The 70125-nt window shown below is 45.8% G+C and overlaps 5 protein-coding genes and 1 long non-coding RNA gene across 6 annotated transcripts in view; all 6 read left to right on the top strand.

The window, feature by feature from the left end:
• The window catches only part of LOC121878608, a 49242-nt gene extending 30535 nt beyond the window's left edge, over window positions 1–18707 (top strand). Inside the window, exons 3-6 of the long non-coding RNA XR_006091183.1 lie at window positions 9601–9716; window positions 15597–15754; window positions 17018–17151; window positions 18536–18707. This is a non-coding gene — a long non-coding RNA (uncharacterized LOC121878608). The remainder of the gene's footprint in view (window positions 1–9600; window positions 9717–15596; window positions 15755–17017; window positions 17152–18535) is intronic.
• A 7648-nt stretch (window positions 18708–26355) lies between these two features.
• On the top strand, window positions 26356–28009 carry LOC121878612 (putative neural-cadherin 2). The gene is made up of 4 exons (XM_042384945.1): window positions 26356–26364; window positions 26509–26667; window positions 26902–27078; window positions 27264–28009. The coding sequence occupies exons 1-4, from the start codon at window positions 26356–26358 to the stop codon at window positions 27474–27476; spliced, it is 558 nt and encodes a 185-aa protein (XP_042240879.1). The 3' UTR covers window positions 27477–28009.
• A 5683-nt stretch (window positions 28010–33692) lies between these two features.
• On the top strand, window positions 33693–49291 carry LOC121878610 (putative neural-cadherin 2). The gene is made up of 7 exons (XM_042384944.1): window positions 33693–33746; window positions 39142–39310; window positions 39520–39735; window positions 44230–44621; window positions 45140–45572; window positions 46785–47090; window positions 49184–49291. The coding sequence occupies exons 3-7, from the start codon at window positions 39658–39660 to the stop codon at window positions 49289–49291; spliced, it is 1317 nt and encodes a 438-aa protein (XP_042240878.1). The 5' UTR covers window positions 33693–33746; window positions 39142–39310; window positions 39520–39657.
• A 323-nt stretch (window positions 49292–49614) lies between these two features.
• Window positions 49615–56089, top strand: LOC121878609 (putative neural-cadherin 2). Its single transcript, XM_042384943.1, has 9 exons — window positions 49615–49761; window positions 50337–50528; window positions 51988–52166; window positions 52697–52886; window positions 53067–53176; window positions 53434–53565; window positions 53769–53981; window positions 54323–54607; window positions 54990–56089. Exons 4-9 carry the CDS (start codon window positions 52702–52704, stop codon window positions 55061–55063), a joined length of 999 nt encoding a protein of 332 aa, XP_042240877.1. The 5' UTR covers window positions 49615–49761; window positions 50337–50528; window positions 51988–52166; window positions 52697–52701; the 3' UTR covers window positions 55064–56089.
• A 3383-nt stretch (window positions 56090–59472) lies between these two features.
• LOC121878605 (cell wall protein SED1-like) lies at window positions 59473–61390 on the top strand. The gene is made up of 2 exons (XM_042384940.1): window positions 59473–59617; window positions 59771–61390. Exon 2 carries the CDS (start codon window positions 59790–59792, stop codon window positions 60780–60782), a length of 993 nt encoding a protein of 330 aa, XP_042240874.1. The 5' UTR covers window positions 59473–59617; window positions 59771–59789; the 3' UTR covers window positions 60783–61390.
• Window positions 61391–61593: 203 nt separating this feature from the next.
• Window positions 61594–67996, top strand: LOC121878606 (pyrimidodiazepine synthase-like). The gene is made up of 7 exons (XM_042384941.1): window positions 61594–61657; window positions 61943–62059; window positions 62574–62679; window positions 62932–63151; window positions 64657–64810; window positions 66255–66358; window positions 66788–67996. The coding sequence occupies exons 2-7, from the start codon at window positions 61999–62001 to the stop codon at window positions 66911–66913; spliced, it is 771 nt and encodes a 256-aa protein (XP_042240875.1). The 5' UTR covers window positions 61594–61657; window positions 61943–61998; the 3' UTR covers window positions 66914–67996.
• Window positions 67997–70125: the final 2129 nt, after the last annotated feature.

The following is a 70125-nucleotide window of genomic DNA, read 5'->3' as shown; positions in this document are numbered from 1 at the left end:
TAATGAACATCATTGGTCAAAGGAAGGCTATAGGTAGAAGGATAAATCGTGGCGAAATTTACCTCCGGGATTATTATGAGGTATTGGCGAGTCGGGTTAAAACCGAGATAAGGAAAGCCAAGAGGAATAATGAGGTAAGGATAGCAAGGGAGGCAAAGACAAACCCCAAAGGATTCTACCAAATGTATCAAACTAAAACACGAGAAAAGATTGGACCAATACGGCCAGATACCGGCGAGCTCACTGATAACGACGGAGAAATGAGCAATAATTTGAATAAAAATTTTTCAATAGTTATCACCACCAAAAATTTAAACATGATACCCGAGGCACCGACTCTATTCAGAGATAGCGAAGAAAACAAATTAAGCGAGATAGTAGTGACTAGTAACGATGTTAGTAAGCAAATAGACAAACTAAAGCCTAATAAGTCACCTGGTCCTGATGAGATATTTGCCAGAGTATTAAAGGAATGTAAGGAAGAGCTTAGTATGCTCTTAGCAAAGTTGTTTAACATGTCCTTAAAAACAGGTGTAGTACCAGAATCCTGGAGGATAGCGAATGTAATACCGATTTTCAAGAAGGGGGATAGATCACTATCCTCTAACTACCGCCCAATGAGTCTAACATCAATAGTAGGCAAATTACTGGAAGCAATCATTTCAAACTCTATTCGAAATCACCTGGAGAAGCACCGATTGATCAATGATTCCCAGCATGGCTTCACAAGCGGACGTTCATGTCTAACTAATCTATTAAGATTCTTTTCATCAGTTTTCGAATCGGTGGACGAGGGGCACAATTATGATGTGGTGTATCTCGACTTAAGCAAAGCCTTCGACAGAATCTCCCACGAAAGACTAATTAGAAAGGTAGAAGCACATGGCATCAAAGGTAATATCCTTAAATGGATTAGGGCGTGGTTACAGGACAGGAAACAGCGAGTGAGCATTAATGGCACCAAGTCCCATTGGAGCAACGTCACTAGTGGAGTTCCCCAAGGGTCAGTACTTGGACCATTATTATTTATTATATACATAAACGACATAGATATCGGCATAGACAGCAACATAAGTAAATTTGCTGATGACACTAAAATAAGACGTGTTATTAAATCTGACGAGGACTCTGCAAAACTACTTGAAGATCTAAACAAATTTTTCGAATGGTCGGAAAAATGGCAGATGAAATTCAACGTGGACAAATGTAAAGTACTCAGTATAGGAGATGTAAACAGGGAAACCAGTTACCAGATGAACAACAATGCCATAGAGAAATCCGACTGCAAGAGAGATTTAGGAGTAATGATAAGTAGGAACCTTAAGCCAAGTAAACAATGTGTTTTTGCTCGTAACAAGGCTAATAAAGTACTTGGGTTCATACAAAGGAGTGTTAGTTACAAGACTAGCGAGGTCATCCTAAAACTGTATCTTGAGCTTGTGAGACCACACCTGGATTACGCAGTTCAGTTCTGGTCACCGTATTACAGAATGGATATAGAATCCCTGGAAAGAATTTAGAGGAGAATGACAAGACTAATCCCGGGCATTAGGAACCTTGAGTATAGAGACAGGTTAAAGCATCTTAATTTGCACTCCCTCGAGAGTCGTAGAGCGAGGGGCGACCTGATAGAGGTGTATAAATGGTAGTCAGGGCTAAACAAAGGGGATATACAAAGGTACTCAAACTATCCAACCAGGAGCGAACTCGTAACAATGGTTTTAAATTAGACAAATTTAGATTTAGGCGTGAAATAGGTAAACACTGGTTTGGAAACAGAGTAGTGGATGAATGGAACAAGTTACCAAATATCATCATTAACTCGAATACGCTGAATAGCTTCAAACATAGGTTGGATGCTCATATGAGCAATAGGGGTTGGGTGTAAACGGGACTGCCCAGTATGGGCCAATAGGCCCGCTGCAGTTTCCTCCATTCTTATGTTCTATTATTTTACGGGAATTACCCCACCCGAGCACAGGTCAAACGACCCACAACGGAGCCTGGGGGGCGAAAAAAAAGAACGGAAAGAAATTGTAGATATAGAAAAAAAGGTTATACTGTATTAATCTACACCACGAAGATGCCGGAAAACCAGCTTTTTAAAGTGAGACAGATTATAAGAGCATGGAAACACAGGAGAAGGCAGAGCATTCCACAGTTTGGCTGTGTGGAAGGAGGTACTATAACGGGTTATTCTCGTGTGACCGACATCCACGGAGAAACGGTGGGCACCGCGGGCAAGACGTGTGTTACGAACCCACGGCCTTGCCAGCGGTACACAGGATGCCAAATCCACTGAACATTGCCCGTTAAAGTACCTGTAAAAGAGAGAGTGTGAAGCAACATTGCGGCGAAGAGAAAGGGAAGAGAGATTGTCGACTAAAGGAGGAGAGTTAATAAGACGAAATGCCTTTGATTCCACCCTATCTAATAGTTGGACAGAAGAAGAGCCACCCCAGATATGAGAGCAGTACTCCAAGTTAGGACGAATGAATCCCTTATATACTTGGAGCAACTGCTCAGGAGTGAAGTAGCTGCAGCATCTGTACAGCATTCCCAACTTTCGGGAGGCAGCTTAAGCTATACTAAGGATGTGTGATTTCCAGGACATATTGGAGGAAATGGTGAGGCCTAACATATTTATTTCAGAATTTGGGAGGATGATAGCGTCCTGAAATGTAATTGGTGGGAGATCGTCTAATTTACAATGTGTAATTGGTAAATATTGAGTTTTATTACTATTGAACTACCAAGTTTGTATCTCCCCATTCAGAGATGCTGCACAGATCCGCATTGATAGAAGTAATGATATCAGTTCTAGAAACAGATCTAGTTTGAGAGTTAGGAGGAAGGGGAAAATGTGAGGAAGAGTGAAGAGTAGAATCATCGGCGCAAGAATGGATAGAATTAGTTGTAGTGTGAAGTAAATAAATGATAAAAAGAAGGAAGAGAGTTGGTGAAAGAACAGAACCCTGTAGGACGCCACTATTGGTAGAGAAAGAGCGAGAAATCGATCCCTCGACAACAACTGCCATGGATCGTTTCTCAAAGAAGCTAGAGATGAGAGAACAAAGTGGGGGAGAGAAACCAAAAGAGGGAAGTTTAGATAGCAAAGACTTGTGCCATACCCTGTCAAATGCTTTGGAAATGTCGAGGGCCACGACAAAAGTTTCCCCATAATCCCTAAGAGAGGATGACCAAAGATGGGTGCAATAGGAGAGCAGATCACCAGAAGATCTCGCCTGACGAAAGCCATACTGGTGATCCGACAAAAGAGAAAGGCGTTCAAGGTGGCGGAGAAAATGGGAGTTCAAGATAGTTTCGAAAATCTTAGAGGGGGATGAAGTTAGGGCAATGGGGCGATAGTTAGAGGGATTAGAATGGTCACCCTTCTTCGGGATGGGCTGAACCAAGGCATGCTTCCAAGAAGAAGGAAAAGTTTTGGTTTTAAGGCAAAGGCGAAAGAGGCGAGCAAGCACAGGGGCCAGGGCTTCAGCACACTCCCTCAGAACACGAGGGGGTATTCCGTCCGGTCCATGCGCCTTACTCACATCCAACCTGGATAACACACCGGCAACCCTGCGAGTGGCGATTATAGGAAAGTGCATAGGTTCAGTAGGAGGTGCTGGGGTAGGAAGGATAGAGTGGGAATCATCTGAGGTGGAATTAGAGGAGAATAAGGTGCCAAAGAGGTTGGCTTTCTCAGGGGGAGAGTTGGCTATAGAGTTATTGGGACGGAAGAGGGGAGGAAAAGAAGGCGTGCAGAAGTTGTTACAGATGTTTTTAGTTAAGGGCCAGAAGGATTTACTAGAGGAAAAATTAGTCAGGACAGCGGTCTTTCTTTTAATAAAATTTCGCTTGGCCCTACGAAGAATAGTTTGCAACGATTACTAGAAGTAATGAAAGAGGTGTGGGTAATAGGAGAGGGAGATAGTTTCATAGTTCGATATGCCCTATCTCTCACCCTGCAAGCAAGAGAGCAGGAGCGATCAAACCATGATTGTAATGTGAAAGTTTTGGTAGAAGATGGGATAAATGCACTCATACCGCCCTGTATAACCCCAGCAATGCTGTCAGCACATACTGAGGCGTCCCGAGTGGAAAAGCAACATTCATCCCAGGGAAAGTCGGTGAAGAATTCTCGCAAGGATTGCCAGCTTGCCCTCCGATAGTGCCATAGTTGACGTTTAGAGGGGGGTGGGGGAGGTGGTTGTGCCCAGTTTGATTTAATAGAAATAAGGTTGTGATCAGAAGACCCTAAGGGGGCAGAAATTGAGTATGAATAGTGTGAGGGATTAGAGGTAAAACAAAGATCAAGAATGTTAGCAAGTTGATCGTGTCGATCAGGAACGCGTGTAGGGTGTTTGATTATTTGTTCCAAATCATTAAGTAGGGTAAAAGAGAGTGCCTCAGCTCCACCTGGGTCATCCCTTGCAGAGCCAAGCCACTCTGTGATGTGTGTGTTATTATTATTGTTGCGTTGTTGTTGACGCTACCTAAATTGACTGTTGGATAGACAAAGATAGAACAGGCAGACAGCAGACAGACAGACATAGAAGCAGAAAAAACACAGAGATAGAAACAGACAGACAAAGAAAGACACAAAGATAGACAGAAAAATCCCAGACATAGATACATAAACAGACAGACAGACAGACAGACAGACACACCCCTGGATCACCTTAATCATCACTTACCTGGCTCTTAATAACCGGCATCTCACCTTAACCGGCTAGATAATCCGGCAATATACCATGAGACTCCACCTTTAATGTTGCCGATTTTCCCTCATATCCGACACGTTGGTTAGGTGAGGTGAGGTTAGGTTAGGTTAGGTTAGGTTAGGTTAGGTGAGGTGAGGTGAGGTGAGGTTAGGTTAGATGAGGTGAGGTGAGGTGAGGTTAGATGAGGTGAGGTGAGGTGAGGTTAGATGAGGTGAGGTGAGGTGAGGTTAGGTGAGGTGAGGTGAGGTGAGGTGAGGTTAGGTGAGGTGAGGTGAGGTTACATTAATTTGGTCCTGGACGCCTCACCTTGCTCACACCTCTTTGTTATACTACAGCTGAACGATATCAAGTGACTTGTTTTTAGTAATGAACGACGTGTGTGTGTGTGAATATTGTTGTATAGATGTAGATTTGTCCATAGAATTAGCATAATGAAATATCCTTTGCTTACTGATGAGAGAGAGAGAGAGAGAGAGAGAGAGAGAGAGAGATTTAAGCTTTACAATAGACACATATACAATTACACAACTCCCTCGACACCAATACGACACAATAAAATAGCCTGTTGGGGAGACCGGTTTATGGTGTGACCCAGTGAGAGAGATATATATATAGACAGACACAGACAGAGGACACACACAGACAGAGGGACTTTACAGACAGAGGGACACGCAGACAGGGGACCTCACAGTGCCTAGCGACGTACCCAGCTCTGGCACAGCCTCCCAGGAGCAGTTCATGAGGGGGTGTCTGCAGCTGACTAATGTCGTTAGCCATGAATGGAAGGGCAGTTCACGATTGGCCAGTCACGCGAGATAGAAGGACTGGTGGGTGTTGATTGGCCAGTCACACAGGCAGGGGGGGAGGGAGAAAGGGAGAGAATGATTGAGGGAAGTGGAAGAGGTGAGGGGCGGAGAATGGAAGGTAGAATGGAATGGGGAGGAAGGGGGTAGAATGTGTTGGGAAGAGAAGTGAAGATAGAAGAGGGAAGGAGAGTGGGAGGGAAAGAACCAGGGAGGAAGGAAGGGAAAATTGGGTTGGGAAGAGAGGAAGAAAAAATGAGAAGGTTGATAAAGATAAAGAAAGGGAGAAAGGAGAGAAGAATAAAGAATGGGCGACAGAGGAAGGGAAAGAGACTCGGAATGGGAGGTGTGGTGGAGAGGTAGGGAGGCGAGTAGTAGGCAAGCAGGAAGGGGGATGGGTGCAGGAGGAGGAAGGAGATCACAAAGAAGGAGGAAAAGGCGAGAAGGAAGGAAAAGGAAAGAGGAGGAGGAAGGAAGGAAGGAAGGAAGGAAAGGAAGGTAGGATGGTGGGAGGGAGGGAAGGAGATGGGAAGGAAGGAAGAGGGGATGGTGGGAGGGAGGGAGGGAGATGGGAGGAAGAAGGAAGGAAGGAAGGAAGGGGATGGTGGGAGGGAGGGAAGGAGATAGAGGAAGGCAGGAAGAAGGAAGAGGATGGTGGGAGGAAGGAGATACAGGAAAAGGAAGAAGAAGGAAGGAAGGAAGAAAGGGATGGTGGGAGGAGGGAAGGGGAGATGGGAAAGAAGGAGGAAGAAGGAAGGAAGAAGGAAGGGATGGTGGGAGAGGGAGGGAAGGAGATGGGAAAGAAGGAGAAGGAAGGAAGGAAGGAAGGAAGAGGATGGTGGGAGGGAGGGAAGGAGATGGAAAGAGGAGGAAGGAAGGGGATGGTGGGAGGGAGGAAGGTCTCAGGAAAGAAGGAGGGAAGGAAGGAAGGAAGGAAGAAGGGAGAGGAGGAGAAGGAAGGAAGGTGGGATGGAAGGAGAGGAGATGGAAGAAAGGAGGAAGGAAGGAAGGAAGGAAGAAAAGGAAGAGGAGGAGAGGAGGAAGAAGGAAGAAGGTGGAAGGAAGGATGGGCCGAGAGGAGGAAGAGGAGGAAGGAAGGAAGGAAGGAAAGAAGGAAGGGAGGGAGGGAGGAAGGAAGGAAGGAAGGAAGGAAGGAAGGAAGGAAGGAAGGATAGGGGAGAGTAGGTAGGCACACATCTGGCGTCCACAGTTGGGTAAGAATTTACATATGTTCCGTCACACAAGCACACGAATACCAAGTGTCTCGCTGACTTCAAACTGTGGCCGAGCTTGTCTGTTAAACCAAGGTGTGGGGTTTAATTAACTGTGGCCGGGCCTGTCTGTTAAACCAAGGTGTGGGGTTTAATTAACTGTGGCCGGGCCTGTCTGTTAAACCAAGGTGTGGGGTTTAATTAACTGTGGCCGGGCCTGTCTGTTAAACCAAGGTGTGGGGTTTAATTAACTGTGTGGCCGGGCCTGTCTGTTAAACCAAGGTGTGAGGTTTTAATTAACTGTGGCCGAGGCCTGTCTGTTAAACCAAGGTGTGGGGTTTAATTAACTGTGGCCGGGCCTGTCTCTGTTAAACCAAGGTGTGGGAGTTTAATTAGCTTTGTGGCCGGGCCTGTCTGTTAAACCAAGGTGTGGGGTTTAATTAACTGTGGCCGGGCCTGTCTGTTAAACCAAGGTGTGGGGTTTAATTAACTGTGGCCGGGCCTGTCTGTTAAACCAAGGTGTGGGGTTTAATTAACTGATGGCCGGGCCTGTCTGTTAAACCAAGGTGTGGGGTTTAATTAACTGATGGCCGGGCCTGTTTGTTAAACCAAGACGTTGGTTTAATTAACTAGGATCTATCAGAGGCTATTAAAACCAGGTGTTGATGTAATTAAGTTCAAAAGATAATTCTCAAGGCTGTATTCAAAGGCGTTTAACCTGATTGTAATTATAACTTCACCTGAGTTTTTAATTACTGTATGAACACGACAGATATAACCTAACCTAACCTAACCATAACCTAACCTGACGATAACCATAACCAAACCTAACCATAAACTAACCATAACCTAACCTAACCATAACCTAACCTAACCATTACCTAACCATAACCTAACCTAACCATAACCTAACCATAACCTAACCTAAAGGTGATCAATACTAACTCAGCAATTACACACACAGACACACACACACAGACACACACACACACACACACACACACACACACACACACACACACACACACACACATGAAAAAAGTGTATTTGCTGTAATTCCTTGTTTTGTGGGGGAGGAGGAAGAGGTGGAAGAGGTGGAAGAGGAGTAGGAAGAGGAGAAGAGTGTGTGATAGCTCAATGGTAAAGCGGAAATGCGATTGAGAGAGAAGAGGGGGAATGAGAGTGAGAGAGAGGGGGAGAGAGAGAGAGAGAGAGTGAGTTGATAGTTGTGTAGTGTAGGTCTCTCTTTCTCTCTCTCTCTCTCTTTCTCTCTCTCTCTCTCTTCACTACAGCTACATAATCATCACTACACACAAGTTACTACATAATACATAGAAAATTACAGAAACTCTTTATGTAATTCTGACTGAAAAAAAAGAAACCCCCAGGTGCTTGTGATTATGCCCAGGTAAGAAATGAGGCTAATTAAACCCGAATGGAAGGTGTAATAATGCTTGGGTATTAATTGTCCACTTAATTATACCACCAATTATGCTTTTAACTTGTTGGTTTAAATAAAGAGTTTAATGATAGTGGATGATATTATAGGAAGTTAATGGAAGTATAATTTAATGGTAGTTTGAGTATTATAAATGAGAGAGAGAGAGAGAGAGAGAGAGAGAGAGGTGTAATCTTATTTATCTCTCTCTCTCTCTCACACACACACTGGGGAGGGGGGGAGAACAATGCTAACACGTCCACAAAGTTACCTGGACTGCATTACTTAATTAATTAACAGGTGTTGTAGACGTGACCCACCTACACCTGAGTGTGCGAGTTAGTGCCTCCTCCTCCTCCTCTTGTACCTCTTCCTCTTTCTCTCTTTCCTCTCCTTCTCCTCTTCCTCTCTTCCTCCTCCTCCTTCTCTTCCTGTAATCCTCCTCTCCCTGTTCTTCTTCCCTCTCACCCTCCTCTCCCTGTTTCTCTTCCCTCTCATCCTCCTCCTCCTCTACCTCTCCCCTCCTCTCCTCCTCCTCTTTCTGTATCTCTTCCTTCTCCTCTTCCTCGACCTTCAGTAATCCTTTAAGTCTCCCTCTTACCCTCCCTCCCCACCCTCCCTCCCTCCCCTCTTACCTTCCCTCCCCCTCCCTCTTACCCTCCCCTCCCTCCCCTCTTCCCTCCCTCCCTACCCCTTCCCTCCCCTCCCTCTTACCCTCTCCCCTCCCCTCTTACCCTCCCTCCCTCCCCTCTTACCTCCTCCCTCCCCTCTCCCTCTTCCCCCTCCCCTCTTACCCTCCCTCCCTCCCTCTTACCCTCCTCCCTCCTCTTACCTCCCTCCCTCCCTCTTACCCTCCCTCCCTCCCCTCCCCTCCCTCCCTCCCTCTTACCCTCCCTCCCTCCCCTCTTACCCTCCCTCCCCTCCCCTCCCTCCTCCCCCTCTTACCCTCCCCTCCCCCTCTTACCCTCCCTCCCCTCCCTCCCCTCTTGCCCTCCCTCCCCCCCCTCTTACCCTCCTCCTCCCCCTCTTACCCTCCCCGCCCCTCTTACCCTCCCTCCCTCCCCTGACAAACAAATATATAAATGAGCTCTTTAATATCCCCGCAGGTAAGCCCTCATTACTAACCGCCAGGTGTATGGACGAAATTGTATCGGATGAAAATTGCATCGGACGAAAGATCTATCGGACGAAAACTGTATTTGACGAAATTGTATTGGACGAAATTATATCGGACGAAATCATATCGGACGAAAATTGCATCAAATTATATCGGACGAAAACTGTATCGGACGAAAATTCTATCGGACGAAAAGTCTATCAGACGAAAATTTCATCGGACGAAAATTCTATCGGACGAAATTTTAACTAGGACTCCAACCTCTCCTAACTTAAACTGACCTTGCTCTCCTTCTCTCCTACAGGATCCCCATTGGAGTTCAGGATTACGGCAGGAAATGAGGCAGGACTCTTTTCTTTGGTTCCTGCCAGTGGTCGTCTTCACCTCCTACGACCACTGGACTACGAGAAACAACAGCGAGTGAGTTGGTCTCTGTTGATGTGGTACAAGCATAGGCACAGGTGTAGGATAGGCACAGGTAAAGACAGGTATAATTACAGGTGTACAAGTAGTGACCTGCTAACCTCCCTCCCTCCCTCCCTCCCTCCCTGCCTGCCTGCCTACCTACCTACCTACCTACCTGCCTGCGTACCTGAGCGTCCCATACAATATTCACACCACCGCCAGAAGTCAGGTTATTTCTCAGCCCACCAACACCAAACTCTTTCAAAACATCGTCTGTGGAATTCTCTCCCTCGTAAGAGACGTGAGAACCTCCTACCATTTGACTAGTGAAATAAAAGACAAAAATAGTAAAACAAAAACGAATATATTCAACAAAACAAAAATATTAAACAAAAAAATATTAAACAAAAACGTAAAATTAAAACAAAAACAAAAATATTAAAACAAAAGCAAAAATATTAAACAAAAACAAAAATATTAAACAAAAACTATAAAAGAAAAAATAAACAAAAACGTAAAATATTAAAACAAAAACAAATATATTCAAACAAAGAGGAAAAAAATTATTAAGGGAAAAAATCTTTACATAGTTCTTGGATGTTGATGACGTCATGGGAGGTAAAAGGGAATTGTTTGTTTATGTAAAATTTTATGTATGAATTTTGTTTTTTTGTTTTTGTCTGTTTACTTAAGGATATTAAATAAGAATAAACTAAACTAGGGAAAATTAAAAACTAGGAAAAATTAAAAAAATACTCGGGAAAAACTAAAAAATACTAAAGAAAAACTAAAAAAATACTAAAGAAAAACTAAAAAAATACTAAGGAAAAAAACAAAACCAGGGAAAAAACAGGGAAAACTAAGGAAAAAACTTAAAATCACCATGAAAACACAAAAAACTTCCATCTAGTCCCGGTTTAGAATGGAAGATTGGCCGCGTACGTTCACTACATGACAGTATTAGAAAATTAAACCCGATTCCCTGGTAGGTTTTTCTCCCTTGTTTTATCACGCTCATATACACTCGCTTGTACCTGTGTTAAATTAAAACATATATTGGGTGTTTTATTGCGGTGACATACACTCGCGTATTTCTGTTTTAGAGAGAGAGAGAGAGAGAGAGAGAGAGAGAGAGAGAGAAAGAGAGAGGGAGTACGAGAAATGGGGAAAAATAGAACAAACAGACATAGAGAGAAAGAATGATAAAGAAAGAAGAGAGAGAAAAAGAGAGAGAATGAAAAAGAAAGAAACAGACAGACACAGACAGACAGACAGACAGACAGAGCAATACCATCACTGTCTACCCGTATCATATAACTATTGAGATACCTTACAAAACACCTGTCCCACACACCTGTGATATCCGCGTTCATTTTACCTCGTCGACAATAATCAGAATCCAATTACCTGTTGAATATCACAGGTACAGGTGAGTGATGAGTTACCGGAGTCATGTGGGATGGATATAGTGAGTTTGAGGTGGATATAGTGAGTTTGAGGTGGATATAGTGAGTTTGAGGTGGATATAGTGGGTTTGAGGTGGATATAGTGAGTTTGAGGTGGATATAGTGAGTTTGAGGTGGATATAGTGAGTTTGAGGTGGATATAGTGAGTTTGAGGTGGATATAGTGAGTTTGAAGTGGATATAGTGGGTTTGAGGTGGATATAGTGGGTTTGAGGTGGATATAGTGAGTTTGAGGTGGATATAGTGGGTTTGAGGTGGATATAGTGAGTTTGAGATGGATATAGTGGGTTTGAGGTGGATATAGTGAGTTTGAGATGGATATAGTGAGTCTGAGGTGGATATAGTGAGTTTGAGATGGATATAGTGAGTTTGAGGTGGATATAGTGAGTTTGAGGTGGATATAGTGGGTTTGAGGTGGATATAGTGAGTTTGAGGTGGATATAGTGAGTTTGAGATGGATATAGTGAGTTTGAGATGGATATTGATGAGTATTGGATAAATTTGGTATACTGAGAGGGATATGAATACATACATACATACATACATACATTACATACATACATTACATACATACATACATACATACATTACATACATACATTACATACATACATACATACATACACCAGACAGACAGAGACACGTACAGAGAGACACATCAAATCAAACTTTCATTACCCAAGTTATAATGTGCACCTCTCTCTCTCTCTCTCTCTCTCAAGCTGGGTGTCATGCTGGCTTAGTGTTATGCTGAGTGATAATTGGAGGGGGATACCGTGTTGTGTTGTGTGTGTGTGTGTGTGTGTGTGTGTGTGTGTGTGTGTGTGTGGTGTGTGTGTTGTGTGTGTGTTGTTGTTGTGTGTGTGTGTGTTGTTGTTGTGTGTGTGTGGTGGTGTGTGTTGTGGTTGTGTGTGTGTGTGTGTGTGTGTAATAAAAACCCAGGAATTAAATGTTTAAGTGTTTGTGTTGATCTCTCTCTCTACAGACAGACAGACAGACAGACAGGCCCAAACAAACAGACCTACAGACAGACAGAACAGGTTCAAACAAACAGACAGACAGACAGACAGAACAGAGCCTACAGACAGACAGGTTCAAACAAACAAACAGACAGACAGACAGACAGACTGACAGGCCCAAACAAACAGACCTACAGACAGAGAGAGACAGACCCAAGCTATATTACTGTAATCCTTGAGGCCTTACTGGGAGCTGTGGACCTTGTCGACAGTGTCTTGAGTGAGGGAGTGAAGGAGGGAGGAAGGGAGAAGTGAAGGAGGGAGGGAGTAGAAGGAGGGGGAGGGGAAGAAGGAGTGAGGGAGGGAGGGAAGGAGGAAGGAGGGGTAGAAGGGGGGTGGGAGGGAGGAAGGAGTGAGGGAGGGGGAAGGAGGGGGTAGAAGGAGGGAGAGGGGGAGAAGGAGGGAGGGAAGGAGGAGGGAGGGAGGGAAGGAGGGGGGGGAGAGAAGGAGGGAGGGGGGGAAGGAGGAGGGAGGAGGAGGGAGGAAGGAGGAGGGGGAGGAGTGAAGGAGGGAAGGAGAAGGGGTGAGGGAGGGTAGAAGAAGGAGGAGGAGGGAGGGGGAAGGGGAGGGGGGAAGAAGGAGGGAGGAAGGAGTGAGGAGGGAAGGAGGAGGGAAGGGGGAGAAGGAGGAGGGAAGGAGTGAGGAGGAAGGAGTGAGGGGGAGTGAAGGAGGAGGAGGGAAGGAGGTGAGGGGGGGAGTGGAAGGAGGGAGGGAAGGAGTGGGGAAGGGTGGAGGAAGGAGGGAGGAAGGTGAGGGGGGTGGAAGGAGGAGGAAGGGTGAGGAAGGAGTGAAGGAGGGAAGGAGTGAGGGAGGGAGTGAAGGAGGAGGAGGAGGATGGAGGAAGGAGGAAGGGGAGGGGGAGTGAAGGAGGGAGGGGGGGGAAGGAGGAGGGGAGAAGTGAGGGAAGGGTGAAGGAGGGAGAGGAGTGAGGAGAGGGGGAGGGAGGGAAGGGTGGGGGGTGAAGGAGGAGGGAAGGAGTGGGGGAGGGTGAGGAGGGAGGAGGAGGAGTGAGGGGAGTGAAGGAGGAGGGAGGGGAAAGGAGGGAGGGAAGGAGTGGGGAGGGGGAGGAAGGGGAGGGGGGGAGGAGGGAGGAAGGAGTGAGGGAGGGGAGGAGGGGAGGGGAGGAGGGAGGGAGGAGTGAGGGGGAGGGAAGGAGGGAGGAAGGGAGAAGGAGGAGGGAGGGAGGGGGAAGGAGGAGGAAGGAGTGGGGGGAGTGGAGAGGAGGGAAGGAGTGAGGGAGAGGGTGAGGGAGGAGGAGGAAGAGGGAGGAGAGAGAGAAGGAGGGAGGAAGGTGAGGGAGGGAGTGAAGGAGGAGGAAGAGTGAGGGATGGGTGAAGGAGGGAGGGAAGGAGTGAGGGGGGAAGGAGGAGGGGAAGGGGAGGGAAAGGAGGAGGGGGGGTAGTGAGGAGGGAGGAAGGATGAGGGAGGGGAAGGAGGGAGGGAGAGGGAGGGATGGAGTGAAGGAGGAGGGAAGGAGTGAGGGAGGGTGAAGGAGGGAGGAAGGAGTGAGGGGAAGGAGGAGGGAAGGGAGGGGGGAGGAGGGGGAGAAGGAGGAAGGAGTGGGGAGGGAGGGAAGGAGGAGGAAGGGGGAGGGGAGGAGAAGGGAGGAGAAAGGAGTGAGGAGGGAGGGAAGGAGGGAGGAAGGGGAGGGAGGAATAGAGGAGGAGGAGGAGAGGAGGGGGGTGAAGGAGGAGGGAAGGAGTGAGGAGGGAAAGGAGGAAGGGAAGGGTGAGGGAGGGAGAGGAGGGAGGGGGAAGGAGGAGTGAGGGAGGGAGTGAAGGAGGGAGAGGGAGAGGGGAGGAAGGAGAGGGAGAAGAGGGGGAGGAAGGAGGAGGGAAGGAGGGAGGGAGAAGGAGGAGGGAAGAGGGAGGGGGTGAAGGAGGAGGGAAGGAGTGAGGGAGAGGGAAGAAGGAGGAGGGAGGGAGGAGGGGGGAAGGAGGGAGGGAAGGGGGTGAGGGAGAGGGGGATAGAAGGAGGGAGGGAAGAGGGGAGGGAGGAGTGAAGGGGAGGGAGGGAAGGAAGGGTGAGGGGAGGAGAGGAGGGAGGAGGGGAGGGGGGAGGGAGGGAGGAGGGAAGGAGGAGAGGGAAGAAGGAGGGAGGAAGGAGTGAGGGAGAGGGAGAGGGGAGGGAGGGAAGGAGTGGGGAGAGGGAGTGAAGGAGGAGGGGAAGGAGTGAGGGGGGATAGAAGGAGGGAGGGGAAGGAGGGAGGTGAAGGGAGGGAAGGGAAGGGGGGAAGTGAAGGAGGGAGGGAGAAGGAGGAGGGAGGGATAGAAGGAGGGAGGGAAGGGGAGGGAGGGGGGAGTCAAGGAGGGAGGAGGAAGGAGTGAGGGAGGGATAGAAGGAGGAGAGAGGAAGAAGTGAGGGAGAGGAAGAAGGGAATGAGAGGAATGGAGGAGAAGGAAGGAAACAAGTAAGGAGGGAGAGAAGTAAGGAAGGAAGGAAGGAAGGAGACAAGGATCTGTTAGAGCAGCTTACATCGTTAAGGTGTATCTTACCTCACTAATGGTCGATTTAGCTTTACGCTGTGTGGTTAGGTTAGGTTAGGTTAGGGTAGGGTAGGATAGGATAGGGTAGGATAGGATAGGTTAGGTTAGGTTAGGGTGGAGAGGATAGGTTAAGAAGGAGGAGGAGAGGGAGAGAGGGAAGGAGAGAATCAAGAAGGAAATGTGAAGGAAGAGACAAATGCCAAAGAGAAAGAAGAAACTTTAGCCAAGACAGATTGAAATTGTTATGGTAAACTTGCCTCGACGGTGAAGCAACTAACTTCACTATGTAATTAAGATTGAAGCAACTATGGGAGGATAAGTTTGAGACCTAACTAGGGGGGTGGGGGAGGAAGAGGAAGGTGGGGGGCTTAAATAGGGGTGGGGAGGGTAGAAGGGAGGAAGTAAAGAAATTTTGTTAAGAATGGGGGGACGTTGATTGGTCGTATGGTACTAGTGACGTCATTGTTTGTTTTCCTTTTAGGTGTGTTGTGATTGGTTGTTTTTTCGTGTGATGTCATTGTTGTCTCTTATTGGAGTGTTTTGATTGGTGTTGTTGTATAGGTGTTGTGTCACTGGACAAAATCCTCACCATACAAAATCCTATTGAACCAAATTCTACACTGGAAAATTATTTTTAATTGGACGAATTACCAATTGAACAAAATCCCTTCCACGTTATAAATAATATATTATACTTAAGGTTAGTTCAGGTCAGGTCAGGTTAAGTTAGGTTAGGTTATGTCAGGTCAGGTCAGGTCAGGTTAGGTCAGGTTAGGTCAGGTCAGGTCAGGTCAGGTTAAGTTAGGTTAGGTTATGTCAGGTCAGGTTAGGTCAGGTCAGATTAGGTTAGGTTAATTTTTTTGTTCAATATTCAGTAATAATCTCTCTCTCTCTCTCTCTCTCTCTCTCTCTCTCCTCTCCACAGCACGAGTTGGTGGTAGAGGCGAGGTCTGGGAGGAGGAGTCAGGCCAGGGTCGTTGTGGAGGTAGTGAGAATGACCACCTCCCCACCTTCCCCACCAGCCTCCACGAGACCCAGATCACCGAGGACGACGACCGACACCTCCCCAAGGTCTTACTGACGGTACGTGTCTTCCCCAAGCCTTAAAGTGTCTTCCCCAAGCCTTAAAGTGTTTTCCCAAGCCTTAAAGTGTCTCCAACCCTTAAAGTGTCTTCCCCAAGCCTTAAAATTCTTCCCCAAGCCTTAAAGTGTCTTCCCCAAGCCTTAAAGTGTCTTCCCCAACCCTTAAAGTGTCTTCCCCAAGCCTTAAAGTGTCTTCCCCAAGCCTTAAGTGTCTTCCCCAAACCTTAAAGTGTAAAGAGTGATGAAATATATCAACCCATAAATATATTTCACGATATTTTATTATTTTTTTAAGTTAAACAAATACACAAACATTTCCCTCCAGGTGACTTGTATATTTCATTTTTTTATCTATATTTTCACCTAAACTTGACAAATATCTCTATTTATGAGATTATAAGCTGAAAATACCACATATATTTCAAGAATTTTTAACCTAGATGAAAAATAAACCAAAAAATATCCTTCCTCTGTCTGTCTGATATATACAGCATATACATTTTTTTTTAACAGAACTTAACCACGAATAATATCACAGTTCATGAATATTTGGGGTTAAATTTGCAGATATATTTCAAGGATATTTTTGTGGTAAAAAAAGTTGCTTCACACCATCCACCTCACCAGTGTCTTGAGCTAAGGGGCACATGTGGTGTAAATTAATAGGAGAGGGTTGGTGTTAGACCCTTCCCTTCCCTTCCCCCTCCTCTCCCCTTCCCTCCCTTCCCTTCCCTACTAGAGTGGTGGTGAAGGAGGGGGAAGGAAAGAGAGAGGGAGAATGAGAGGGGGTGATAATAAGGGTGAGAGACGGAGAGAAAGAGGTAGAGGAGGATAAGAGAGGAGATTGTCTTCTACCACGACCCCCGCCCCCCGCGCCCCCACGCCCCCCGCCTATTCACCACCATAAAGACGCTCCCGGATGCAAGACCTTCCCAAAGATGTAAATAATTATGACTCGTCTGAAGAAGTTTGGGGAATTAGTGGTGACAGCCTGACAGACAGACATACTCACACACACACATACATACATCATAACTACATACATACATACATACATACATACATACATAGACAGATGTGGTTTAATACAATTTACTGTAATGTTTAAGTGTTACCCTTTATATATAATATAATGTATATATTTTATTTATTTATGTCCTTCCTTCCTTCCTTCCTTCCTTCCTCTCTACTTCCCCCTCCTTCTCTCCCTTCTATACCCATCCCTCTTCTTTCTCTCTCCCTCCCACCTTCCCTCCTCAACAGGTGTCAGCCAAGGACGGTGATGGTGGACGGTACGACTAACGTACTCCATGACAGGCGATGGTGTCTATCCCTCCTCCTCCTCCTCCTCCTCTTTCTCCATCGACTCCTCCACGGGCGTCATCCACCTCCTTAAGGTAAGTCTCAGGTGGATGAGTGAGTGAGGTATTTATGTAAACATTTGTGAGCTGGTGTATACATATGTGCGTTTTTGTGTGTATACATCTATTCATATGTGCATCTGTCCTTGTTTTTATGCCTATGAATCAACCCGTGTGTGTGTGTGTGTGTGCGTGTGTGTGCGTGTGTGTGTGTGTGTGTGTTTATCGGTATATTTAAGTCGAACTCTTAGTAAGGGTTTAGGCGCCTCTCTTTCTTTCTTTTCTTTTTCTTTCTTTCTTTCAGTGATCCTATTTCTCATTCGCATACAACGATTTTCTCCCCCTCTCTCTCTCTCTCTCTCTCTCTCTCTCTCTCTCCCCTCTCCCCCCTCTCCCCTCCTTAATACCTCCTCCCCCTCCCTCCCCTCCCAGGACTGCAAAACCCTCCAACTCTCCCTTAAGCAGGTATCATTAGGGAGGCCCTCAAGAGGTAAGGGCGGCTCCCTCCAGTGGTTCATTACACGGACGCACAGATCAGACACGGGTACACACTCAACCTCCTCATCCCTCTGGTGGCTGTGTGGGTTCTATTTTTGGGGTTCTACAGTGGGTTTCTAGTTCTACGGTGGGTCTATTTGGGTTTTGTGGTTTTATTTGGGTCTCTTTGGGTTCTTAAGTGGTTTCTGTAGTTGTATGGTGTGGTTCTCCTGTAGTTCTCATTGGTTCTTCGGTTCTACCTGTAGTTCTCATTGGTTCTCTGACTCTCCTGTGGTCCTGTAGCCACGTTTATGTGGTTCTTTGATGGCTGTGGTTCTTATGTTCCTTTTCTGAATGGTTCTACAGACTTGTAGAGAAACATCTTAACTTTTTCCCCCCAATATCTCATAATTTTTCACCTTATTACCATAATTTTGAGGAATTTTCCCCTAATTTCCAACACTTTTACGAGAACTTAGATCAATGTTTCCAATTTTAGCCAAATTTACCTTCATTTTGGTTAATTTCGTAGCAATTATCCGTGAATTTGTTGTTTGTTCTCGTGTTTATGTTAGAGCGTTTCCTGTTTTCACTAAAATTGTTATTTAGGAACTTTTATTTATTTTTAACACGCAGGTATTACGTTGTTTAAAATTACAAGTTTAGTTGCGGCTAACAAGTACAAGTATAGGTGCAAGTACAGGTATAATTATAGGTACGAGTTTAGCTACAAAGACTAGTTCTGATATAAGTACAAGTATTAGTAGTGTGTGTACAGGTACTGGTATAAAATCAGGTGTATTAACTGGCAGGTATGTACAATTATAGGTACAAGTAATATAAGTACAGGTAATAGGAAGAAATACTAATTACAGACACAGGTAAATTTAGATATCCACCACCACTACTACTGATCACCTTTGTTAATTACCTACAACAACAGCCGCTAAACAGGGCCCTCCTCACGGGCGAGCTCGGTGGCGACTGGTGGTGACAGCTACTGACGGTGACCACGAAGCCTCCACTACCGTCCACGTTAATCTGAAGGACGTGAATGACAACGCCCCGTACTTCCCCCAGGCCACCGTCAACGCCACCATCCCGGAGGACACACCCTTGGGTCAGCCAGATTACCATTGTTTTAGTGATTTCTATAGTTACCCCTCTTATGTCTTTATCTAATTCCCGTTTTCAATGTATTTGTATAGAGTCCGTTTTCTATGATTATTTTTTCTCCTTTATTAATATCCATTTGAGTTTTCTTCATTTTCTACAAGTTTATCATATTTTCTTTTGTCTATATCTTCAAATTCTCTCGTTTCATCTTTAATCAGAATCACTCTATTTTTGCTGAAATATTTAATCAACTTTTTCTTCTTCAACCATTATTAAATTATTATTTTTTTTATTAATTTAGAAGAATTATACAGCTTCACACTGGTAACCTAACCTAACCGCTATTGTGTTGGAGCTATGGCTGGAACGTACAGTCAGACAGACAAACACTAAACCTCCCCACTTTTAATATGTCCACCCTAACTCGCTCAGGGATCCAACCAGCGCACAAAGTTGTCATTGTAGGTTATGTATATAAGCTACTGTGCCGAGTAGCAACCCTGTATATAAGCTACTGTGCCGAGTAGCATTATATATATTATCACGTGGCAACACTGCACGTTATGTGCCACCTTGAGGCTGCCATATGGCAAGGCAGCCTCAGTCTGATGTGAGCCGTGCATGGCACACGCGAGTCACCACTTGTATTTCTCTCATCCATAATAAACGGACTTCAGTGTTACACGGTGTTTCCTACCCATCACTGCATTCTTCAGGGACACTAGTAACCACCATGGCGCAGTGGCTAGGATCTGTGGACTTACAAAGTGTGTGAACTATGCTGAGACAATTACGTCTGCTGCCAGTGATCTGGCGTCGACTCATAGTGTGTTGTGTTGTGTTGCTGTGTTTCGCCCGTATGCAGGTGTTGCTCCGTCACAGTGCGTTTTAGTGACGGTGCAGTGTTAGTGTCAGTATATTAGTGTGTCTAGAGCTGAGAGTTGAGCATTGGCCTGTTTTTGTGGTACCCACACAGACGCATGAGCGTACACCCTTCTCGTGTGACATCCGGGAGACACTGACAGTCTCGCCCCCCCCTCGTCTCTAGCCACCGGCATTACAGGACACCACGAAGTGCATCTGCTCTCTCAGACACACACACACACACACACACACGCACACGCACGCCGCACGCACTCACTCACGGACAGAACAGTGGACTATATTTTTCTGCGCTGTTTATGTCATATATATGTGGTTCAGGCTGTTGAGGCGCCACTATATATTAAACAGTGCAGTCCAGCACACACCAAAGATGGGAGGTAGAAGGGACAACGTCAAGATGGGAGACCGACTCCCTTCCCACGACAGACTCTCACCCTCCACCTCCAGTGACGGACACCACAATTCTGAGGTGGATGGGCGTCAGGATGAGAGGCAGAGAGATGGAACTTCAGAGGAGGAGACACGAGAGGAGGAAAGCTGCGTTTTGAGGCACTATGGCGACCCTGGCTGCCCCACCCTCCCTCACTCACTGGTGGCGCCTTCCAAGGCGCCAGTACTCTCTCCTCCACCACACCAGCGTCCTCCAGGTACTCTTGCCTCCAAACAAACAGCTCCCAAGGCATCTGTTCAACCCACCCGCCCTCTCACCAGACGTCACGTTCAGCTTTTTCGTGAGTGGAGGCGGCGTTGGACAGTTACTCACGATGGTGGACCTGGCAGCATGCCTCCAAACAAACAGCTCATCCAACTGCGGATGTGTTTGTCGCTGGAGAACCAGAAGTTTTGGAAACACGTTGCAAGTGCCTCCCGATTCTACATCTTCAATGACCTTTAGGAGCACGTTAAGGTCGGAATAACGAGGCTTTGCGTCACGCCTTCACCAGCTGCAAGCGGCGGGAGAACGAATCCTGACGACTTTTGTACGCTTGAAGAGTTTGTCAGAATCGACGTTTAAGGCGCTAGCCGAGAATGTGAAGCCTGGATCAAGGGATCTGGCAGGTGTCAGGCAGGAAGAGTTGGTGCAGCGACTCATCCCCTGGACGCTTCCTCCACACTCCAGGTGGTAGTGACTGAATGTCGGTCGTACGAGGCCACCAAGTCCGCCACCTCTGCGGGCCTCCTGCTGTGAGAGCAATCTCAGTACAAGAAGAAGAATGACCAACAACGCGAAGCTGCCACGTTCTTCACGCCTCGCCTAGTGCTTCCTTTGGCAGCTGTGGAAAACAGCCCCAAGACATGCCCAGCCGCCGACGCACTGTGTCGTGGATGTGACCGTGAAGGGCCACTGGTCCAACACAACAGGTGCCCTGCACAAGGCCCAAGTGTCAGGCCTGTGGTCGCTATAGACGACAAGTGCCGCCAACCCAAGCAAAGCCCCGAGGCAGGGGAGGCGCTGGGGTGATTCAGATGGCCCACAGCCCCAAGCAGCAGCTGAGTCACATCAGAAGGTGGACTCACCACACGCCCAGGGCTACCCCTTCCCACCATCCGCGTCGCCGTCCCAGTCACATCAGGTGATACCGACAGCGCCGATACTACTGTGATTGGGTTGAAGCACCTCCAGAAACTGGGCCTCACCAAATGTGACCTGGGACCACCGCCGCTGCTGCTGTACTACAATGCGGACGGTTCCCAGATGCCTGACGGGCTCCTTTCAAGCGGAGATCACTTACGCGACAGTCGTCACGATGGAGCAGCTACTCCCCCCGATCGAGCACCTCAAGGAGTTATGCATGGTACCCAGAGACTTTAGATCCCAGCTGCTACACCGCCAAGGGTACGTGAATCGCGAACCGCCTGGTGCTGCACCAGAAACTGCTGCCCAGAACCCGCGTCCCTCCCACCACAGGACGCTCCCTGCCCAGATCCTGTATGGTCACCTCGCTCTTCGTTCCTGCACACACCAAGGCCTTTGCGAAGGACTGGAGAAACCCGAGCTGCGACCGCCCAGCGCGCTACATGCCTAGGACGCCAAGGCTCGGTATGACGATGCCCGCCCTCTTCAGCCAGTGGAGATTGGTGCCCTTGTCCGTGTCAGGACGACGACGACACGTTGGGACAAGGTTGGCATAGTGATGGGCGTCGGCGGTCCTGGGACTACAAGGTCAGGATGCCCGGCGTGTCTGGTGGAGGAATCGCTTCCTCCAGCCAGTCTGCTGCTGGCCCCTGACCAAAGACAGCCCTACACCTCACGAGGATCCGCCCCACACCTCGACGCTCAGGCGACTTAGGACTAAGAAGTCCGCTCAAGAGACAGACTATGAGGCGTGAGGGGGGGGGAGATGTAGGTTATGTATATCTACTGTGCCAGTAGCAACCCTGTATATAAGCTACTGTGCCGAGTAGCATTATATATATTATTACGTAACACTGCACGTTATGTATTACTGCCATGGCAAGGCAGCCTCAGTCCTGTGCAGAGTCACCACTTGTATTTCTCTCATCCATAATAAACGGACTTCAGTGTTACAGTCTACCCATCACTGCATTCTTCAGGGAACACTTGTAACCACCAGTCATAATAACGAGTCACAAATCCCATGAATTGGAGAAAAAAAAACCTGTCAGTTTTCTTACCACTCGACAAGTTAGAGCTGGTGGTAAACCCAGGTGTAGGAATATTGCTTTTAAGAGTGTGGGTAATAGTGATTGGGTAAGAGGATGGTGGGGTGTGGGAGTGGGGTTTGAGGGTGTGGATGTGTGTTGTTATGTGTGTGGGGGTGTGGGTGAGTGGGGTTTGAGGGTGTGGATGTGTGTTGTTATGTGTGTGTGTGTGTGTGTGTGTCAAGGGTATTACAGGTCGCCACTGGACAAGAAAATCCATAGTTCGACTTTAAGCTTCGAACAAACGACCTCACGACCTCACAACCTTACAACCTCACAACCTTACAACCTCACGAACAGATGACCTCACGACAAGACAACCTTACAGCCTCACGGCCCTCCCACGACCTCACGACCAGACGACCTCACGACCAGACGGCCTCATAACCTCACAGCCTGACGACTCGAGCAAGTTCCGGGTCATTTGGCTCCCGAGTTACTGTTACTGTGTGTGTGTGTGTGTGTGTGTGTGTGTGTGTGTGTGTGTGTGTATGTGTGTGTGTGTGTGTGTGTAGGAGAGAAAGAAAAAAAATGTTTGTGGGGTGAAAGAGAAAGAATGAATATTTTTTATGTATACGTATAAGAGAGAAGAATAGGGGAAAGTCAGCGGCAGGCAAACAAACAGACAGACAGACAGACAGAGGACAGGACAGACAGATAGACAGACAGACAGACAGACCAGAGACAGACCAGAAGAGAAGAGAGCCCTTTCAGTCCTGCCTACAGTCAGACAAAAGTCAAGGTGCCCAGGAGAAATTATCAATATTATGGTCTAGCGTTCGTCGATTACTGATTCGGATCGCGTTCTCAGATCTTCCTGTCTACGAACAAGTCTATTTTTGTCGTTGCGAGATAAGAAGAGAGGGATCGGGGGTCGTCTGTCCCTGTGGATAGGAAGGATAGGAGGTTGGTTTGTTGGTATGTTTACATGAGTCTCTGCACCTAACCTAACTTAACCTAACCTAACCTAACCTAACTTAACCTTCCAAAAAAGTCGAAAAGATAACTGTTTTCAGAAGTCAGATTAAAAGCAAGTCGTCTTCCCTCCAAAAAATAAGAAAAAATTTTATCGCCGAAATCTACGAAAACAAATCCATTTTCGCTCCAAAATTGACCAAAATAAACTTTTCCATTACCATTAAAGAAAATGGAGCGAAAGTCGACGAACCTTTTCGAGGGCGGACTTGAGAAATGAACTACCGTTATTGAGAAATTACAAGACCGACAAGTAAGGCTTTCTCTAGTCAAGTAAATTGTCGAATTACCTGTACCTGTAATTGAATTGGGCCACTCATTAATACTTACACAGAGGACCAATTCTCAAGTGGTTGTGCTTTCCGAGTTTTAAGTGAGCACAACATTTGATCTTGATATTAAATATTTTCTAAGTCAATATAGAAGCAATTAACTTTCCCTCTTAAATATTTCTTAGGGTCAATTTAACATCACTGAGTTACCTGTGATAATTACGGTTCACCTGGCGAGAGAAGGATCTTGTTAGCTGCCATATTAAGACCCAGCTTCCCGTCACTACCATACCTCTAGTTAATGTCTCTCTTTATCTTTGGTCAGTCAGGTAACCCTCAACAATGCCATATGTAACTTTATCCCATCTGTTTAGTGTATATTATTATTATTATTATTGTTATTATTATTATTATTATTATTATTTGTTATTATTATTATTTATTATTATTATTATTATTATTATTATTATTATTATTATTATATTTATGGAACACACACACACACACACACACAAGTTCTATAGGTGTTAATTAAGTTGCACCTGTAAAATGATTCTAACACCATCCACCTCCTCCCCCTCCCCCCTCCTCCCTCCACCCCCACACACAGCCTGACTCACTCCAACCTGGCTGGATCTAAACAAATCAATTACGCTCATTAACTTAACATTATTCACTTTGCATAATAATGAATACGTTTTTTGTGTGTGTTCTTATGAAAGCCTCCAGGAGAGATGACACGTTCATTACTTACACATACTGACATACAACCACAGAAATACATTGTACTCATAGACATACGTACACAAACACATACATACATACAACTAATAATAATATAAACTGTCTAAAATTACACACCAAAGTAATATTTAGGTGTTAAAGAGCCTCCATTACTCACTATCACTCAAGTGTTTATAAAATGCAAATTAATCTCTCTCTCTCTTTTCTATTTTCGTTTTATCAATTATTTTTCATACATTTATTTAACGTATGTCTTTCTATTCTCGGTTTTTTCAATGAATTTTAAGCTTAGTTTAATTTACTTTTGAAAAAATATAATTAATATTTTCTTTCTTCAAGCTTATCTGATAGTTTTTATAAGCTTATATAAGGTGGCTTTTCCTTAAGCTTTTGTATGGTGATTTTTATAAGCTTATGTGTGGTAGTTTTTATAAACTCGTATGGTAGTTTTCCCTAAGCTTACGTATGGTGGTTTTTCCCTAAGCTTATCTGGTGGTGGTTTTTCCCGAAGCTTACGTGTGGTGGTTGAAGTACTAGCTAAGGTACTAGGCGTTATCTGGGGTTGTTTACGAGGACTAGTTATTTTCTACAGCCGCTACCATATCACTTCTTCCCCCCGCCGCCCGCCCGCCCGCCCACCCACCACCCACCTATTTTAGATGTATTTTTTGAGTGGGTTTCATATTTGGGTGGGTGGTTTGTTATGTTTGGTGGTGGGAGTGTGGCGGTGGGTGACTGGGTGGTGGTGGGTGACTGGGTGGTGGAGTGACTGGGTGGTGGTGATGGTGGTGGGTGGTGGGTGACTGGGCAGTGGGGTGACTGGGTGGTGGGTGGTGGAGTGACTGGGTGGTGAAGTGACTGGGTGGTGGGTGACTGGGTGGTGGGTGACTGGGTGGTTGACTGGGTGGTTGGTGACTGGGTGGTGGGTGTGGGTGGTGGGCAGCGTAATAAATCATATCTACCAAGTCTTTATCATTTTTGTAATCAAGAGTGAGGTAGGCAGGTCAGGTCACCTCCCTGTAGCCCTGAGAGGTAATGTACTAGCTCTCTCTCTCTGGCAACTTAAGAACTCTGATATACGGGCACAGTGGCGGAGTGGTCAAGGTACTAGAGAGTCAGCCAAGTGATCCCTGGTTCAAATCTTCCACCGAGTAGAAACCTTTCCACTCATTACCTGACTTACTGAGCCTCCTTCAACGATCTGACCTCTTCAACTGACTTCTTTACCTGACTCCTGCCCCCCCTCCTCTCGCTTCGGTCATCAGGGAATGCGGAGGACAACGACGACCCCCTCGAAGGCCACAACGCACAGCTCCTGTACTCGCTGGAGAAGAACGCCATCGATGAGTCAACAGGCAGCCCCATCTTCGCCGTGGACAGTCAGCGAGGCGTTATTACCACTGCCGTCTGCTGCCTCGATCGTGAGAAGACCCAACATTACGCCATCCAGGTGGTAGCTACTGACGGAGGTGGTCTTAAAGGTGAGGGGTACTGCAGGGTCTTGTTTTGGGTCATTGTGAGTTTGGTATTTTTGTTTAGGTTGTTTATTGAAAACGTCACAGGGATGGGATGTTGTTTTGTAATGGTCAGTGGTTTAACTCTGGAGTACCTTAGGCAGTATTTTGGGTCCTAATCTGTTTAGTATTTCTTATAAGTATGAAATTGTTTTGATACCGAAGATATCAGTCCCATTAACCCCCATTCACCCCCTTACTACCCCGTCCCATTCACTCGCCCTTTATTACCCCGCCCCATTCACTTCCTCACTACCCCATCCCCAGGTACAGGCACGATACTGGTTGACGTGGCTGATGTAAACGACGTGGCGCCTAGATTTACACGACCAGAGTGGGTACTGGATGTGTCGGAGAGCCTCGCCCCTGACCACGTCCTGGCCACCCTCACCGTCATCGACCCCGACGTGGATAATCTTCACCTTCAGGGGTAAGTCGCGGAAACCCCCCCACCCCGGAGTCTTAGAGGTTTATTGATATTTTTCCTTCCTAAAGATATTTACAAGGACGATTTCCCGGTTCGGTTAGTAACTTGAGTAGGAGAGTAAAGAGTCGTATGCAAGGTGTTCAGACGTTGTACTCAAGGTGTTTGAATGCTCCAGGTGTTTAGACGTTGTACTCAAGGTGTTCGGACGTCGTACTCAAGGTGTTCAGACATCGTACTCAAGATATTAAACCATTATGGACAGGTGACAGGACCTACCCCATGTACTTCAATTGACAGGACCTATCCCTTACGTCCCTAGGTGGTGCCGGGCAGTGGACGGGGATGGGAGAGGTTTCAGCTAGAGGGACGGCAAGAGGGGGGCGGCCCTGGGGGTGACCTGAGAGCCCTGACTGCCCTAGACTATGAAAACCCTGAACATAGACGAGGGTTTTCCTTCAGAGTCCAAGTATCCGATGTGGTAAGTCATTTTCTTTCTCTAAACAGGTGATTAATTATCTTCCTTCAGACAGGTAGATAGGTGTGGTTTCTTTGTGTGTTGTGGGTAATAATAATAATAACAACAACAATTAAAATAAAAAAAAAAAAAATAACAAAAACCAAAATAACAAAAAAATAACAATAACAAAATAACAACAACGACAAAAACAATAACAACAACAACAATAACAACAACAACAACAATAATCTCCAGACAGGTAACAGTTGGCAGGATAGGCACCATGTGGACAGTGCCTGGGTGAACCTTACCTTAGTGGATGCCAACGATAATCCGCCCACCCTCGCCGCCCACCACGTCTATCGTACCCTCCCTGAAGACACGCCCACGGGTACACGCTTAGCAACCTTCACCGCCTACGATCTTGATGGGGTGAGTATTGGTATTGGTGAAGGTAGTGGTAGTGGTGTTGACAGTGATAATGATGATAATAATAATATATGATAATAAAAATAATAATAAAACAACAACAACAATAGCAGATACAACACCACCACCACCACCACCAACAATAACAACAACAACAATAACATCATCTCCTCATCCCCCCTCCCCAGGCAGGTGAGACCAATATGACCTACCTGGTGTCAGCAGCGAGTGACCCGGGTGGAAAGTTCAGGGTGGACGAGACGGGGACGGTGTGGCTCGTGGGCGGCCTGGACCGAGAGACTAATGCCGCCCATACTGTCCTCATGTGGGCGGTGGACGATGGAGTGCCGCCCAGGACAGCTACAGCTACCCTTAGTGTGAGTAACGGAGTGTTTGAGTAACGGAGCTCTGAGTGTCGTAACAAGTGGTCAGAGAAGGGAAAGTTAACGTGTAATGGGGAGAACATTTTTTATGTAACTTTCTAATATTGTAGGAAAGAAAGGGAGAGGAAATTAGACCGAGAGATAAAGAAGAACCAGATGTGAGGGAGAATAGAAAGTTTAATGAAATGGAAAGTATTTATGGATGTCTGATTTTTTATTATTGTGGAATAGAAAGTTTAGAGTTTGGTGAAATAGAAAGTGTTGATGGTTGTTTTCTGGCTTTCTTTAATTAACGAAGAGAAAGAAAGTTTGATGGTTGATGAAAAAGAAAGTAAATATGGTTGTGTTTCCCATAATGAAAGAGAAAGTTATCAAAAATAACACGAAGAGAGTTTGGCCAAGGTGCGTGCAGACTTTCTAATGATGAGAAGAAAGTAAAAGAAAATTAGTGGAAAAAAATAAAGGAGGAAAGTTTACTCCACTGTGTAACTTTGTTTATATTACTGCTTTTCACCTCATTACACACACACACACACACACACACACACACATACACACACACATCCTTGACCACCGAAGGGTCAAGACGTACCTGGCGCTCCTCTCCAGAGCAGCCAGGTCAACTGTTAAGTTGGCCCATACCAACCCCCTCCCTGAACCCTCCTCCCCACCGGAATATCAACAGGTGAACAGTGGTGAACAGTGCTTAAGTCAGTGAGAACAACTCAACAGTAACAGTCACCCCAAGTTAACCTTCACACAGTGAGGTTCCAGGTACCCAGTGATAACGGCCCCACGGCCAACAACAACCACCGATGTGTTAATCCGTCTACGATAGGAAGGCCTGGGACTAAACCTCACTCATATAACACCATCTGTGAGGATTACTACACCACATGTCCCTCATAACACCATATGTGAGAATTACTACACTACGTCAAGTCCCTCATCACACCATCTGTGAGGAATTACTACACCACGTGAGGTCCTCATAACACCATCTGTGAGAATTACTACACCGTCAGGCCCCTCATAACACCATCTGTGGGGAATTACTACTCCACGTGATGCCCCTCATAACACCATCTGTGAGGTTACTGCACCACGTGAGGCCCCCTCATAACACCATCTGTGAGGTAATTACTACACGTGAGGTCCCTCATAACACCATCTGTGAGGTAATTACTACACCACGTGAGGTCCCTCATAACACCATCAGTGAGAATTACTACACCCGTGAGGCCCTCATAACACCATCAGCGAGAATTGCTACACCACGCCAGGTCCCTCATAACATCATCTGGGGAACTACTACACCACGTGAGTTCCTCCTAACACCATCTGGGAGGAGTTACTACACCACGAGTTTGCTGTTCAACACCTGCATTAATCTGTTCACTGTATGTTCCTTTACCTTTCTCTAATGAAGGCTTTTGTTAAACCACCATTGTATGTAATAAGTCATTTATGTCCAATGTATATTTTCAGCCTTCGGGCTGCAGAATTTTTTCAATAAACCGTTAATTAGTATTATTATTATTATTACACACTACTACCCTCCCCTCCCACACACAGGTAAACAATAATCTAAATCTACCTTAATCACTTACGTTCACTTTCTCTCCCCCCCCTCCACAGGTAAAGGTAACAGACGTGGTAACCCCCGTTCTTGGCCGAGCCTCGAAGGGTAGAGAGGAGAACACTGGCCCGAGGGTGGTGGCCAAGGTCAAGTTAGGTGACCCCGATGACTGGAAGAGTGGCCATGGTCCGCCCTTCACCATAATGACCCTCGAGCACCACCTCACATCACTGCAGCTGTCACCCTCAGCTACGACCATAGTGAGTGGTATGGGAAGGAGAGAAGAGAAGAGAGAGAGAGAGAGTAGAGAGGTAGAGTGCGGGGAAAGGAGGGACTGTATGAAGAGAGAGAGAGAGAGAGGTAAATAGGAGAAAAAAGAGGACGGAAAAGAAAAAAGATAAATGGGGGAAAGAAAAGGAAATAGAGATAACGAGAGAACGAGGGGAGAGAGATAATGAAGAGGGAGTGAGATGAATAGAAACTGTTGAAAGTAAAGAAAGCGTGAGAGAGAATTTGCATATTAACTTAATATCACTGTCAAACTAACTCACCCAAAGTCTATAACCCCTCCTGTGACCTCTGACCTGTAACCTCTGACCTCTCATATACTATCAACACCTATCATATATTATACCAATCTAGTGATATATTAGAGATATTTTACACACACACACACACACACACACACACACACACACACACACACACACATCCCTCGACCCACGTTAAGACAGACAACTAGTAATTAAGAGAGAGAGAGAGAGAACTGGTCTTGTTAGGTGATTATTTACTGAAAATAATATATATATGTTGGGGTCTTTCAGTAGTCTTAGTTGTGTCAAAAGTCTTGAGTTGCTGGGGGGTAGTGAGTGTGGTGGTAAGTAGTGTGTAGTTGAGACGGGGCAGTAGTTTACCAGTTAACATTGAGTCTTACAAGTGGGAGATAGTTAAGAGATAGTTCCCTAATACACGATATCTCTCATTTTACCGCAGGAGGAGACGATGGGCGTGGCGTGGGCGTAGTGAGGACGCGGGCGGCACTGAACAGGAAGGAACGTCGCGCCCTTCTCGTTCCCCTGGTGGTGAGTGACGCTGGGGCACTGTCCGCCTCCCTGACACTTACCCTCCACGTGGCTGACCTCAACGATAACCCCATGACCTCAGGAGCCAAGACTGTCACTGTCCGGCACCTTCAGGTAAGTCCCAAGGTCACTGTCACCGGGAAATAGCCTCCCACTCTCACTCCTCTTCCTCACACCGACAGGATTCATCTCTCACTCCTCCTACAGCCACAGGATTCATCTCTCCCTCCTCCTACAGCCACGTTCATCTCTCCCTCCTCCTACAGCCACAGGCTTCATCTCTCCTCCTCCTACAGCCACAGATTCATCTCTCCCTCCTCCTACAGCCACAGGCTTCATCTCTCCCCCCCTCCCCAGTTATCTCTCTCTCCCAGCCACAGATTCATCTCTCCCTCCTCCACAGCCACAGGTTCATCTCTCCCTCCTCCCTACAGCCAGGCTTCATCTCTCCCTCCTCCCTACAGCCACAGGTTCATCTCACTCCTCCTACAGCCACAGGCCTCATCTCTCCCTCCTCCCTACAGCCACAGGCTTCATCTCTCCCCTCCTACAGCCACAGGATTCATCTCACTCCTCCTACAGCCGATTCATCTCTCCCTCCTCCTACAGCCACAGGCTTCATCTCTCCCCTCCTCCTACAGCCACAGGATTCATCTCTCCTCCTCCTACAGCACAGGATTCATCTCTCCCTCCTCCTACAGCCCAGCTTTCTCCCCCCTCCTCAAGCACAGTTCATCTCTCCTCCTCCCTACAGCACAAGTTCATCTCTCCTCCTCCTCGCCACAGGATTCATCTCTCCTCCTCCTACAGCCACAGGTTCATCTCTCCCTCCTCCTGCAGCCACGGATTCATCTCTCATCCTCCTACAGCCACAGGCTTCATCTCTCCCTCTCCTACAGCCACAGGCTCTCTCCCTCCTCCACAGCCACAGGCTTCATCTCTCACTCCTCCTACAGCCACAGGATTCATCTCTCCTCCTCCTACAGCCACAGGATTCATCTCTCCTCCTACAGCCACAGGCTTCATCTCCCCTCCTACAGCCACAGGATTCATCTCTCCCCCTCCTACAGCCACAGGATTCATCTCTCACTCCTCCTACAGCCACAGGATTCATCTCCTCCTCCTCCTACAGCCACAGGTTCATCTCTCCTCCTCCCTACAGCCAAGTTCATCTCTCCTCCTCCCTACAGCCACAGGCTTCATCTCCCCCCTCCTACAGCCACAGGCTTCATCTCTCCTCCTCCTACAGCCACAGTTCATCTCCTCCTCCTACAGCCACAGGTTCATCTCTCCCTCCTCACAGCCACAGGATTCATCTCTCACTCCTCCCTACAGCCACAGGATTCATCTCTCACTCCTCCTACAGCCACAGGCTTCTCTCCCCTCCTCCTACAGCCACAATTCATCTCACTCCTCCTACAGCCACAGGATTCATCTCTCCCTCCCCCACAGCCACAAGTTCATCTCTCCTCCTCCTACAGCCACAGACTTCATCTCTTCCCTCCTACAGCCACAGGATTCATCTCTCACTCCTCCTACAGCCACAGGCTTCATCTCTCCTCCTCCTACAGCCACAGGCTTCATCTCTCCTCCTCCCCTCAACCCGTTTCTCTCCTCCTCCTACAGGATTCATCTCTCACTCCTCCTACAGCCACAGGCTTCATCTCTCCCCCCTCCTACAGCCACAGGATTCATCTTTCCTCCTCCTACAGCCACAGATTCATCTCTCCTCCTCCTACAGCCACAGGATTCATCTCTCCTCCTCCTACAGCCACAGGCTTCATCTGTCCCCCTCCTACAGCCACAGGTTCATCTCTCCTCCTCCTACAGCCACAGGATTCATCTCTCCCTCCTCCTACAGCCACAGGATTCATCTCTCCACTCCTCCTACATACAGGCTTCTGTCTCTCTCCTACACACAGGTTCATCTCACTCGTCCTACAGCCACAGGATTCATCTCCCTCCTCCTACAGCCACAGGATTCATCTCTCACTCCTCCTGCAGCCACAGGCTTCATCTCTCCTCCTCCTACAGCCAGGCTTCATCTCTCCTCCTCCTACAGCCACAGGATTCATCTCTCCTCCTCCTACAGCCACAGGATTCATCTCTCCTCCTCCTACAGCCACAGGCTTCATCTCTCCCTCCTCCTACAGCCACAGGCTTCATCTCTCCCTCCTCCTACAGCCACAGGATTCATCTCTCCTCCTCCTACAGCCACAGGATTCATCTCTCCCTCCTCCTACAGCCACAGATTCATCTCTCCTCCTCCCTACAGCCACAGGATTCATCTCTCCTCCTCCTACAGCCACAGTTCATCTCTCCCTCCTCCCTACAGCCACAGGCTTCATCTCTCACTCTCCTACACCACAGGATTCATCTCTCACTCCTCCTACAGCCACAGGATTCTCTCTCCTCCTCCTACAGCCACAGGCTTCATCTCTCCCTCCTCCTACAGCCACAAGTTCATCTCTCACTCCTCCTACAGCCACAAGTTCATCTCTCACTCCTCCTACAGCCACAGGATTCATCTCTCCTCCTCCTACAGCCACAGGCTTCATCTCTCCCTCCTCCTACAGCCACAGGATTCATCTCTCCCTCCTCCTACAGCCACAAGTTCATCTCTCCCTCCTCCCTACAGCCACAGGCTTCATCTCTCCCTCCTCCCCCTACAGCCACAGTTCATCTCTCCTCCTCCTACAGCCACAGATTCATCTCTCCTCCTCCCTACAGCCACAGGATTCACTCTCTCCCTCCTCCCTACAGCCACAGGATTCATCTCCCTCCTCCTACAGCAGGCTTCATCTCCCTCCCCTACCACAGGCTTCATCTCTCCTCCTCCTACAGCCACAGGATTCATCTCTCCCTCCCTACAGCCACAGGCTTCATCTCTCCCTCCTCCTACAGCCACAGGCTTCATCTCTCTCCCCTCCTCCCTACAGCCACAGGCTTCATCTCTCCCTCCTCCCTACAGCCACAGGCTCATCTCTCCCTCCTCCTACAGCCACGGTTCATCTCTCCTCCTCCTACAGCCACAGGATTCATCTCCCCTTCCCCCTCCAGCCACGCTCCCCCTCCTACAGCCACAGGATTCATCTCTCCCTCCTCCTACACAGGTTCATCTCTCCTCCTCCTACAGCCACGATTCATCTCTCCTCCTCCTACAGCCCAGGATTCATCTCTCCTCCTCTACAACATTCATCTCTCCCTCCTCCTACACCACAAGTTCATCTCTCCCCCTCCTACAGCCACAGGATTCATCTCCTCCTCCTACAGCCACAGGATTCATCTCTCACTCCTCCTACAGCCACAGGATTCATCTCTCCCACTCCTCCCTACAGCCACAGGTTCATCCCTCTCCTCCTTCCTATTCATCTCCCTCCTCCTACAGCCACAGGATTCATCTCTCCCCCTCCTACAGCCACAGGATTCATCTCCTCACTCCTACAGCCACAGGTTCATCTCTCCTCCTCCTACAGCCACAGGACGCTGCAGTGCCGCAGGAGAGTCTATGTGAAAACCCTGACGTGGACGCCGAAGGAAGACTTACACCTGAGAATCTTCCACCCTCATTCCTCCCTCATGCCTCCACAGGACACCTCACTATGAGCCTCACACACCTGACGGCAGGTAGGTGGAGGCAGGTGGGGATGGAGAGGTTTGGAGGTGATATAGGAGTGGAGAGGTGATATAGAGGATGGTAGAGAGGAGGAACAACCCACAATCAGCTCTCTCTGCCCCCCCCCCTCTATCTCTCTCCCCCTCTTATCTCCCACCTCTCTCTCTCTGTCTCCCCTCCCCACCTCTCTCTCTCTTTCTCCTCCACCCTCTCTCTCTCCCCCTCCCCACCTCTCTCCTCTCTCTCTCTCTTCTCCCTCCCACCTCTCCCTCTCCTCTCTCCTCCCATCTCTCTCTCTATCTCCCTCCCACCTCTCTCTCTCTTTCTCCCTCCCACCCCTCTCTCTCTCCCCCTCACCTCTCTCCTCTCTCTCTCTATCTCCCTCCCCTCTCCTCTCTATCTCCCCTCCCACCTCTCCTCTCTATCTCCCTCCCACCTCTCTCTCTTTCTCCCTCCCACCCCTCTCTCTCCCCTCCCACCTCTCTCCCTCTCTCTCTCTCCCCCTCTCCCCTCCCCACCCCTCTCTCTCTCTCTCCCTCCCACCTCTCCCTCTCTATCCTCCCTCCCCACCTCTCTCTCTCTTTCTCCCTCCCCACCCCTCTCTCTCCCCCTCCCACCCCTCTCTCCTCTCTCTCTCTCCCTCCCCACCTCTCTCTCTCTATCTCCCTCCCACCCCTCTCTCCTCTCCTCTCTCCCTCCCCTCTCCCTCTCTTTCTCCTCCTCCCCCCTCTCTCTCTCCCCCTCCCCTCTCTCTCTCTCTCTCTTCTCCCTCCCCTCTCTCTCTCTCATCTCTCCCACCTCTCCCTCTCTCTCCTCCCACCTCTCCCCCCTCTCTATCTCCCTCCCCACCCCTCTCTCTCCCCCCTCCCACCTCTCTCCTCTCTCTCTCTCTTCTCCTCCCACCTCTCTCTCTATCTCCCTCCCCTCTCTCTCTCTCTATCTCCCCTCCCACCTCTCCCTCTCTATCCTCCCTCCCACCCCTCTCTCTCTCCCCCTCCCTCTCTCCTCTCTCCCTCTCTTCTCCCTCCCCACCTCTCCCTCTCTTCTCCCTCCACCTCTCCCTCTCTCTCTTTCCTCCCCACCTCTCCCTCTCTATCTCCTCCCACCCTCCCTCCCCTCTCTCTCCCCTCCCACCCCTCTCTCTCCCCCCTCCCCACCTCTCTCCTCTCTCTCTCTCTCTCTCCCTCCCACCTCTCTCTCTCTTCCTCCCCCTCTCCCCTCTTCTCCCCTCCCACCTCTCTCTCCTATCTCCCTCCCACCCTCTCCCTCTCTTCTCCCTCACCTCTCTCTCTCTTTCTCCTCCACCCCTCTCTCTCCCCTCCCACCTCTCTCCTCTCTCTCTCTATCTCCTCCCACCTCTCCCTCTCTATTCTCCCCTCCCACCCTCTCTCTCTCCCTCCCCTCTCTCTCTCTCTCTTCCCCTCCCACCTCTCCTCTCTCTCCCTCCCTCTCCCTCTCTATCTCCCCTCCCACCCCTCTCTCCTCCCCTCCCACCTCTCTCCCTCTCCTCTCTCCTATCTCCCTCCCCACCTCTCCCTCTCTCTCTCCCTCCCCACCTCTCCCTCTCTCCTCTCCCTCCCACCCCTCTCTCTCCCCCTCCCCACCTCTCCTCTCTCTCTCTCTATCTCCCTCCCACCTCTCTCTCTCTATCTCCCTCCCCTCTCCCTCTCTCTCTCTCCCCTCTCTCTCTCTCTTTCTCCCCACCTCTCTCTCTCTCCATCCCACCCCCTCTCTCTCTCCTTCCCACCTCTCTCTCTCTCCCTCCCACCCCTCTCTCTCTCTCTCCCTCCCCACCTCTCCCTCTCTCCCACCTCTCTCTCTCTCTCCTCCCACCTCTCCCTCTCTCCCTCCCACCACCTCTCCCCTCTCTCTCCCTCCCACCACCCCTCTCTCCCTCTCTCTCCCTCCCCACCTCTCTCTCTCTCTCCCCTCCCACCCTCTCTCTCCTCTCTCTCCCTCCCCTCCTCTCCCCCTCCCCTCTCTCTCTCTCTCCCCTCCCACCTCTCTCTCTCTCTCCCTCCCCACCTCTCTCTCTCTCCCCCCTCCCACCTCTCTCTCTCTCCCTCCCACCTCTCTCCCCCTCCACCTCTCTCTCTCTCTCTCTCCCCTTTCACCTCTCTCTCTCTCCCCTCCACCTCTCCCTCTCTCTCCCCTCCCCCACCACCTCTCCCTCTCTCTCCCTCACCACCTCTCCTCTCTCTCCCCTCCCCACCTCTCTCTCTCCCCCTCCCTCTCTCTCTCCCTCTCTCTCTCTCCTCCCCCTCCCTCTCCCCCTCCCACCTCTCCCTCTCTCTCCCTCCCCACCTCCTCTCTCTCTCCCCCCTCCCACCTCTCTCTCTCTCTCTCTCTCTCCCTCCCACCTCCCCTCTCTCCCCCCTCCCCACCTCTCTCTCTCTCTCCCCTCCCCACCTCTCTCTCTCTCCCCCCTCCCCTCTCTCTCTCTCCCCTCCCCACCTCTCTCTCTCTCCCCTCCCACCTCTTCCTCTCTCTCTCCCCTCCCCCCTCTCCCCTCTCTCTCCCTCCCACCTCCCTCTCTCCCCTCCCACCTCTCTCTCTCTCCCACCCACCTCTCTCTCTCTCTCTCTCTCTCTCTCTCTCTCTCTCTCTCTCTCTCTCTCCCCTCCCTCCTCTCTCTCTCTCCTTCCCCACCTCTCTCTCTCTCTCTCTCTCCTCCCACCTCTCCCCTCTCTCTCCCTCACCCTCTCCCCTCTCTCTCCCTCCCCACCTCTCTCTCTCCCCTCCCACCTCTCTCTCTCTCTCTCTCCTCCCAACCCCTCTCTCCTCCCTCTCTCCCCTCCCCACCTCTCTCTCCTCCCCTCTCCCACCTCTCTCTCTCTCTCCCCCACCCCCCCTCTCTCCCCCCTCCCACCTCTCTCTCTTCTCCCCTCCCACCCCCTCTCTCCCCTCCCATCTCTCTCTCTCTCTCTCTCCTCCCACCTCCTCTCTCTCCCCTCCCACCTCTCTCTCTCCCTCTCACCTCTCTCTCTCCCCTCCCCACCTCTCCCTCTCTCTCCCCTCCCCTCCCCTCTCTCCCCCTCCCCACCTCTCTCTCTCTCCCTCCCCACCTCTCTCTCTCTCTCTCTCTCTCTCTCTCTCTCTCTCTCTCTCTCTCTCTCTCTCTCTCTCTCCCCTCCCTCCTCTCTCTCTCTCCCCTTCCCACCTCTCTCTCTCTCTCTCTCCCTCCCCACCTCTCCCTCTCTCTCCCCTCACCACCTCTCCTCTCTCTCCCTCCCACCTCTCTCTCTCCCCCTCCCACCTCTCTCTCTCTCTCCTCCTCTCCCTCCCAACCCCTCTCCCCTCCCACCTCCTCTCTCTCTCCCTCCCACCTCTCTCTCCCGCTCCCTCCCCTCTCTCTCTCTCTCCCCACCCCCCCTCTCTCTCCCCTCCACCTCTCTCTCTATCTCCCTCCCACCTCTCTCCCCCCTCCCATCTCTCTCTCTCTCTCTCTCTCCCTCCCACCTCCCCTCTCTCCCTCCCACCTCTCTCTCTCTCCCCTCTCACCTCTCTCTCTCTCCCCTCCCCACCTCTCTCTCTATTCCCTCCCCCCCTCTCTCCCCCCTCCCCACCTCTCTCTCTCTCCCTCCCACCCCTCTCTCCCCCTCCCACCTCTCCCCTCTCTTTCTCTCCCCACCTCTCTCTCCTCTCTCCCTCCCCACCCCTCTCTCCCCCCTCCCACCTCTCCCCTCTCTCTCTCTCCCCCCTCCCCCTCTCTCTCTCCCTCCCACCTCTCTCTCTCCCCCCCACCTCTCTCTCTCCCCCCCCACCTCTCTCTCTCTCCCCCCACCTCTCTCTCTCCTACCCCTCCCCACCCCTCTCCCCCTCCCTCCCCCCTCTCTCCCCTCCCCTCTCTCTCTCTCCCTCCCCTCCCTCTCTCCCCCTCCCCACCTCTCTCTCTCTCCCCTCCCACCTCTCCCTCTCTCTCCCTCCCCACCTCTCTCCTCTCTCTCCTCCCCTCCCTCTCTCTCCCCCTCCCACCCTCTCTCTCTCTCTCCCCTCCCCTCCACCCCTCTCTCCCCCCTCCCACCTCTCTCTCTCTCTCCCCTCCCAACCCCCCTCTCCCTCCCACCTCTCTCTCTCTCTCCCTCCCCCACCTCTCTCTCCTCCTCCCACCTCTCTCTCTCTCTCTCTCCCTCCCACCTCTCTCTCCCTCCACCTCTCCCCTCTCTCTCCCCTCCCCACCTCTCCCTCGCTCTCCTCCCACCTCCCTCTCTCTCCCCTCCCACCTCTCTCTCTCTCTCCCCTCCCCTCCCACCCCTCTCCTCCTCCCCCACCTCTCCCTCTCTCCCTCCCACACCCCTCTCTCTCCCCACCTCTCTCTCTCCTTTCCCTCCCACCTCTCCCTCTCTCCCACCTCTCCTCTCCCTCTCTCTCCCCTCCCCTCTCCCCTCTCCTCTCTCTCCTCCCCTCTCTCTCTCTCCCCTCCACCTCTCCCTCTCTCTCCCTCCCACACCCCTCTCTCTCCCTCCCACACCTCTCTCTCTCCCTCACTGTTACAACACAACACAATCACCTCTTCCCGCCCTCACCCCAATTCCCCTCACTTGTTATTCTCCTCTCGGTCGCCCAGCTGAGTGTAATAGCAATCAGATGCCGTGTTCAGAGTTTGGGTCTGTTTTGTACAAACGCTTCAGGTCAGGGCGAGAGAGGCGACGCAAGCAAGGACGCAAGCAGGGGGAACAGGGGACGTGTATGACGCAAATAAGCAGGGGAGATAGCAAGCAAACAAGCAAGAATTAGGGGAAGGTTAATACATTATAGAAAAGCACAGACAAAGAAAAAATAATTCTCGTGTTTGTTTGGACTACGTAAATGGTGGTGGATTTTTCAATGTGTGTGTGTGTGTGTGTGTGTGTGTGTGTGTGTATAGCATTATCTGCACCCGTCATTATATGCAAATTATTACACATCTTCATACCTGAGGGTTGGCGACCACAGTCCTCCACTCATAAACTTTCTCGGGCTGTTTTTACCAATCCTCTTAAGTTCTTAATTTCATTCCTTCATCACAGTCTCTGCCTTCCCCTGGTCCTCCTATCCTCAACTTTTCTCATTAAATTTTCTGCTAGTATCCCTAATTATATGACCAGAGTTGTCTCATTTTCCTTATTCTATAAATTTTAGGTATTTCACTTTTTGCTAGCCTTTAGTATTTCTTTATTTGTTTTCCTTTCAGTGTGGCTTATTCTTATCATTAGCCTGTAACACCAACCCAACCCAACCCAACCCAACCCAGCACCCAACGCAACAGCCAACCAGCAAGCAACAACAGCAAACAACCCAGCCCAACCTAACCTAGCCACCCTAACTCCCGATCAGCAGCCCAACCCAGCCTAACCTTCTTTAACCCAACCTAACCTAACCCAACCTAACCTAACCTAACCAAACACCTGCTCTTAATGGCTTCAGGTACGAGTTGGGTTTTGAAGTAAGTGACGTCAGCCAGGGACAGACAGGTGTGACGGCCAATGTGACGGTACTGGTGACGTCACTCACTCCCCGTCACCTCGCCCACGTTACGCCCGTCACTCTCGCCGCCCACCCACACCAGGTCGTAACTCAGGATCAGGGAGCACAGGTATGATGGTAGATAAGTAGATTTACAGGTAGAAAAATAGATTAATAGGTAGAAAGGTAGATTGATAGGTAGAAAGGTAGATTGAAAGTTTGATGAATAGGTAGAATGTTAGAGAGAGAGAGAGAGAGAGAGAGAGAGAGAGACGGGAATAGTGATATAATAATAATAATAATAATAATCCATGCGTATCACATCCTTTCACTCATCAGGAAGGAGAGTCCTCTATCCTCAACCGACTAGTAGAGGCGGCTAGGAGGTGGATAGAAAAGGCTGGAGTGGATAGCGTAGATAAGGACAGCGTGGGCGTGGAGGTGGTGACCGTGGAGGAGTTTGGGAAGGACACGGACATGCCCATCACCCGTGTCTGGTTGACGTCCTTAGGAGCATCCAACCTGAATCATGTCCTGTTGTACCATAGGGAAGAGGTGGGTGCTGGTAGTTGTGGTAGTGGTGGTAGTAATGTTGGTAGTAGTGGTAGTGGTGATCAACATGTATCAGATCCTTCCTGTAAAATCACCCCCCCAAAAATAGTATCGGTACCCTTCTTTTCCTTAAACTGGGAGTGCCGGGGGGGGGATCGAACCACTGACCCCATGGAACAAGAGGCGAGTGCTGTCGCCAACTAACAGCCATACTCGTGGTGGTAGTAGTAGTAACACACACACACACACACACACACACACACACACACAATAATACGAATAAATCAAGAACCGAGAAGGAAATAGGATAATAAAAGTCCGGAATTATGAGACGTCCGGATACCAATTCCATCCAACTATGAACATTATCCGAACAGATAACGGCGCTAGTTAGATCAAAGTGGTCGAGTTGTGTCATGTAATAGAGGATTTTGTCCTTGTGTTTTATATCCGGGACAGAGTTATGGTGTGTGATGGTGGCCTGGGGGGTGAAGGAGATGGTGGCCTGGGGGTGAAGGAGGGTTGGGGCCTTGCCTGGGGGTGGAGGAGGGTGGTAGTGGCCTGGGGGGTGAAGTAGGGGTGATGGTGGCCTGGAGGATGAAGGAGGGTGATGGTGGCCTGGAGGGTGGCCTGGGGGTGAAGGAGGTGATGGTGTGAGGAGGGTGTTGGGGGCCTGGGGGTGAAGGAGGGGTGGTGGCATGGCCTGGGGTGAAGGGGTGGGGGTGGGGGGGTGGGGGTGAGGAGGGTGTTGGGGGCCTGGGGTGGGAGGGGTGATGGTGGCCTGGAGGGTGGAGAGGAGGGTGGGGGGGGTGGGGGTGAAGGAGGGTGATGGTGCCCTGGGGGTGAGGAGGGATGATGGTGGCCTGGGGGTGAAGGAGGGGGGTGTTGTTGGGGGCCTGGGGGGTGGAGGAGGTGGTGGTGTCCTGGGGGTGAAGTAGGGGTGATGGTGGCCTGGAGGGTGAAGGAGGGGTGATGGTGGCCTGGGGGTGAAGGAGGGGGGTGATGGGGGTCTGGGGGTGGGAGGGGGTGGTGGCCTGGGTGTGAAGAGGAGGTGATGGTGGCCTGGGGGTGAAGGAGGGGTGATGGTGCCCCTGGGGGAGGGGGGTGAAGGAGGGTGATGGTGGTGGCCGGGGGTGAAGGAGGGTGATGAGGCCTGGGGGGTGATGGGGTCTGGGGGGAAAGCAGAGCAAGAGTAGGGTCTGTTAAGGAGGGAGGACTGGTCGAAGGAGGGGGATGAGAGTCTGTTGGGGGAAGGGGGGTTGAAGGTTGGGGGTTGCATGAGGATTGTAGGGATTTTTGGAGGGGGACGGGGTGAGTGGTGTGGAGGGGATAGAGGTTAGAGTTTGAGTGGTGTGGAGAGGTGGAGGGAAGGGTTCGCTTTTGGGTGTTTCGGACCCCTGTTGTCATGAATACGGATATTGTTCTTCCTGTAAATGCGTCGGTCTGTAAACGATTCGAATCCTAAACGTTTCGAACTCTAAGCATTTCGGATTCAAGTGTTTCGTCTACATAGTATTTTGAAACACACACACACACACACACACACTCTCTCTCTCTCTCACTCTCTCTCTCTCTCTCTCTCTCTCTCTCTCTCTCTCTCTCTCTCTCTCTCTCTTCAAACGTTACAGTCCCAAAGGATTTAGAAACGTTCAAAGCTAAATCAGTCGGGTAGAAAATTCTCTTCACAGTTAAAACGTTTGGGATAGAAATTGTCAAAGCTATAATCACAACTATAACATTTTGGTTATAGACTTCTACCAATGTTGTAACGTTTGGTGAGGCCATAACAATCGTCACAGCTATGAATTAATAGTCACAGCTATGGACTAAGCGTCACAGCTATAGATTAATCGTCACATCTATGCATTAATCATCACAGCTACAGGTACAAGAGCCGTCACAACACCGCGTCACATACACACCTCCAACAGTGAACCTTTAAAACACATATTTGCATACATATTACTCCAGTTTGTTCGGGGTCTTTTTCCATCCAGATAAGTAAGTTACCCATTGACGCAAGCAATCGTTTTCTGTGGTGCGCTTGTTGCTACCTCAGTCCTTCGTATGTCTATTGTTTCATTGTATGTTGTCTATTGTTTTTCATTGTTGATATTTAATTTATTCTTATGTTTTTGTGTTTTTCCTGTGTTTTTCTTCTGATTGGTTAGTTAGGGTTGGTTAGGTTAGGTTAGAATTGCTTAAGTTAGGTTAGATTAGGGTCAATTGTTTCCATAGTGCTGCGTGTTATTTTTCTGAGAGTTTCCCCTACTTGTCTTTTGTTCCCGTTTTCTTCAGGGGGAGACTGAGTTATATTTGCTTTCATATTATATTCCTGTGGCTCAATAGTTCAAATATTCTTAGAAATTCCACATTCTTCATAAATATTCAACATGCCTATCGTTTTTCACAAGTCCCCTCCCCCCATCATCTGTTGTTTTGTTCCCTTTCTCTTTATGGATAACTATAGATATTTAATGTGTTATGTAGTTGGTTGAGTCCCCCCTTGTTCTATTCCAGTTTTCTTTTATAAGCTTAAATACTATATCATAATTGTCTATTGTTTTTGGACTACTGTATTATTAACCTCTTTACGTGCATATAAACCTTTGTTGTGTAAGCGCAGTAATAACATTTTAACAACAAGAAGGGAAGACTTAGGAAATTCAGTCACTTGATAGATACTAAATGTGTGTAGGATTTTATATGAGTACCCCCTAGTCCAACTTCCATTTTCTGATATAAGGGAAACTATCAGAATGGAAGAGGAGAGGAGGCAGAGAAGGATAACTGGTCAAAGGGGGCAATTGAGGACAGAGGAATTAGAAGAAAGTGGATAAACATGATGATAAACAACTGTGGATAGGACAATAAAGAATAAATAGAGATAAAGAATAGAAAAAGATAAGAATTTTAAGATTATCAGATTTGGTTACAGAGGTTTACCATTTTCTTTAGTCTGTCCTCTTTTCAAATCCATTTTCTTATTCCCGGGAGAAGATGGGAATATCGCCTCCTGCTCTCGTGATATTGTACTGCTGTTTGGAGGGAAGTTGTCCATTGAATCAGATAATCGGTTTCTGAATGTGAGGAGCGTGAGAGAGAACAGTGAGAGGTTGTGATTGAGGTTGAGAGAATGTGATGGGGTGGAAGATAGAGAGAGAGGGAGAGAGTGGATGAGATGGTGTGTGGATGTCTGAGGGTGTGTGAGGAAGAGAGCGGCGTCTGAAAGGGATGAAGAGGGAGAAGTGTGAGAGGGGTGAGAGAAAGTAGGAGAGAATGAGAGAGATATATGAGGGGAAATGAGAAGGAAGTGAGAGCGATGTTGAAAGGAGTATTCATATAACCTAGGATTTTTTTTTCTCCCACCTTCGTCAGGGTAACAGCACCACTACACGCAGATAGTTAGCGGACCAAATGCCCGTAGTGACACACACACACACACACTCTTTGTCTTTGGTCCCCCCAGGGTAAAAGATGTTCTCTGCGCTGCTGAAACGACTCCCAGGGCCTGTCACCCATCATCCCCCATCCCTCACCTCCTCCCCACCACCACGACTCATCAACACCTTTCCCTGACCAACAAAGATTGACGATCAAACCACAACTGATATATAAAAGTGATAATTTCAATTTAAATAGAATGAAAACAAGTGTTGGCCAGTCACAAGTCGGTGGGCGCTGTCCATGCAGACCTCAGACACCGGGGTACAAGCTCTATACTCTACACCAGGAGGAAATAAAGACTCCCAACTACACCAGGAGGGAAATGAGGACTTTTACCAACACACTGTGACCTCAGAGACCTACCATATGCTGGGTGTGGATAGTATGTACTAGTGACCAGCCACAGTGAACCCGGCTGCCCTGTGGATCACCAAGATTACTGCCCGATGTTTACTCTGTTGGTCAATCAAGTGACTCATTCCTCAGGTTCACCATATGTATCTTTTATCATTTGTGTTTAGTGTTTATTTTCAGGCTTTTGGGTTGCCATGTTCTTTCACTAAACCATTGATTATTATCATTAGCATCACACACACACACACACACACACACTCATCAACTAACACACTTTACTACGCATTTTCTCTGGGCAATACCGCAGCCTTGTTTACCTGTGTCACCTGTCTCATTAACCGCTGCAGCGTAATTACATCATCAAACACGGCAGGTAACCACTACACAGTACTACAGAATTCACAATAGTTCGTAAGATTAAAACAAAAAATCCCCCTGAAACACAAATATCTTAGTAAGGTAAATTTTCTCGTAACTGAAGACATAAACAAACTGGTTGACTTAAGATAATATACAAACAATACGTTAAAAAATCGTCTCAAGTTAGACTGAGACTTGACCTTAAATAATAGTAGTAGTAGTAGACATAGTAGTAGTAGTAGTAGTAGAAGTAGTAGTAGTAGTAGTAGTAGTAGTTACCTCAGTTGTTGTGAAAAAGTTGTAAGCAATAACACATGTTTCTGGTCTCCATAACAGCTGGGTCTCATGCTGGGCGTTACTGTGCAGGATGTGGGCGTCGGGACGTGTGCAGAGGCCGCCCACGACACCCACGAAGCCGCCCGCAACACCCATAGACCTGCTCACACCACTCAGAGGAACACCCACACCACCACCCACAAGACCACCCACACTACCCATCAGTCCGCCCACCAGAGCACGCGGTGTGTTGGTGGTTGTAGGGCATGGGCAGTACTGGGTGATGGGTTTAGTGTGGTAGATGCCAAAGCGTGGGCGGTAGTGGGTCCTAGGATGGGTGTGGAAACTAAGTGTGGGTGTGGGAACCTTCCGCCCCCCGCCTACGCCCACACCTGTACACCCCAAACCTGTCTTAATGGAGGCCGATGTCTGCCCACACCTACAGGCACCAGGTAAGACACACACACACACACACACCAGACACACACACACACACACACAGACACACACACACACACACACACACACACACACCAGACACACACAGTCCCAACCATTGTAAAAATTATCAATAACTTGTAATACATCAGTGTATTCACTCCCAGTAAACACTACTCCTTACACTGTCACTATGTTGAAATGAACTGTAGTTTGAGCTTTTCCCCATCTAGTTATTATATGTCTTATTTGTGTCACTTATGTTACTTGTATATTATTTGTAATTCGTAACCCATTCCCCAAATATGTAACTGTATATTTTCAGCCTTCTGGCTGCCAAGCTCTTTCAATAAACCGTTAATTATTATTATTATTATTATTATTATTATTATTATTATTACACACACACACACAATTATATCCTTGCATTTACTTGTTGTATAGTATCATGTGTACCATCATCCTGGGTGTGTGTACTTGTGTCCAGCATTATCCCAGCGCCAGGTAAGGCCAGGTGTGTCCTCCCCGACAGGTGTGTGTGTCCTCATGGCACCTGGGGGTTTCGCTGTAAGATCCTGATGCGACACTTCGAGGGATCCAGCGAGGTGGTGAAGGACTCTCGAGACGCCGCCGCCTCTAGCGTCCCTCGCGATCATGTAGTGGGCGGGGGTAATCCTGTGGGCGGGTGGGCGTGGGTGGCCTCAATCCCTGCCTGCCCTGAGGTCCACATTAGCTTGGAGATACTCACGACCTCTGAGAATGCTACTTTACTCTACTCTGGGCCTGATGATTTAGCCCCACCTCCAGGGACCTCCAGTGGTGAGGTAGTGGTGTTGGAGGTACGTGGAGGTCGACCATACCTCCTCCTCGACCTAGGTGGAGGTCCTGTCACCCTCGCCCTCACGGCCTCCTATTCACTCGCCGACTCAGCCTGGCACAGAATCGACCTCATATGGAAGGATGAGGTGAGTAACCAAATTCTACCTGTTATGAGTCATCCATCTTCATCCGTATTCATCCGTGTCATAATTCCCCGTACGATCAATTATCCTCGTAAAGAGAGACTTAACAGTATACCAACCTAATGAACTTAAGATAAAACACAAAAACATCTTAAAATTACCTCAAATTCACACCTGAGATTCTACCTTAATTAGACACACAAACTCATCAAAGTCTCGTATCTTTTAAGTAATATTTAAGTGATTTTCTTGTATTTTATCGTAAGTCAACTTGTAAGGCACATTAATACGTCTTTATTTACGAGGAAAATTAATCTTACGATGTTTTGTGACTTGGGGGCCTCGTCTGACCTGGTAAGAGGGACCAGTGGATGAAACCGTCTGTGGTTGGCGGAGATGGAACACCTCTAGCCAATTAGAGACCTGGATGTGAGGTATAACAGCCAATCAGAACCTCGCGTCCACCATCAAGTAACCAATCAAAATCCTCAGGCGGTTTATGTGTATGTGTTCCCTCCATGTATGTGTACCTTCCATGTACGTGTTCCCTCCATGTACGTGTTCCCTCCATGTATACCTGTCTGTTTAAATGCCTAATTACTCTCCCGTTTCACCTATAATAAATTAATATACCTGTTGTCATCAACTGTAATTAAGGTTATTTAATTATTGTGATTTTAAAATGGAAGAGAATTAGTTACTGATTGTTATTTAAAGGTAAAGAAAATAAATTAGGTGATTGATGATACATTGTGTGTTATTTAAAGGTAGTTAGTTGTTAATTAGTTGTTATTTTGATGGATAAAAACATAAGAATTAGTTGTGTTTGTTTTTGTAGTTCGTCAAAAATTTATTTATTTATTTATTTGTTGCGATATTTTGATCCTAAAGTAAATAGTTTAGTTTGCCTTTCAATGGTTAATATATACGTTTTCTTTCTCTATTTTCTCTCCTTCCTTTTCCTTCATCCCTTTCTCCTCTCCCTCCCTTATTCTCTGCTCTCTCTTGTTCTCTCTCCCCTTACATTCTTTTGATCTTTCCTCCCTCTCTCTCTCTCTCTCTTTCCCTTCTCCTTTTCTCCCTTCTTCCCTTCTCCCTCCTTTCTCTACCCCTTTCTTCCTCCCTCCCTTATTTTCTCCCCTATTCTTATTCCGTTCTTCTTTCTTTCTCCTCCTTCCTTCCACTTCCCTCCTCTCCTCACCCCCCCCACCCTAGCTGGTAGAGATGATCGTGGACTTGTGCTCGGGTGGCAGCATCGATGGCCCGCCCACACCACCCACCAGGCCCGCCCACAACCAGTCAGCCCCGCCTATACCACCCCCGCCCATCCCACCCGACGCCCATACGTGTAGAGGGGCGGCCAGATTACCCAGGGCCGCCCGCGTCCTCAACACGCCCCAGCCGCTACAGGTGGGCGGGCTGGCGCATCCTCCCCCCGCCCACACTGTGTACGGGTGGCCAGAACCGCCCACCGCCCGCCCACTACACGGCTGCGTCAGGAACCTACGAGTGAACGGAGAGGTGAGTGACGATGCTTGGTTAGGTTAGGTTACGTTTATACGTTAGGTTAGGTTAGGTTACGTTAGGTTAGGTTAGGTTACGTTAGGTTAGGTTAGGTTCCGTTAGGTTAGGTTAGGTTCCGTTAGGTTAGGTTACGTTAGGTTAGGTTAGGTTAGGTTAGGTTAGGTTAGGTTCCGTACATAACCAACACACTTAACTAACCTCGTAAGTCCCTCAAGATTAACTCATCTTCCCTACAATACCCTCAACACCCAGACACTTCCTCACACTACCATCCCAAATCACCATTCACTTAAGTCTAATGGCCTATTAAACCCTAATTAAAAACTAATAAAACTCCTTAACGCAATATTTATGACCTATAGTAATTTTAAGGTATTATTTTAATGGTTCATTTAGGCACAAAGATTCTCTAAAACTCGTAAGTCATTTTATTCACTTAAGAGATTATGAGAACGTATCTGATTTTCACTTAAGTTACGACAAATTCTCAAAGGGAAATCAGAGAGTGGAGGACTGTGGTCACCAACCCTCAGAATGAATGATTGCCTTAACGGTGTACACGTTAATAGAGGCACTGTACTGTACATGGAGATAACAGGAACCAGACGCGTTATTACTAATATTGCAGACCATTTCGCAATCTCTTCCCTGACAGAAAGACAAAGAGAGGGATACATCGCCTACCATCTCTCTCTCTCTCTCTACAACTCGGTCCTCTGATGTCCAGCCTAACCTAACCTAACCTAACCTAACCTAACCTAACCTAACCTAACCTAACCTAACCTAACCTAACCTAACCTAGATCCATTCACTCTTCACTTACGAAGAAATATTAAATCGTGCGAACTTTTGTGAATCCCAACTCCCTTCTCTCACACAATATAACCACACTCACTCACACACTCACTCACACACTCACTCACACACTGGCTCACACACTCACTCACACACTCTCACACACTCACTCACACACACTCACTCATTTACATGTTGGTGTCTGTGTTTGTTTTGATCAGCCGTGTGTATAGACGAGAGCCGCTGCCAGTGTGGAAAGATATTGTGTTTCGTCTGATTTCTTTTAATTTCGTGTTTGTATTTGTTATTTGTGTTTACTTGTTTTGTGTGTGTTTGTGTGTTGAGAGTTATTGTTTGTCGTGTTTTTGTTGTGTTTGTTGTTTGTCAATATTGATGTATTTCATTTATTCTTTCATATTTATTTATTTATTATATTTATATTATTGTGTTTAGTTATGGTTAGGTTAGGTTAGGTTATGGTGAGGTTAGGTTAGGTTATGGTTAGGTTAGGTTAGGTTATGGTTAGGTTAGGTTAGGTTAGGTTAGGTTAGGTTAGGTTATGGTTAGGTTAGGTTAGGTTAGGTTATGGTGAGGTTATGGTTAGGTTAGGTTAGGTTATGGTTAGGTTAGGTTATGGTTAGGTTAGGTTAGGTTATGGTTAGGTTAGGTTATGGTTAGGTTAGGTTAGGTTAGATTATGTTAGGTTACATCAGTTTCGTGTGTGTTTTTCACCCACAATTTCCCACTACTTCAAAACCCTGACTACTTTGCGCAACCAATATTGCTTTTGTTTTTCTGTGTGTGTTGGGGGTGGGGGGCGGGGGGGGGGTCATATCTCCATAACTACCAATTTAAGGTCATCAAATTCACATGAAACACGATGAAATAATAAAAAAAAAAACTTATTTCCCGTAGTCATTACCGTGGTTGGCAGGTACTAAATATTTACCGTCATCGTCATATACGAATCATTAAATAATTCACGAGTTTCCCCAAGTCAACAAAGCCAAGCTGTATATTACTCTATAGCTTCACAAACACTAGCATCATTTACCTACCCTAACCTACCCTAACCTACCCTATGTATCGCTATATATCACTGTATGTATCACCATGTATCACTGTATGTATCACCATGTATCACTGTATGTATCACCATGTATCACTGTATGTATCTCCATGTATCACTGTATGTATCACCATGTATCACTGTATGTATCACCATGTATCACTGTATGTATCACCATGTATCACTGTATGTATCACCATGTATCACTGTATGTATCTCCACACAGTTAATGGACCTAGGTGATGGCCTCCTCAGTAAGAACAGTTCACCAGGCTCAGCTGTTGATGTTGACTGTACCTCCACCGGCCTCCACTGTGGCCTCCACGCTAGGTGAGTGGGTGTTTCTCTATGTCTGTCTATAGGTTTGTCTTCCTATCTGTCTGTATCTATGTCTGTCTGAGTGTCTCTTTGTTTGTGTCTGTTTATGTTTGTATGTGCGAGTGGGTGTGTGTGTTTGTCCGTCTCTTTGTCTGTATATATGTCTGTGTCTATGTGTGTGTCTACATGTGTGTACATGGAGTGTCTGTCTTTGTGTGTGTGTGTGTGTGTGTCCGTCATTGGTTTTAATGTTGAAGTTGACTTAAATATATACTCTCTCTCTCTCTCTCTCTCTCTCTCTCTCTCTCTCTCTCTCTCCTACAGGTGTGAGGGCTCGCCAGGTGGGCTACGGTGCGTGTGTCAACCAGGGTGGGCGGGGGTGGGCTGTTCCTCACCCACCACGCCCACCACCTTCCACCTGCATAGCTTCGTCAAATTGGCTCTCTCCTTCACCCCTCTTGGCTACACCACCTCCATTAGTCTCAGGTAAGACGGACACATCGCTTATCTCTCTCTCTCTCTCTCTCTCTCTCTCTCTCTCTCTCTCTCTCTCTCTCTCTCTCTTCCCATTCATAATTTCCCTCCATGAACACAAATGACCGTCGATAAACAGTACCTAGGTAGTTAAAGCGTACCTAACACAGACGGAACTAAGTTTTAGTGGCAGTTAGCACGTACTGACTTCGTAATCCCCTCTGGCTATTGGCTGTTTAGCGGAGCAAGGTTTAATGGCCTCGTTAGTGTAATTGTTTGAGTTGCTCTTTGTCACATTGTCGAGGTGTTAATGTGTGAGTGATTTTCTTGTTAAGTCTCTCTCTCTCTCTCTCTCTCTCTCTCTCTCTCTCTCTCTATATATATATATATATATCTGTCAATCAATCAATCTCTTTATCTATCCTTTCATCTGTCTATTCATCCTTCTATCCATCTATCCATCTATCTTAACTGTTTACATATCCATCCATCTATCCATCCATCTGTCTATCTAAATATCAGTCTAATTATCTACCCATCTATCTATCCATCTATCCGTCTATCTATCTATCCATCTATCCATACAGGTTCAGAACGCGACGTAGTGAAGGCCAGCTGGTCGTCCTGTCGTCCCGGGATGGAGGTGACCGCTTCGGCCTGCAGCTGGTGGGTGGACGGGCCTGTCTCTTGCTCCAGCTGTCTCCAGACCCTCCCAGGACCAGCTGTCTCTCCTCTCCTCGCCTCACAGATGGTCGTTGGCACCACCTTTCTGCTGCTAGGTAATGGTGGAGTGGGGAGAGAGGAGAGAGGGGGAGAGGAGAGAGGTAGAGAGGGAGAGAGAAAGAGTGAGAGAGAAGAAAGAAACAGGTATAGAGATAACCAGGAAGAAAAATAAGTTCAAGAAAGAATGAAAGAAAGAAAATAACCACGAAGTCTCTCAAACGCTGTTTTACGGAGATAATTATTTTTTCTTATCTTACTTGAAGCTGATGTGATGACTCTCTCTCTCTCTCTCTCTCTCTCTCTCTCTCTCTCTCTCTCTTTGATCTGTCTAAAAATCTCCATCTATCGATCTTCTTATCCTACATAAAATCTATCTATTCCCCCCCCCACACCTCACACTCCTCAGCCCCCCCTCACCCCCATTCTACCCTCCTCCACTTTTCCACATGCCCCCTCCCACACTCACTCCCCCCACCCCCATTCTCCCTCCCTCCCATAACCCCTCCCCACCCCTCCCACTCCCATCCCCCCACCCCCCATCTACCCCCCCACCCCCCCCCACCACACCCCATCTACCCCTCCCACCCCACCCCTCCCCCTCCCTCACCCCCACACTTCCCCCCCTCCCACACCTCCCTCACCCCCCCCACACACCCCCCCCCCCCCCCCCTCCCACACCCCTCCCACACTCCTCCAACCCCCACACACACCCCCTCCCCACACACCTCAACAACCCCAAAGTGGGTAGAAATAAATGTGTTTTTCCTTTGGAAAACTGATATTCTGGCCTCGAGATTTGTTGTTTTAACCCCGTAAGTGTGTAAGGCTGCGTCTGTTAGTCTGTGTTTGATCTGTTAAGTTCATATTTTTTGTCTGTTATGTTCATATTTTTGTCTAACAAGTTCTATTTTTGTCTTTAAAGTTCATATTTTTTGTCTTAAGTTCATATTTTTGTCTTAAGTTCATATTTTTGTCTGTTAAGTTCATATTTTTGTCTATTATTGTCTGTTGTTCACTTGTTTGGTTAAGTTCATATTTTGTCTGTTAAGTTCATATTTTTGTCTGTTAAGTTCATATTTTTGTCCTGTTAAGTTCATATTTTTGTCTTATAGTTCTATTTTGTCTGTTAAGTTCATATTTTTGTCTGTTAAGTTCATATTTTTGTCTTAAGTTCATATTTTTGTCTGTTAAGTTCATGTTTTTGTCATTAAGTTCATATTTTTGTCTGTTAAGTTCATGTCTGTTAAGTTCATGTTTTTGTCTGTTAAGTTCATATTTTGTCTGTTAGTTCATGGCTGTATGTTCATATTATGCTTTTCATCATTCTCCTCTTGACAGACAGACGTACAAACAGACAAATAAAATATACATAGATACAGACAAAGACAAAACCACCTGATTACAGACAGAACAGACAGACAGACACGCAGAGTTACAGACAGACAGACAGACAGACAGATAGGCGTTGTGAATTAAGACAGGTGTATATACCATAATAATTCACCTCTGCAACAGACAGGGTTCAGCTACCTTCCTGACGGCGGATGACGGTGACGGGGAGCTGTACCAGGCGTCTGTCTCACTCGAAGGGCGGCAACTGTTGTCAGTGGATAGGCTGGAGGGCGTACACGTCGGGGGCACGGCAGAGTACGTGGGTCTTACTGTGGTCAAAGTGCACGGCGATTTCTATGACGGTACGTACAGGTAGTGTGTGTGTGTGTGTGTGTGTGTGTGTGTGTGTGTGTGTGTGTGTGTGTGTGTGTGTGTGAAAAAATAGAAAGAGAGAGAGAGAGAGAGAAAGAGAGATAACTTAACTTCAGATATAATCGCATTAGACAGTTCTTTGGATGAGCGCTAATCTCCCAAGGGATGTTTCGACGGATACTTGCAAACAAAAATCTCTCTCTCTCTCTCTCTCTCTCTCTCTCTCTCTGTCTGTCTGTCTCACTCTTTTTCGTTTTACCCTCCCTGTATGTACTGTATGTATGTATGTATGTATGTATGTATGCATGCGTAGTCGCCTTACAACACACACACACACACACATACACACACACACTGTATATTCATAAGTGAATAGATAAACAGACAGATAGATAAGAAAATATATAAGTAGACAGACAGACCGACAGATACACTTAGACAGAAACACAGACAGATACACACCTACAGACAGACAGACAGACAGACAGACAGACAGACTAATCGTAATATCCTCTTCCAGGTTGTATGGATGACGTCAGAATCTCCGGGCGTGGTGTGCCCCTCCCCCCAGAGGTCAACAAGACGGCGTGGGGGCGTGTGGGAGTGGCCAGGGGGGTGGAGGGAGGCTGCCGCGCGCCCCCTGCCTGTGCTAACGTTACCTGCCGCGCGCCCCTCACCTGTGTTGACACCTGGAGATCTTACCACTGCGGGTGTGTAGATGTTGGTGGGTGTAGTGTAGGTGTTGGTGGGTGTAGTGTAGGTGTTGGTGGGTGTAGTGTAGGTGTTGGTGGGTGTAGTGTAGGTGTTGGTGGGTGTAGTGTAGGTGTTGGTGGGTGTAGTGTAGGTGTTGAGTAGCTAACCTAACCTAACCTGACCTTGTGGTGTTGCAGATGTGGTCAGGGCCAGGCATGGGACGAAGGAACAACTACCTGTGTGGAGGCGGACGAGTGTGTGTGGAGGCCCTGTCTGCACGGCGGGTCCTGCCTTAACACCTCCCCAGGTATTAGACTCACCTGCTGTTGATATACCTGAGTATAACCCGACCACTTGTAGTGAAGATATACCATACTAGTGCTCACGTATACAAAAACCTGAATGTATAGGCAAAATGGCAAAACAAATGGATATCTTGCCTATTTTGGGGGTAATTTCAAAATAGAATTTCTTTTGTCTGAAACTAACCCTTAGTTTATGTTCAGTTAGTGAGGTCAGGGTAGTTAAATTCGTGTTAAAATGAACACTGTTTACTGTGGTCAGCGGGCTTCGTGTGCGCCTGTCCTGTCGGGTTCAGCGGGCAACACTGTCATCTGCCCGACGTGGGGGAGACTTCGCTCAAACTCTCCCTCGGTGCTCTGGTCGCTATCGTCGTCTGGTGTACTCTACTCTTCCGTAAGTAGTGCCACCATCCTGTCAGTATGAGGTGATAATTTGTAGTTCATGTTTATCCTAAAGAGTGAGAAAGAGGGAGAAGAAATAGCTAGATAGGCAGAAGTGAGAGAAAAGAGAGATAGGGAGAGAGAGACAAACCTCACAATATCTCACCCAGTATAAGTTCCTCCTGAGTTAACACAGCCTCGTCCTGCCGCCCTCAGTGCTCATCTGCGCCTTCCTGCTTCACCAACATCACCGACGTTCAGCGCTGCGCAGGGGGATGGCTGATGGCAAGGAGACATCTGTTAGCTGTAAAGAGCAGGTGGTGCCTCCCCCCTGCAGCCACGCCACACCTAACTTACTGGAGCTACAGCTGTTGAAGCCGCCCAGGACCAACGGCCAGCCAGCCTGGACCAGCAACCCAAATATTGCAGGTATTACTGGGAGGTGTTGGTGTTGGTCAGGGTAGTGAATTGTGAATTTTGCCGCAGACAACAGTTAGTTTATTGTGCACCCTATACTCATCCTGTGAGGGGTAGCACAAAAAGGATTACAGAGTGGAGGCTACAAAGGGTGTTTATCAGTCCTCAGTGGTCAGGATATTATGGCATTGAGTGTTACAGAATATTTCCAGTACATTATTTGCTTAGGTCAGTACAGTACATAGAATTGTTATTAGTTGCGAAGTGTGTCTACAGCTTTAGTATATCAGCTTTTGTCATCTAAGATAATGCCGAGAAGATTCTTCACTCACTAAGGTAATATTCGCCTTCAGATGTGGACGTCCTACAGGTAGACGCGGCGTCGGTCACCAGCAGCTTGGAGGAACAGCAGCGGAGGGGCGGCGCCTTCCACACAACACCCCTCACCCACCACCAGGCACCCTGTAGCAGCAACGTAGGTGACGCACAGAGAAGCAGTACCACCACAGGCGACACACAGAAGAGAGGAAGCCAGAATGGGTGTAGTCGAGGAGCACCTGAGAACCCTCCTGCCGGCGATGACCTCAGGAACTACGCCTACGAGGGTGAAGGGTCGTCTCCCGGGTCACTGTCGTCCTGTGAGTGTGGGTGAAGGAGGGAGGAAGGGTGGGGTGTTAGTGAGGGAGGGAGAAATGGGTTTTAGGGGGGAAAGAAGAATATATTTTCTCTCAAGCGTATTCCAGTTTGTGTACAAGTTGTAGTTATTATGAAAATGATTGTTTAACCATAGACACACTGTAAACTTTTTCTTTACACACACACACACAACCTTATCTTTGAACCCCTAATAAGTATGGTCTTTGAAATGACTTCAGACGAATCTGAATGTCACTAAGCGTCTTTATAGTTTAATATTATAAACTGTATTATTAACCTTTCTTGAGGCATAAAGAGAGACTTGTACTGTTGTTCATCCCTTTTATGTGGTTAGGTTAATCTTTGTTTGTGGCACTGTCACAGGTCTGGAGAGTTGCAGCGGAAGTGCCAAATTCCTGGGCGGGTTCCGTGAGGTGGCACACATGCTGGAATCTTGACACGCGGTTGGCTCACATGTAAGTCAATCAGAGGCGTCGTCGACCAAAACAAACACTGCTGATCACGACGTTGCCTCAGTCAGTGTTATCCACATCCCCAGCAGCAGCACGGAGCAGCTGTCTTTACCAGTCAGGAACGAGATCATGACACCTGTGGCGGCCACGGCGGTGTCTACTTCAGTCTCCGACCTCCCCTGTGCCTTCCACGTCGTCAGATAGTGGCATCGTTGACAGTGGAGCCTCGACAAGCGTCCACACAACACCACCATTAAGTGTATATCGTGTTTTCAATCTCATCTATCGATTTTTTGATGTTTATATGTCTTCACGTGTTTTACTCGGCAGCGTCGCAAAACTACCTGTAAATATTATCCAGAATTTAGATTATATGTCTTTTTGTTTTGTTTGTTTATCACTTCAGAGTCGCCGCTCATAACACGTAACAACCGAGGTGTCACCGTTCACAGCTCCCGTAAAAAAAATATATAAAAAAATCTATAAACTTGCTTCCTTATTCTTCGATGTTGCTTTTTTATTTTCATGTAACATTGATCCAAAATATAAACATTTTAGCAGATAAGAATGTTTACTGACTTTGTTACTGTAAAAAAATAAGAATACTTATACGAGTAAAAAAACAACAACTAAAATTTATACAATACACTTCACTTATTTAACGGTATTGGAAACTTAAGGTGTTTTGATTGTATTGGATGAGGCAAGATAATAATTACTGTGGAGTCACCTGAACATTACCCCACCACCACCACCAGCACATTTCACCTGATGATTAAACACCCTAATTCTACTTGGAGGGGTTAGATTAGTGTTTGTATTAGGTTAGGTTAGATTAAGTTAGGTTATCTTAGGGTTAGTGTTGCGTTACTTTAGATTAAGTTAGGCTGTGTTAGGTTAGGTTAGCATTAGGGTATTTAATGTTCTGGTGATTTAAGCTGAATGAAGGTTAAGTTAGGTTTCTTAAATGTGGAAGGACACACACGCACACACACGCGCACACACACACACACGCACACACGCACACACACACACACACACACACACACACACACACACACGCACACGCACACACACACACGCACACACACACACACACACACACACACACACACACACACACATACATTAACACCTTGTATACGGGCTCCCCTCTCTGTACTGAATAAATTCGTCTGGCCTTTACCAAACAAAATATTAAAAGTGGTGTCCCTATACTGAAGGCATTAAACAAATCGCTCTGACAACTTAATAAATAGTCAAAATTATTTATACATATTTGCTTACGTCCATTATTATTTAAAGTAAACATCTTGACATTAATATAACTTCTCAGTTGACTTAAAATGGTTTTGTTGTTAAAGGAATTTGGTGGGAATATTTTTGCTGTATTTTTGTTATAGGGGTTTGGGTTACAGTAGGTTGATACAGGCATGACCAAGAACTGTAATCATGAGTGTCCACAAGGTTACATGGTACACATTAGCTGTAACACTCGACTCTCTGTAGCATTTTGCATTTTTCTATAAATTCATCTGATCAATAAAGATACAATGTGATGCTGTTTAATGATTGGTTTTTATTGACCTTGTGTTAGATAATATTATTGTACTGTAAGTTTGAGATTTTTTGCCAGGTAGTAGGCAGCTACCAAACAGGGAGGTACTACCACCTGGGAAGATATTGGAAGCATAATGTGTTGTCTAATGGTAGACCCTGCTGCTATATGTAACCAAGTCCCAGGTTGCTGATCTGACTTTCTGCCTCATTTACACACATTTGCAGGTCTCAATTGTTTCTCTTACTTTGACAACTCAATACACATAATATTGTTTGTCACTTTGGATCTTTTATTCATTTATGTATTTATTATTATTATTATTATTATTATTATTATTATTATTATTGTTATTATTATTATTATTATTATTATTATTATTATTATTATTATTATTATTATTATTATTATTATTATTATTATTATTATTATTATTGTTATTGTTATTGTTATTATCATTATTATTATTATTATTATTTTATTATAAAAAAATAAGTAAATAAATAAAAAGTGAGGTTTCCTCCTCCCTGTTCGGATACAGGAGCAATCGTAGTGCCACCTGATATATCGTATACTGTACAATAATCTCAAGGACTAATTATATAACATTTCGTATCATCTGGATTAGTACACAGCATGGTGTTTGTAAATACGTATAAGAATGTTATCACGATATCATATGGCCGAGGATGCGAGGTTTATAAACGCGTTTTAGCTTTACTGGAAGAGGTGAAAAGGTGGAAGGATGTTTTCTTGGGGGAATTGGACAAAAAACCACCACCAAATTCAAACCAAATGACGCTTGGGTCCGTTTAAAGTGCGGGGAATGTTGTAACTCTAGTCAGGATTGCCAGGTTGCCTACTGTAGTACTAGGCTCCTCTGTGCCATAAGCTATTGTAGTACTAGGCTCCTCTGTGCCATAAGCTATTGTAGTACTAGGCTCCTCTGTGCCATAAGCTATTGTAGTACTAGGCTCCTCTGTGCCATAAGCTATTGTAGTACTAGTCTTCTCAATCTGTTTGATATATCTGTGATGTTAATACACGCTATATATGACAGAACAAGGATGTTATGACGTCAAGTGATCGTATCAGCAGCATGCACACACTCATACGCAGACAATCAGAGATTAGATCAACAGCTTATTAGCCGGCATCTGCTTTTATCATATGTCGTCTTCTTCAGCAAGACGTCATTCACATTCTTAACACTGAAAAAAAAAAGAATACGGGAACAAAGGTGATCGAAGTTTGACTGAATTTTATGTTTTCACTTAATATTTTGTTTTACCTTTTTGAACGATGGTTTAACTCTTTGAGGTTGATGGCTTAACACTTTTAGAAAACTGGTTTAACTTTTTTAGAATGATTGTTAACCTGAGAGCATGGATGACTATTCCTTGGTCAAGTTGCCTTACTGTACACCAATGTTGTTTACCTACACTCTCGGCACACGGGAAACATTACTCCCATCGCCTTCATGCATTGTTTGTAGTCATGCTGAACTGTTTACTTGCATCTCTTATAAACATACTTATCCAATTGTAAACCTGCGTGACAACTTTAATGAATAAATATTATTATTATTAGTAGTAGTAGTAGTACTAGTAGTAGTAGCAGCAGTAGTAGTAGTAGTAGTAGGAGAACTGAGAGTTTAGTAGGAGAACGAGAGCTTCTGCCCCAACTCCGACAACTGCTGCAGATATTGACTATGAGGCTACTGTCACTGAATGCCGCAAAGATCTGCGGCTCAACTAATTCAACACAGCTAGGATAGCTACTTATGTATTAGGATATTTAATATTAAGGTAATAAAATGGCGGCGAAGATGTGGCTATTGGGGGAGGGTGGAGGCCACTGTATTGATTATTAAAAAAAAGTAGTAGTAGTAGTATTGTTGTTATTGGTGACATGACAAAACAAGAAATGACTAACTTAAAAAATTGTAGTAACTTAGAAAACCTACCCGAGCGGCCTAATTAACCTAACCTAACCAATCTTACCCTAACCTAACAAAGCCTAACTTAACCTAACCTACCACAAGTTAACCTAACCCAGCATAAGCTAACCTAAGACAAACTAACATTATATAAAAATTGAACTTCAAGGAACAAAATGGCAGAATTGTATCCATATTTTCATCAACTGGGGGAAACTTTCTGGTTGAATATATCTCATTTCATTATTTTATGGTTGAATTGTAAGTCCGGAGGAACTGGAAGTTTTTCAAGAACATTTTTTCCCTAATAACGAGAGTCGACAGGTGATGGTGGTGGCAGCTTGGACATATTCTCAGTGACCAAGACGCTGTGAATTTCCGCCAAGGTATAACTTCATCGTCACTACTTCACAAAGTCCGTGTGAACCGTCATAACCCTATCTCCTTTGATAACACCAATTTTATTACCACTTGTGACGCCACCGCCCCCTTCAGTCCTTACCGCACTCTCTGAACTTAATTTTGTTGTATATTATTTATTTACCATATTTTTTTTCTTATTTGAAAGATAAGGAAAATTGGGGTCATGTGAAGATTAGCTCCGTGTTTATTTCACCACATCAATACCCTGACGCTAATAAAACCTAATCTAAGCTAATCTGATAACCTAATCCCCACAGGTAGGCCTAGTGTTACGGTGATAATCAGGGAAATAAACTAGGGGTGTTAATCCTCAGGTGATCCATATATATTGTCCCAGGGAATTAACTACCTTCGCTAAGGAGTAGAATCGTAGTGGTGTAGTTGACAGGAAATGCATCATTATGGGGCGGTCCCCTTACCGATAACACGATGGGTATTTAACGCAAGAGATTCTGGTTAGCATCATAAGTGTCTCAAGAACTGCCTTGTCTACAGCACCTCCACAGCACCCCTACAAAGTTTCTACAAGGTACTAACACGATCTACTACAACTTGTTCAACATTAGACTACAGTCTACGCAGCTTCCTTGCCAACACAGTCAAATTATTGGCTGATTTAGTAAGTAATTTTCTATTCATAAGTTTGAAAATAATACCTTAATCAAGAACAACTAGAAATAAACTAAATATAACATTATACGACTCTGTTAACGGAATAATCCATAAATAATGAGAGGAAAATTAATAGTGTAAAATTAATTCATTCTTGCAGAGAGAAAGAGAGGAGGATTATGAGGGCCGTTTGGATATTGTTTGCACTGACTTGCGCTGGGCAGACACTACGGGTGGGTGGCGCTGCTGTCGTCACGGGTCCGCCAGATATCAACGCACAATGCCCCGTCCCTCAGAGCAAGAACGCCACACTTCTTCCCAATCCAGACGACTGCGCGACATACTACGCCTGCAGCTGGGGGGTCGCCTACTTAATGCACTGTCCTGGTGAGCTCCTGTTTGACATCAATCTACACGTCTGTACCTGGTCTTGGCAGGCTCACTGCTTCGTTCTTACCACCGAGGAGCCTAGTACTACAGTAGTCTACAGCACTGAGGAGCCTAGTACTACAGTAGTCTACAGCACTGAGGAGCCTAGTACTACAGTAGTCTACAGCACTGAGGAGCCTAGTACTACAGTAGTCTACAGCACTGAGGAGCCTGTAGCTACAGTAGTCTACAGCACTGAGGAGCCTAGTACTACAGTAGTCTACAGCACTGAGGAGCCTAGTACTACAGTAGTCTACAGCACTGAGGAGCCTAGTACTACAGTAGTCTACAGCACTGAGGAGCCTAGTACTACAGTAGTCTACAGCACTGAGGAGCCTAGTACTACAGTAGTCTACAGCACTGAGGAGCCTAGTACTACAGTAGTCTACAGCACTGAGGAGCCTAGTACTACAGTAGTCTACAGCACTGAGGAGCCTAGTACTACTGTAGTCTACAGCGCTGAAATAACTACGAGTCCAACACCAAACACTGAAATTCCTCCTTCCCCGTCACCTTTTGTCCCCAGCTGCCCCGTTGTTCACACTTCAGCTGGTGTCCTCTACCTAGCTAACCCAGCCGACTGCTCCACCTTCTACGTCTGTTCTCACGGTCGACCTCATCTCATGTATTGTCCTTCAGGCACCTTCTTCGACCTGAACCTCGAGGCGTGTAACTACGCCTCCGTGATAAACTGTGACGTGGTTCTGGAGTGGCAGCCTAGAGTTATAACTAAGGTCTTTTAAGTTAGCCAGTTGGATGTGTATTAGGTGCAGCAAATCGGCTTGCGAGGGAGTTAACTATCTAATAGGTGGCATTAACACATGTAAGGTTCAAATTTGGGTCAATACTTTGAAGAATAAACAAATCATTCGCAAAATTAATGTCATAAACTTGAACGTATCTTTGAGTGTATTTACTGTGTGTTTTTATGTATATCTTATTAACGTGTTAAAATTAATATTTGATACAATTACTGTGTGTCTATTTCAATAATTTACCTTAAATATGTGTATGCTAATGATACAAATTTAGCATAGCATAGTATGTCATGTGTGTGAGATAGCGTGTTGTTCTGCTACCTCTTAGCTCCTATGTACAGTGTTTTCATAGTCATAATTTTTCGTGTTAGTTTCATTGTCAGCATAGTTTCATTTTATAGTTATTTATTTATTCGTTTATTTATTAAACAGTGTGTGAGTACCTCTGTATTTTTACAGACACTCAACGTAAAATATAATGTACTAGTTATTGTTTTCGGTTAAGAAATTCATTTCCTAACAAATTACGTGTTTTGTACTTTAATGTAAGTGTAAATGATATATAAAATATACTTTACAACCCTAAATGTCAACCATATTGTCTTTGTTAAGTGTCCTTGCATATATTTTCAAATCACTATAAATTATTGTCCTTAATTATAATGTAACCAGTGTGTGACATGACAAAGTTACGAATAAAATGTAATTTATAACTTGAAAAAAAACAGCAGCTCATCTCTCCTGTTCGTGGTATTCTTTCGACATTGGCCACGCTAGATAAACATTGAAAGAATTTCTTGTGAAACAACACAACTAAACCAATAGAACCCTTATCTAAAACCCTGTATTCATGTTTTAAGGTTGGTTGCCTTACTTGTGTATATAATTTAAAGTCTTATATAAATTTTTAATCTTTTTATTGTGAAATGAAGATATTAAATCAATATTCAGTAAATATGTAGACTATAGTGTATATTTATGTTCAATATTATTTTTATCCATATTTCTAAAATGAATATGTGAAACACTGATTTGAAAATTTAGAATTCGTGCAAAGTTAAAAAAAAAAATTCCCTTAAATAATAATATTAAGAATATTGAAGATATTCCTGTTAGTGTAGTTTAGAGTTGTTTTCGCTCTTCAGAACCCAGCCCTGAAGTGACTCGGTGATAACAAGGTACAGCTATTAACAGATAGATAATGGCAGGCAAAGGCAGTCTTGGCTCTGTTGTCACCATGACTTCTAAACACCTTGGTAAAGGTAAGCTTAGTGTGTCATATGGGAATAAAGTAGAAATATTAAGTTTTCTTGAGTCCCCATGAAACTTACTTTAAGGTGTAGGATGTGAGTCAAGGCTTGGATCACCCTATCCGTGACACGAGACTCTATAGTTTAATTGTATGATATTATAAGGTTAAGCTTCAATTGTCAATATAAAAATCATATATATAATAAACTTATCGTGTGAACGTGTACAGCATAATATACTCTAAAAAGAATACCTGGTTTACCTTAGGCTCACCACAGGTAGATGTGACCAAAATATCCAATTAGAATATTTATCATAAATACAGTATAGACAAACTGTTTATCTTGTGGAAAATATATATAAGGATTATTCTTTTTAGTGTTATTATTATTATTATTATTATTATTATTATTATTATTATTATTATTAGTATTATTAGTATTATTAGTATTATTATTATTATTATTATTATTATTATTATTATTATTATTATGATTATTATTATTATTACTGTTATATTTACAGGCTCGGTTTGTCCTCCCCTGGCTAAAGGAGTTCTTCGTTGTTATACTATGAAGTACTGTCCTTATGCTCAGAGAACACACCTTGTATTGGCTGCCAAAAACATTAAGTGAGTTGTAATACCAGTTTTACTTGAAACGCTTTATGTCATGTGAAGATTACTACCCCTCAGCTTATCCTAGGATGAACCACCCCAACACTAACCTAACCCCCAGGTAAAATTTGAGTGTTTAATCATTAGGTAAAATAAGCACGGAGGAAGAGTTAATTTTCACATCTAATTATTTTATTTTATTCAGTTTCAAAATTGAGTCAGCATAGTTACAAAGGTGACTTCTAATACACACTATTAATATTTCAGACATGAAGTTGTTTACGTCAACTTGAAGACAAAACCAGATTGGCTGTTTGAGAAGAACCCGCGAGGCAAGGTCCCGATTCTCGAGTACAACGGTCGGCTGTTGTCCGAGTCGCTGGTGACGTGTGACTACTTAGATGAAGCTTACCCTAATCCCCCACTGTACCCAGCCGACCCCTGGAAGAAAGCGCAGGATCGAGTCTTTGTTGAGCTCTGGTCGCAGGTGTGTGTGTCACTGTCGGAGGAATAGAAAGATGACCAATCCATCTTATTACACCGATAGTTGACCACCTTAACACTAACCTAACCCAATCAACCCTTTCAGGAAGCATTAGGAAGGTGAAATAAACTGGGGCAGCTAATTTTCATATGACTTGGGAGAAATATCTTGAACACCACTCATTCCAAATTCATAAGGACAATGTACAGCTCATCACCGACTTACGACCTACTTGACTTACATCCACCCGCACTTACGCCCTGCCTCAGTCGTACCAAAATTTGGTCTAATTTCGTATTTTCCAAGTCCCAAAGTCAGTACACAGACAAAATTTTCATCTGTAATTCACTTTAAAATGGCTGGCAAGCTTAAAAGTGAGTGTTTTGTGATGCTGAGAAGAAAAAGAGACCCAAATTTTCGATTTTCTATGTATTATTTAAGCATTTCCGACTTACAACCATTTCGACTTACGACCTGGATGTCGGTCCCTAACCCCGTCGTAATTCGGGGAGCAGCTGTAACTGGAAATACTGTATGTGTGACTGTGAAAATGGTAAGATAAGCTGATAAAGATCTGTCACTACTTAGACTTGAGCAGTACAGCTTATTGAATATTAAGCTGAGTCACTTTCTAAAATGTTAATGATCTTTTACAACTTAAGATTTCAATAACTTTTACCTTGTCTTTACTGAAGGCGATTGTAAAATTTTAGCTGGGAAAACACTTTAATTTTTATTCACGTAATTTTTTTCTTGGCATTATGCAGGTTGGTCAGATAGCTAGTGACTTACCTCAGCTCCCTGGCTAGACGCTAATCCACCAAAGGGTATTCACTATAGGTAAATGTACTCGGTTGCATTCATCAATTATTGAGTGCATAGAAGAACGGAATACAATCCTCAGTTCTGGTTGGGAATTACACATGATTATTATCCTTGAACCACCTTTTTGGTCTAAATGTATAATAGATTCATATATGATATTTGAACATATCTTTTACTTTAGGGCTGTATATGTAATGGGAAAATATTACCTGATCAAATGATTTACTGAAGGTAATGGTTATTGGACCTGGACGGAGAGTTGTGTGTCCCCAGAGAATATAATTGTAGTAATTTAATCATTATATAAAATACACCTGTACCAATTTTGCTGTTAGTATTTTTATTTTTGCACAAGGCTCATTCTTAGAACCTCATTCCTTGATTATTCCATGTAAATATTGCAGTAAGAGTGTACCTTACTAGTATAGTCCAACACATCACTCCAGGTGCTGTACAAAGTGTGTGCTTCAAGGTTGTGAGTGTGAGAAGGGGGTACTCAGTGGTTGTGCTGTTAGTTTGTTTTCAGGCTTGCTTGCTTGTCCAGGTGATATCCTAGGCAATTTTAGAGGTAGGAAGCAAAGATTTGGACATACAGTATTAGTGACTTTTTTCTATACAGTACTCATATTTTGCTCATGTGACAGTAAACATACTGATATTTATTGTAATGAATATATCCACAGGTAACTCGGCCTCTGTTCAGATTGTTCTATTCAAGAGGAGAAGGAGATGAAGAGTTTGTGTCAAAAGAGTGCAGTGACTTCAAGGCTGGTCTTGGTGTGTTTGAGAAGGAACTGACCAAAAGAGGCACACGTTTCTTTGGTGGAGATACACCTGGTAAGCTAACCCAACCCTGTAACCTAACATAAATTAACCTACCAGGACCTGGTAAGTGGGTTGTGGTATTATTTGAGGCTTTCCACTTGATTGAATTTCATGGTAATAATGTATTAATTTTCAAGTACTATATCTACATTTATAATCACGGACGTGGTGTCGAGTTTCACAAGCTTGTGATGTGTACTATGATAAATATATTAGAGTAATTTGTCTGTAATATGTGCATGTGTGTATTTTGTTATGTGTAGATGTTGTATAGAAGAAAGTTAATACTGGTGTATGTATGCTCTTTACACATAGATGATGATGATGATGATGATGATGATGATAATGGAGATAAAATGGCAATGGCTTGCCATGGGAAGGGAGAGAAGAGGTAAGGTAGAAGGAAAGTTACGAAACGGGAAGTAAAGTACTAGAGAATAAGAGCAGGTGGGCTATCCACCTAGCAGAGACGATTTGATTGGCTGTGGTGAAGGCCGCACTAAGAGGTCGCTCGAGCTCGAGGGAACAGGGGGGGGAGGAGGCTAAGCTAGCTAGCAAGGGGTTGTTAGTTATTGTGTTAGTTGGAGAGGTCTGCTAGGTCCTTGTGTAACTAGTAGAAAACTCTCATCTTTTATCTTATTGGCGTCAAGAAGTTTTTTTATGTTGTGGTATATAATTGTGTAAGTTGGAGAGGTCTGCTAGGCCCTTGTGTAACTAGTAGAATACTCTCATCTTTTGATTACTGTTTAGTGTACAATAGTTCTGGCTCTTGAGGGTTATGGAGAAGGCTTTTTGGCCACCAGTTGTGTGATCTTCTGGTGTCCTCTGTTTTTAGTCGATTATATATTTCATCTTCCATGACTTCTAGTTTGTGCCATACTGCCTGTGCTTGGCTGTAAGTTCTTATGTTCAGTGGTAAAATGTTATAATTTTCGTGAAGCTCTTTAATTTTGGTTGTGTATGGGGGACGTTGTTTGGAGGCTCTGCGGATGGCTTTGTTTTGTGTTGCTTGGAGTTTTAATTGGTTGGTAAGGCTGATCGTGTTTAATGGTATTGGCAGGTATTCAAGATGGGGGCGGACAAGTGCTTTAAATAGGTGTAGTTGTATTTTCTCTTCCATTTTGCCGAATCTTCTTAATTTGTTAAGCTGTAGTTGGGCTAGTCTATTGCGCCGTGTTATGTGTTTATTTATTCCGGTTCTTGTTATTGTTAGCCCCAGTATTTTTCCTTCGTTTGAGTATTGTATTTCTTCGTTGTTTACTGTGATTGGTGCTGGGTTTATCCTTGAAATGTGTATGATTTTTAGTTTCTGTGTATTAGTTTTTATTTTCCATTTCTTCTCGTAATTATTTATTTGTATTATGGCGCGAGCTGTTTTTAATGCCATCATCTGTTTGGCCTTGCCTGGATGTACACATTGACTATGAACAGTGTACTTATATACAATATTCTGCAGGTATGTTGGATTACATGATTTGGCCGTGGGCAGAGAGACTTCCCCTGGCAGAACTAATCGCTGGAGAAGCAGGTGTTGTCTCCCGAGAGTGTTTCCCTAAAATGGTAAGACTATTTCTTAGTTACTTCACCAGTGTGTTTCTTGACATGTTGATTAAGTAAGAAGTACAGTACTGTATATCTACTTATTAAACAAATATACTTTTACTGTAATTAATAACTCTTTCTTTAGCTCTTGTAGTCAAGGTCTTAAAAAATTCCTTAAATGGTTTAGTATAGGAGTAATAGTAATGATAGTACAGTACGATAATTGTTGGTATATATAGTACCGGGTAGTTTTAGTAGTTATAATAATAGTACATAAGTAGTAATAGGAGTACTGTACTGCAGTAGTAATAGGAGATGTGAATGGTAGTTTCTGAAGCTGTTCTGAAGTTTAATGTGACATATTCAGATTATTAGATATGAATAAATTAGTTAGACTGTTAAATAGATCAATAAGAAACATAACATGATTGACTCTTGTGTTGACAGGTGACGTGGATCAAGGAGATGATGCGGGACTCCTCTGTGAAGGCGACATATCTGCCACCTGAAGTTCATGCAAACTTTTTAACTACTTTTGACCCAGATGACCTGAGGCTCAAGAGTTATTTGTAACTCCAGTAGTGGACATAAATTTGAAGTAGTACCTCTTTTTGTTTTGGAAACCTTGAGACCTGTTGATGTGGTGCTGTTTAAACTTTATATTTTAAAAATGTAACAAAATTTTAAGTATATTGGATATATAGCTGTATGTATGTAGTACAGTACAGTATACACAATCAAAGAAGTACAGTATCTTTATGAATGGATCTGATAAAATTCTCAATGAACACTGCGACTCCTGTTGTCTCGGTAGGGTTGTCAAAATCCTTCGATCATTCTCATATTGTCTGACACAAAATTGTAAAGGTACTTTATTGATTGTGTGTATCTGTATACTGTACTGGGTATACTGTATATTGTTTATTAGATTTTGTATAACTGTTGTAAGTACTATACTGTATGTACTTTATAATCACATTCATAGGTATCCACTTCATAGAGTACAGTACTGTACAGTACAGAATGTGGTGACCAGATTTTCTTGTCTACAGGTGGTGAAGGGCAATCAGAAATATTAAAAGTAAATTTATATATGATGTTGATGCAAGAAGAAAAAAAGTGTTAACGAAACTGGTGGACAAACACACTACAGGGAGGTGACAGCCACCAGTGTGCCCTATACCTTTATGGGTTGAGATACAGTACTGTGATATTTCCTGTATAATTTGACTTACTGTGTGGTTTAGTACTATCAGGTGTACAAGACTATTGTTAATGGTTGTTGTATGGAAAGTTGGACATTATGTTAATCTATATAGAGATTTGGTATTTATAATGAACTTGCTTATACACTAGTTATATATAGTTATATTTTTTGTTGGGGAGTGAGTGTGAATACAATACAGCCTTCACAAGAGAAACAATTTTGATGTATGAATCATGAGAAAATGTAACCGATGCACAGAAAAATGCATCAAATCAATAAACACCACTCATAAAGTCTTATATTTTATACTAGACAAAATATCTTCTTGTAGGGCTTGTCGCAGTTTTCGTATTCCTACCTTATATGTGTGTCAGGCTGGTAAATATTCAGGAATAATTTTACGTGGTATTTTTTTGTATACTAGAATAAAGTACAATAATTATTTTGTATACCATAATTATTTTATACACCTATAGGAGTTAAAACCATATGTACATTTACACAATAAATACTGTACAATATTTTGAAGTACAGTACAATTATTCTTGTCATTATCTTACTTCACAATCACTATACTGTACTGTATATATAGAAAAGGGATGCCAATACAGTTCCCATAAGTAGTAAAAGCAGGGCATTCAATAGCATAATCCCCTGTGTATGGGACCCCTTTGAGCTGACCAGCCTTGTACTGAAGGGGTTAGAGCAGGGGTTCTCAACCAGGGGGGGAATTTCCCCCCTCAGGTTTTCAGGGGGGGGGGCCGAAACTGATACTAATATGGAAAAAATAAAGGATTTTCAGTATTATATGCATATTATTTGGAATGCACTTTTTGAGGCAGACAATCTTGGAAAGGAGGGGGGAATGACATTCTGACATGGTGAAAGGGGTGCATGGGGCAAACAATGTTGAGAACCACTGGGTTAGAGCATGTATCACCTGAAGAATAGAATCCCCCAGCATATTGCACCTGTTGATTAAATACTCTTTAACACTGCCTGGAGGGGGATTAGGCTAGATTAGCATTTGGGTGGATAATCTTTAGGTTAGGGGGTTAATCTTTAGGTTAAGATGGTTAATCTTTAAGTTAGTGTCAAGCCCCGTCCACACTATCGGACAGTGACTGGCATGACTGTGATGTTGTCCACACTGCTGAGTAGGTGGTCAGGCAGTAAAGTCGGGCAGTAGCCAGTAGGTTGTCGGCAGCCCCTGAGTGCGGTATCACCAAGCGCAACACAGTTGGAAAGAAGAAAATAGCGCTGTATAGTATATTAATTGCTGTATTTGTAAAAAAGAAAAGTAAGGACAGAGTGCAGAAAACGATCTGGTGTAAAGGTTGGTTAAGTTGGAGAGAAGTATTGGGAAGTCATATGACTATATTACATGAACTACAAGATGTAAGTGAGCGTGATTTCGCCAACTAAATGAGAATGGATATCAACGCCTTTTACATACTCCTAGTTAAAGTGGAACCATACACAGCAAAGGAAGATACGGCCGGGCAGTCTGCTCAACTATGGGCACGGGCTGTCCACTGGTTTGCCTGTAAAAGTTGCCACAAAGTGCGATGACGGACTCATCACTCGTGCCCGACGGTCACTGGGAATTAACCAACCGTTTCAGGACACGCTGATACCTTATTTAACTTAAGGCTGTGGCGTCTAGTGGGATGGGCATCCACATATCCACATACTGCATGCACATTGTTGGGTGATGTCCTTGGAAGTGCTTATTAATATTCTGTAGTTTAAACCATGGAATTATAAACGACCTATTGCCTCATAATAAGTGTGAGAGCCCAAACACCGATTGCACTGCCCCAGGCGATTTGGTTTCTTCGGTTGTGTAACTTGGACAATTGGAAGCTGTGTTACCTAACACTCTAGGAAAAGTTCACTTAGTGTAATGTAACTATTTTCTTTCTTATTACCTCACTCTCGTTCTCTTCGTAAAACTTTGTTAAATGTGGATACTGTATGTATAATTACGCACATTACAAATTTATTGATAAAGTACAAAAAATACAGAAGTGACATTAATACAGTGAAGTTCAAACGAACTTACTCTGGTTTTAACCAATCCCCTTTTTATTGTCTTGTGGCTTCGATTCCCGGGCCGGTGGAAGTTGTTTGGACTTACTTCCTAGCCCCCATTAGTCCCTGTTCACCTAGCAGTAAAGTAGGTACTGGTGTAAATCGAAAATTGCGAATTCGTATTCAGGGAAAGTTGATGGAGCTTCCAATAACTTGATGACATAAACCACTAACTCTTCAGGATTCTACGCCCTTAACTCGTGAGACATAAAGGCAAGCATGAACTTAGCATGCTTCCCTGTTGGGCGCTGTAAACGCTTCTGCGCTTCACCTTACACAAGGATGTGGGGGAGTGCCCAATAAATAAAAAAAAAAAAAAAAAAAAAATTGTCTTGCGGTTTTCCTAGATTTTAGCCCCAGGGAGTGAGGCAGGTTGCCAGCCCTTGTGAGTGGGTGAGTACCAAATCTGCCAGAAATTATTACCCAATTCAGAGTTTTATTACCAAATTTCCTAAAAGAATAATATCTACCAAATAAAATGTTT

The sequence above is a fragment of the Homarus americanus genome, unplaced genomic scaffold (genome assembly GCF_018991925.1).
Source record: "Homarus americanus isolate GMGI-L3 unplaced genomic scaffold, GMGI_Hamer_2.0 scaffold59446, whole genome shotgun sequence".
Lineage (NCBI taxonomy): Eukaryota > Metazoa > Arthropoda > Malacostraca > Decapoda > Nephropidae > Homarus > Homarus americanus.
The sequence above is the reverse complement of the archived record's forward strand: the minus strand, read 5'-3'. Positions and strand labels throughout refer to the sequence as shown.

Bases quoted from the DNA above. Each gene is read 5' to 3' on its own strand.
- LOC121878612 (XM_042384945.1), top strand. The intron at 26,668-26,901 runs GTAAGTCATTTT...AATAATCTCCAG, and splicing joins GAGTCCAAGTATCCGATGTG to ACAGGTAACAGTTGGCAGGA. The intron at 27,079-27,263 runs GTGAGTATTGGT...CCCCCTCCCCAG, and splicing joins CCGCCTACGATCTTGATGGG to GCAGGTGAGACCAATATGAC.
- LOC121878610 (XM_042384944.1), top strand. From the start codon at position 39,658: ATGCCCATCACCCGTGTCTGGTTGACGTCCTTAGGAGCATCCAACCTG. The intron at 44,622-45,139 runs GTAAGACACACA...CCTCCCCGACAG, and splicing joins CCCACACCTACAGGCACCAG to GTGTGTGTGTCCTCATGGCA. The intron at 47,091-49,183 runs GTGAGTGACGAT...ATCTCCACACAG, and splicing joins ACCTACGAGTGAACGGAGAG to TTAATGGACCTAGGTGATGG.
- LOC121878609 (XM_042384943.1), top strand. From the start codon at position 52,702: ATGGATGACGTCAGAATCTCCGGGCGTGGTGTGCCCCTCCCCCCAGAG. The intron at 52,887-53,066 runs GTGTGTAGATGT...GTGGTGTTGCAG, and splicing joins TGGAGATCTTACCACTGCGG to ATGTGGTCAGGGCCAGGCAT. The intron at 54,608-54,989 runs GTGAGTGTGGGT...GCACTGTCACAG, and splicing joins TCCCGGGTCACTGTCGTCCT to GTCTGGAGAGTTGCAGCGGA.
- LOC121878605 (XM_042384940.1), top strand. From the start codon at position 59,790: ATGAGGGCCGTTTGGATATTGTTTGCACTGACTTGCGCTGGGCAGACA.
- LOC121878606 (XM_042384941.1), top strand. From the start codon at position 61,999: ATGGCAGGCAAAGGCAGTCTTGGCTCTGTTGTCACCATGACTTCTAAA. The intron at 63,152-64,656 runs GTGTGTGTGTCA...ATATATCCACAG, and splicing joins TTGTTGAGCTCTGGTCGCAG to GTAACTCGGCCTCTGTTCAG. The intron at 66,359-66,787 runs GTAAGACTATTT...TTGTGTTGACAG, and splicing joins GAGAGTGTTTCCCTAAAATG to GTGACGTGGATCAAGGAGAT.